Raw genomic sequence first — 72089 nt, 5'->3', positions numbered from 1 at the left:
CATGCATCGCAGCAGGGCGTTGATTGGGCATGCACGAGAATTTGGTTAGTCCTGCCTTCAGTGGCTGCGTGCTGTCGCTCAACAGTGGCATGGCGGCGCTTGACGACCAGTTTGCCGGCAAAGTGCTGATGGTAACCATCAACGGCGATCGGCCTCTCGTCTCGCCGGACGACCTTGTCAAAGCTCTTGGCATTGCGCACGGCATCCAAATAAGTGACTTGCTCGTCGAAGTATGTCCGCCACCGGCTGATTTCTTCGTCAGGTTCCAGACAACTTTTGACTGTAGTCGTGTGTTCGAATCTTCCCGGCGTTTGTTCTGCGATGGCGCGCTGGTGAGCTTTGATCGGTGGCACCCGGGGTGGGGCTCGGTGCCCTCTGAGCTTGAGTTTTTAACAAAGCTTACCTTCCACGGCATGCCTCGATGTGCTTGGAACAGCGAGTCCATGAACGAGCTTATCAACGACCTTGGAGGTGAGCTCGTAAGTATGTTTGTTCCTCCAGACAGCTGGGCCATAACGGTTATGGCATGGATGAAGAAGCCGTCCACCATACCGAAGGTGATTGGTGTTGAGATACCAGTGCAGGAACCGGGGTTGTACTATTCATTGCTACCAAGGCCGCCGCAGACCACGTTAGGGATGTACCTGTATCGAGTGTTCGTGCATGTCAAAGAAGTGGTCAATCCATCAATCGAAGTCCTGCCGCCGCCGCTGGTGCCAGGGTCCGTCGACGACGTCCATTACAGGAGTCAACGTCAGACTTTCCCCGTGTTGCTCGGAACGATGGATGACACATGGCCTACTCCATCGTGCGGCGGAGGCCACTACTTCTTTGGGAGAAGAGGCAGGGCTGGCTGCCTGGATGTGCTCTAATTTGAGGTAACAACTGAATCTTGTCAGATACTAGTTAAATCCGAGCTATGGGTGTGAAGCACTGATATGCCAGTACATTTGATTGTGATCTGTTCTAATTTTGTACCTGAACTTTTTTTAGAAAGGGCTATACGTCAAGTTAATGTGCTAGCAGAACTTATTGTGTTGTCTGTCTATTTTCTTTGCACAACATTCAAGATATTTCCCCGTCATTGATAAAGACGATGAACCGTTATGTACGACTTCGTTGGTTTCAACATAGCCCTTCCCGTAGCAATCCACTGCTTCCATCCTGATTGTGTCGCCTACGTGAAATTTTTATATGCAAGTTCAGTGTGCTATGATGTTCTATATGATTGTGTCAACTATATAAGTTTTTACTGAGCATCAGCAATGCATAGGGCTAAAAGATGTATTTACGAGCATCGACCGATGGCTCTCTGTCTCTCTATCTCTCTGTCTCTCTCTCTCACACACACACGCACACACACGCGCACATGCACAAGTGGGACCCGTTGAATTATTTATTTGCTCGTGACAGCTTTTAATTAGGTTCCACTGTAATCTAACTTTTTTCTTAAGTTATTAATTGAGCTCAGTGACTTCAAAAAGTTGTACAGAAGCCTTGTTTGGGCCTTTCCGGCGTCGCTGAATGTGGGCCGAGTAATAAATGGACTTCAGGAAATAATAAATGGGATGTAATTATAATAACTGGACAGTTACTATGCACCAAACACGTAATTAATTTGAAAAATATATTATTTTTGGAATTTGAAAATTTTAATTTCATTACTTGTTGCGCGCGCAATATTTTGTTGGATTTTAACGTAATACAACTTTATTTTGAAATTATATTTAACCTGACTAGAAATTTCGGATAAAAATATTTCGGATCCCATCAAAATGTGGGAATTTTTTTTTTGAATTCTGTTTTGAGCGGTTGTTTGAAATTATTAATCGTTGTCCTAGCTAGAAGTTGGGTTGTACTTTTGGCAAACTGTAAATGGGCTGTAGTAAATTCCATTAGAATTAAAAAATGGGTTGTACATTCTTACAAATCGCAAATGTGCTATATGTTCTCTACCAAATCCGAGCTGTGGGCCTACTAAGTTGATGCGTACCAAGGGCTTTGTCAACTTAGTCAATATAAATGATTCTAGCTGCAGTGATCGTACGATGTCCATCCAAAGGCCGTAGTGCTTCTTCAACCTCTGGTCTTCTTGCTCCAACCGCCCAAAGCAGTGCCGGTCGTGTCGCGTGCTCCTGCCTCCCGTGGCCGGCTGTGATGCCGCGGAGGCCTCACCGCCCCGTACTACTCCCACCGCTGGCCAGGCCATCCCTCTACTCACGCACACCCCCTGTTATTCTGCGGCGACGGCAGCCTCACACTGCAGCCGAACCAGTGAACCCTCGTACTCCTCTCCGCGCGGGCTTCCGCTGCTGCATCTTCCCCGGCTCTGCGTCGTCCCCTTCCTAGGCCTCGCCGTCGTCCAGACCACTGCCCTGGTGCTCTCGGCGCGGCGTGGTCAACGTGGTCAACGACCGACTTCCATCGGAAGAGTACTGTACGTGGAGAGGCTGACATCTGGGTCCAGGCGGCCGCAAGGAAGTGCCTCCTTATTACGCACAAAATAATTATTCCTCCACTTGACAGCAGGGACCCACCGGACGGGCCACCTTATTTCGTGAAAAAATGTTTCCCCCCTGACTGCTGGGACCCACCGGACGGGCCAGGGTATTTCGTGAAAAAACGTTCCCCCCGCTGTCATCTCGGACCCACCGAAAGTGCCTCCTTATTACGCACAAAAAAATGAGTACTCCCCCTGCTAGCTGGGACCCACCATGGTGGGAGGCTGACTTGTGGGCCTACCAAGTTGACTGGGAAGGGGGCCTTTGTCAACTTTAGTCAATATGAACAATTCTAGCTCCAGTGACCGTACGATGTCCATCCAACGGTCGTAGTGCTTCTTCAACCTCTGGTCTTCTTGCTCCAGCCGCCAAAAGCAGCGCCGGTCATGCCGCATGCTCCTGCCTCCCATGGCCGGCTGTGCTGTCGCGGAGGCCTCACCGCCCCCTACTATTCCCACCGCTGGCCAGGCCCTGCCATGACGGCAGCCTCACACCGTAGTCGAACCAGTGAATCCTCGTACTCCTCTCTGCGCGGGCTTCCACTACCGCGTCTTCCCCGGCTCCCCGTCGTCCCCTTCCTAGGCCTCGCCGTCGTCCACCACCCTGGTGCTCTCGGCGCGGCGTGGTCAACGTGGTCAAGGAACGACTTCCATCGGACGTGGACTGTACGTGGAGAGGCTGACAGCTGGGTCCATGGCCGCAGAAAGGAAGTGCGTCCTTATTACGTGGAAAATAATGATTCCTCCACCTGACAGCTGGGACCCACCGGACGGGCCACTGTATTTCATGAGAAAACGTTTCCCCCTGACTGCTGGGACCCACCAGCTACATCTTCGCACGCAAGGAAGTGCGTCCGGGAAAAAAATGATACGCCCCCTGACTGCTAGGACCCACCAGCTACATCTTCGCAGGCAAGGAAGTGCCTGACAGCCGGGACCCACCTGGTCGAAGCGTACGTAGCGTTGTCATTCTGGTCGCGAACGTGTACGTACATATATACTGGTGGATGTAGAGGCGCGCACGTGCCGTAGTAGAGGCGCGTACGTGTCGTAGTAGAGGCGCGCACGTAGCATGTACACATACGTACACCGGCCAGGGTGCAAGAAAGAAAATACGGCCACGTATGTGTACATACGGCCGGGGTTTCGAACGCCTACTCGCGCACATGTACGGCCAGGGCTCGTGTACATGGCTGGGTCGGAACGGAGAAAACGCGTCGTCATCGTGTTCATGGGGAGGCAACAGAATGCGTCATGTTCATGGGGAGGCAACGGAATGCGTCGTGTTCATCAGGAGGCTGCGGAATGTGTGGGAGCCAACCGGCTGGGTCGGAACGGAATGCGTGGTTGTGTTCATCGGGAGGGCTTGGACGGAATAGGCGATGGAAAGAAGGCCTGGCGTACCGCAAAACGGAGGAAACGGCCTTGTGTTCGACAGGCCATGTTCGAAACAGGATCCTGTTCATCGGGAGGGTTTGGCGTACCGCAAAACGGAGGAAACGGACCTCCTACGGTCAAAACAGGGGTCCTGTTGATAGGGAGGGTGTGGCGTACCACAAAACAGAGGAAAGGGACTTGTGTTGGAGCTCTAAGGTCGAAACGGGGGTCCTGTTGATCAGGAGGGGTGTGGCATACCACAAAACAGGAATCCACGGGATATTGTTCATCTCCACCACCGACCTCCTCCAGCCTCCACGGGCTCCTGTTCATCCAGCCTCCACCGCGCGCTACTCCACCGGCTACTGTTCAACCACCCCTCCACGGGCACCCCTCCACCGTCTACTGTTCATCTAGCCCTCCACCACACCACGGGGTCCTGTTCACCCAGAGGCAATGCCACTGCTCACTGTTCATCCAAACCCCCCCGCAACGCTCACTGTTCATCCCAGAGGCAGCATCGATCGGCTTCAGTTAGCAGCAGTAGCGAAGGAATCGCTCGATCGAGTCCAGTTAACAGCCATCGATCGATCGCTCGGGTTCAGTAACGCGTAGCCTGCAGTGCAATCGCTCGGGTTCAGTTAGAGCCCAACGCCTCGCTCGGGTTCAGTTCGAGCCAACGCCTCGCACACACACGCGTATGTGTAAGAGAGAAACGCGCATCGCTCGGCCCCCGACCACCCACCGTAATAGGGGACTCCCCGAAATTTTCCTCCCCCTCACTTCTACCATGGTTTTTTCCGTCATGGACGGCCCAAAGAATGTCATGCAGCTGCGTCTCCGGCCCGCCCAGGACGAAAAGCCCATTTTCTGTCATAGAAGTAGGATCCCACCACATCTATGATGATACCGGGTTTTCTCACAATTATTGTCATAGAAGTGTCATATGTATGACAGAAAAAAATTCGTTCGGCCCAAAATGTCACGGATGTGTTTTTTTTAGTGATAGTCAAATCGTCAAAGTCTACTCCACCATAAACGATAGCCACCATCTCATCGAAAGACGGGACACCTTTGCCTCTATTAAGTGGTATCAGATTTCCAGGTTGCTCGGTGAGATTTTCCAGTTTTTCATAGTTTAGATCGAGTCTGTTCTTCATAGCTACCGTCCACGAAAAAGCAAAAAAAATAGGGTTAGTTCATCATATCAGAACCAATCTGAGCCTTTGCATAGTCTTTTTAGAGTTTTGTTTTGTTGAATTTGCGGTTACATCATCGTGTTGAGTTGCTGGTCTTAGCATCTAGTTACATATAGGAGCAATTACTAGAGCTCGCGCGCGCCAATTGAATTACCAGGTACTTTCATTTCTTGGTAATGATTCTAATGTTCATAAGAATATGATGCTGCCTAAATTGGATACATTTGTTTTGCTTACAAATGAAGGGCCTATCTTGGACAAGAAAGGTGAACCTTGGAGCAAGTTCAAGCGTGGAGATGATGGCATGCACAAGGGGCACAGAGTTACAAGTGATGATTTCAGAATTTTGAAGCTACCATAATGAGTGCTTGAAGCCTTGTACGAAATATACAAGATGCCACTTCATAAATTTCGTCCAGAGGCTATTCCAGATGTCGTGTCACCTTATTATTGGCCCAGGCCCATGTAATTTCGAAATACTTGAGTATAGGATGTTTTTAGAGTTTGTGTGTGTGGGGAAACAAGAGTTTGGGTTGGTTTTGACCCCTCCTCCAAGGACCACGAAATTCTGCCCTCTTCCTCCATATAAACAGCTCTTAGGGCATCGTTTAGGCTTTTGGTTTTGTTTATATTGAAAGTTCGCCATAGCTGGAACTTCGCGAGCTTCGTTTGTGTTGAACGACGAAACCAAGACGTCACAGAACCCCACTTGATCAATAAAGCTTTCCTCTTTTATTCGCAATATCCAGATTGCAATTTCAGTTTCTTGCTTGTTGTTTGTTTGCTTGCAGGTGTTGGGGAATGTAGTAATTTCAAAAAAAATTACGCACACGCAAGATCATGGTGATGCATAGCAGCGAGAGGGGATAGTTTCGTCTACGCACCCTCGTAGACCGTAAGCGGAAGCGTTATGACAACGCGGTTGATGTAGTCGTACATCTTCACGATCGACCGATCCTAGTACCGAAAGTACGACACCTCCGCGATCTGCACATGTTCGTCTCGGTGACGTCCCATGAACTCTTGATCCAGCTGAGTGTCGAGGGAGAGCTTCATCAGCACGACGGCATGATGACGCTGATGATGATGCTACCAGAACAGGGCTTTGCCTAAGCACCGCTACGATATGACCAAGGTGGATTATGGTGGAGGGGGCACCGCACATGGCTAAGGGATCAATAATCAACTTGTGTCCATGGGGTGCCCCCCTCCCCCGTATATAATGGAGTGGAGGAGGGGGGAGGGCCGACCCTCTATGGCGCGTCCTGGAGGAGTCCTACTCCCTCCGGGAGTAGGATTCCCCCCTTCCCTAGTTGGACTAGGAGAGAAGGAAGGGGGAGAGAGGGTGTAAGGAAAGGGGGGCGCCCCCCTTCCAAGTCCAATTTGGGCCAGAGGGGGAGGGGGTGCGCAGGCTTCCCTGGCTGCCTCTCTCTCTCTCCACTAAAGCCCATTAGGGCCCATATACTCCCCGGGGGGTTCCGATAACCCCCCAATACTCCGGTATATGCCCGAACTCACTCGGACCCTTTCCGATGTCCAAACATAAGCTTCCAATATATCGATCTTTATGTCTCGACCATTTCAAGACTCCTCGTCATGCCCGTGATCACATTCGGGACTCCGAAAAACCTTCAACACATCAAAACACATAAACTCATAATATCGACCGTCACAGAACGTTAAGCGTGCGGACCCTACGGCTTCGAGAACTATGTAGACATGACCGAGACATGTCTCCAGTCAATAACCAATAGCAGAACCTGGATTTTCATATTGGCTCCCACATATTCTACGAAGATCTTTATCGGTCAAACCGCATAACGATATACGTTGTTCCCTTTGTCATCGGTATGTTACTTGCCCGAGATTCGATCGTATGTATATCAATACCTAGTTCAATCTCGTTACCGGTAAGTCTCTTTACTCATTCCGTAATGCACCATCCCGCAACTAACTCATTAGTCACATTGCTTGCAAGGCTTATGTTGACGTGCATTACCGAGAGGGCCCAGAGATACTTCTTTGACAATCGGAGTGACAAATCCTTATCTCGATCTATGCCAACTCAACAAACACCATCGGAGACACCTGTAAAGCACCTTTATAATCACCCAGTTACGTTGTGACGTTTGGTAACACACAAAGTTTTCCTCTGGTATTCGGGTGTTGCATGATCTCATAGTCATAGGAACATGTATAAGCTATGGAGAAAGCAATAGCAACAAACTAAACGATCATCGTGCTAAGCTAACGGATGGGTCAAGTCAATAACATCATTCTATAATGATGTGATCTTGTTAGTCAAATGACAAATCATGTCTATGGTTAGGAAACATAACCGTTATTTATTCAATGAGCTAGTCAAGTAGAGGCAAACTAGTGACACTCTGTTTGTCTATATATTCACACATGTACTAAGTTTCCGGTTAATACAATTCTAGCATGAATAATAAACATTTACCATGATATAAGGAAATATAAGTAACAACTTTATTATTGCCTCTAGGGCATATTTTCTTCAGTCTCCCACTTGTACTAGAGTCAATAATCTAGATTCTAACACCCATGGAGTCTTGGTGCTGATCATGTTTTGCTCATGAGAGAGGCTTAGTCAATGGGTGTGCAACATTTAGATCCGTATGTATCTTTCAAATCTCTATGTCTCCCTCCTTGACTTGATCGCGGATGGAATTGAAGCGTCTCTTGATGTGCTTGGTTCTCTTGTGAAATCTGGATTCCTTTGCCAAGGCAATTGCACCAGTATTGTCACAAAATATTTTCATTGGACCCGATGCACTAGGTATGACACCTAGATCGGATATGAACTCCTTCATCTAGACTCCTTCATTTGCTGCTTCTGAAGTAGCTATTTATTCTGCTTCACACGTAGATCCCGCCACGACGCTCTACTTGGAAATGCTCCAACTGACAGCTCCACCATTTAATAAAAACACGCATCCGGTTTGTGACTTAGAGTCATCCGGATCAGTGTCAAAGCTTGCATCGATGTAACCGTTTACGACGAGATCTTTGTCACCTCCATATACGAGAAACATATCCTTAGTCATTTTCAGATATTTTAGGATGTTCTTGACCGCTGTCCGGTGATTCACTCCTGGATTACTTTGGTACCTCCCTGCTAGACTGATAGCAAGGCACACATCAGGTCTGGTACACAACATTGCATACATGATAGAGCCTATGGCTGAAGCATAGGGAACACCTTTCATTTTCACTCTATCTTTTGCAGTGGTCGGGCATTGAGTCTGACTCAACTTCACACCTTGTAACACAGTCAAGAACCCTTTCTTTGCTTGATCCATTTTGAACTTCTTCAAAACTTTATCAGGTATGTGATTTTTGAAAGTCCAATTAAGCATCTTGACCTATCTCTATAGATCTTGATGCCCAATATATAAGCAGCTTCACCGAGGTCTTTAATTGAAAAATTCTTATTCAAGTATCCTTTTATGCTATTCAGAAATTCAGTATCATTTCCGATCAACAATATGTCATCTACATATAATATCAGAAATGCTACAGAGCTCCCACTCACTTTCTTGTAAATACATGCTTCTCCAAAAGTCTGTATAAAACCATATGCTTTGATCACATTGTCAAGGCATATATTCCAACTCTGAGAGGCTTGCACCAGTCCATAAATGGACCGCTGGAGCTTGCACACTTTGTTAGCACCTTTTGGATCGACAAAACCTTCTGGTTGCATCATATACAACTCTTCTTTAATATATTCATTAAGGAATTCATTTTTTGACATCCATTTGCTAAATTTCATAATCATAAAATGCGGCAATTGCTAACATGATTCGGACGGACTTAAGCATCGCTACGGTTGAGAAGGTCTCATTGTAGTCAATTCCTTGAACCTGTCGAAAACCTTTTCCAACAAGTCAAGCTTTGTAGACAGTAATATTACCGTCACTGTCAGTCTTCTTCTTGAAGATCCATTTATTATCTATGGCCTACTGATCATCGGGCAAGTCAACCAAAGTCCACACTTTGTTCTCATACATGGATCCCATCTCAGATTTCATGGCCTCAAGCCATTTTGCAGAATCTGGGCTCATCATCGCTTCCTCATAGTTTGTAGGTTCATCATGGTCAAGTAACATGACCTCCAGAACAGGATTACCTTACCACTCTGGTGCGGATCTTACTCTAGTTGACCTATGAGGTTCGGTAGTAACTTGATCAGAAGTTTCATGATCATCATTAGCTTCCTCACTTACTGGTGTAGGAATCACTGGAACTGATTTCAGTGATGAAACTTTCCAATAAGGGAGTAGTTACAATTACCTCATCAAGTTCTACTTTCCTCCCACTCACTTCTTTCGAGAGAAACTCCTTCTCTAGAAAGGATCCATTCTTAGCAACGAATATATTGCCTTCGGATCCGTGATAGAAGGTGTACCCAACAGTCTCCTTTGGGTATCCCATGAAGACACATTTCTCTGATTTGGGTTCGAGCTTATCAGGTTGAAGCTTTTTCACATAAGCATCGCAGCCCCAAACTTTAAGAAACGACAACTTGGGTTTATTGCCAAACCACAGTTCATAAGGTGTCGTCTTAATGGATTTATATGTTTCCCTATTTAACGTGAATGTAGCTGTCTCTAAAGCATAACCCCAAAACGATAGCGGTAAATCAGCAAGAGACATCATAGATTGCACCATATCCAGTAAAGTATGATTACGATGTTCGGACACACCATTACGATGTGGTGTTCCGGGTGGCGTGAGTTGCGAAACTATTCCACATTGCTTCAAATGAGGAACAAACTCGTAACTCAAATATTCTCCTCCACGATCAAATCATAGATGATTTTCCACTTCACTCTGAAATTATTTGAACTTTTCAAATGTTTCAGACTTATGTTTCATTAAGTAGATATACCCATATCAGCTCAAATCATTTGTGAAGGTGAGAAAATAACGATATCCGCCGCGAGCTTCAATGTTCATTGGACCACATACATCAGTATGTATGATTTCCAATAACTCTGTTGCTCGCTCCATTGTTCTGGAGAATGGTGTTTTAGTCATCTTTCCCATGAGGCATAGTTCGCAAGTACCAAGTGATTCATAATCAAGTGATTCTAGAAGTTTATCAGAATGGAGTTTCTTCATGGCTTTACACCAATATGACCCAAACGTCAGTGCCACAAATAAGTTTCAGTATCATTATCAACTCTACATCTTTTGTCTTCAACACTATGAACATGTGTATCACTACTATCAAGATTTAGTAAAAATAGACCACTCATCAAGGGTGCATGACCATAAAAGATATCACTCATATAAATAGAACAACCATTATTCTCTGATTTAAATGAATAACCGTCTCACATCAAACAAGATCCTGATATAATGTTCATGCTCAACGCTAGCACCAAATAACAATTATTTAGGTCTAAAACAAATCTCGAAGGTAGATGTAGAGGTAGCGTGCCGACGACGATCACATCGACTTTGGAACCATTTCCCACGTGCATCATCACCTCGTCCTTAGCTAATCTTCGCTTAATCCGTAGCCCCTATTTCGAGTTGCAAATATTAGCAACTAAACTAGTATCAAATACCCAGGCACTACTGCGAGCATTAGTAAGGTACACATCAATAACATGTGTATCAAATATACCTTTTACTTTGCCATGCTTCTTCTTCGCCAAATACTTGGGGCAGTTCCGCTTCCAGTGACTAGTCCCTTTGCAGTAGAAGCACTCAGTCTCAGGCTTAGGTCCAGACTTGGGTTTCTTCACTTGAGCAACAACTGGCTTGCTGTTCTTCTTGAAGTTCTATTTCTTCCCTTTACCCTTTCTCTTGAAACTGGTGGTCTTGTTGACCATCAACACTTGATGCTCCTTCTTGATTTCTACGTCCGCAAATTTTAGCATTGCGAAGAGCTCAGGAATCGTCTTATCCATCCCTTGCATATTATAGTTCATCACGAAGCTCTTGTAGCTTGGTGGCAGTGATTGAAGAACTCTGTCAATGACACTATTATCAGGAAGATTAACTCCCAGCCAAGTCAAGTGGTTGTGGTACCCAGACATTCTGAGTATATGTTCACTAACAAAACTATTCTCCTTCATCTTGCAGCTGTAGAACTTATTGGAGAATTCATATCTCTCAATCCGGGCATTTGCTTGAAATATTAACTTCAACTCCTAGAATATCTCATATGCTCCATGACGTTCAAAAAGTCGTTGAAGTCCCGGTTCTAAGCCATAAAGAATGGCACACTGAACTATTGAGTAGTCACCAGCTTTGCTCTGCCAGGTGTTCACAACATCTGGCATTGCTCCTGCAGCGGGTTTGTCACCTAGCGGTGCTTCCAGGACGTAATTCTTCTGTGCAGCAATGAGCACAATCCTCAAGTTACGGACCCAGTCCGTGTAGTTGCTACCATCATCTTTCAACTTAGATTTCTCTAGGAACGCATTAAAATTCAACGGAACAACAGCACGGGCCATCTATCTACAACAACATAGACATGCAAAATACTACCAGGTACTAAGTTCATGATAAACTAAAGTTCAATTAATCAAATTGCTTAAGAACTCCCACTTAGATAGACATCTCTCTAATCATCTAAGTGATCACGTGATCCATAACAACTAAACCATGTACGATCATCACGTGAGATGGAGTAGTTTTCAATGGTGAACATCACTATGTTGATCATATCTACTATATGATTCACGCTCGACCTTTCAGTCTCAGTGTTCCGAGGACATATCTGCATATTCTAGGCTCGTCAAGTTTAACCCGAGTATTCTGTATGTGCAACTGTTTTGCACCCATTGTATTTGAACATAGAGCCTATCACACCCGATCATCACGTGGTGTCTCAGCACGAAGAACTTTCGCAATGGTGCATACTCAGGGAGAACACTTATACCTTGATAATTTAGTGAGAGATCATCTTATAATGCTACCGTCAATCAAAGCAAGATAAGATGCATAAAAGATAAACATCACATGCAATCAATATAAGTGATATGATATGGCCATCATCATCTTGTGCCTTTGATCTCCATCTCCAAAGCACCGTAATGATCACCATCGTCACTGGCTTGACACCTTGATCTCCATCGAAGCATCGTTGTTGTCTCGCCAACTATTTCTTCTACGACTATCACTACCGCTTAGTGATAAAGTAAACCAATTACATGGCGGTTGCATTTCATACAATAAACTGACAACCATATGGCTCCTACCAATTGCCGATAACCGTGTTACAAAACATGATCATCTCATACAATAAAATTTAGCATCATGTCTTGACCATATCACATCACAACATGCCCTGCAAATACAAGTTAGACGTCCTCTACTTTGTTGTTGCAAGTTTTACGTGGCTGCTACGGGCTGGAACCGTTCTTACCTACGCATCAAAAACCACAACGCGGTATAGTGATTGATTTTTCATCTTCAGAAAGAACCTTGTTCATTGAATCCGATTCAACTAAAGTTGGAGAAACTGACACCCACTAGCCACCTGTGTGCGAAGCATGTCGGTAGAACCAGTCTCGCGTAAGCGTATGCGTGATGTCGGTCTGGGCCGCTTCATCCAACAATGCCCCCGAATCAAGAATCAACTAGTGACGGAAAGCAATATGTATATACCCACGCCCACAACTCCTTTGTGTTCTACTCATGCATATAACATCTACGCATAAACCTGGCTCGAATACCACTATTGGGGAACGCAGTAATTTCAAAAAAATTCCTACGCACACGCAAGATCATGGTGATGCATAGCAACGAGAGGGGAGAGTTTCGTCTACGTACCCTCGTAGACCATAAGTGGAAGCGTTATGACAACGCGGTTGATGTAGTCGTACGTCTTCACGATTGACCGATCCTAGTATCGAAAGTACGGCACCTCCGCGACCTGCACACGTTCGGCTCGGTGATGTCCCACGAACTCTCGATCCGGCTGAGTGTCGAGGGAGAGCTTCGTCAGCATGATGGCATGATGACGGTGATGATGATGCTACCGGAACAGGGCTTCGCCTAAGCACCGCTACGATGTGACCGAGGTGGATTATGGTGGAGGGGGGCACCACACACGGCTAAGGGATCAATGATCAACTTGTGTGTCTATGGGGTGCCCTCTCCCCCGTATATAAAGGTGTGGAGGAGGGGGGAGGGCTGGACCTCTATGGCGCGCCCTGGAGGAGTCCTACTCCTTCCGGGAGTAGGATTCCCCCCTTCCCTAGTTGGACTAGGAGAGAAGGAAGGGGGAGAGAGGGATGAAGGAAAGGGGGGCGCCACCCCCCTTCCTAGTCCAATTCAGACCAGAGGGGGAGGGGGCGTGCGGCCTGCCCTGGCTGCCTCTCTTTCTCCAATAAAGCCCATTAGGGCCCATATACTCCCTGGGGGTTCCGGTAACTCCCCGGTACTCCGGTATATGCCCGAACTCACTCGGACCCTTTCCGATGTCCAAACATAGGCTTCCAATATATCGATCTTTATGTCTCGACCATTTCGAGACTCCTCGTCATGCCCGTGATCACATCCGGGACTCCGAACAACCTTCGGTTCATCAAAACACATAAACCCATAATACCTATCGTCACCGAACGTTAAGCGTGTGGACCCTACAGGTTCGAGAACTATGTAGACATGACCGAGACATATCTCCGGTCAATAACCAATAGTGGAACCTGGATGTTCATATTGGCTCCCACATATTCTACTAATATCTTTATCGGTCAAACCGCATAACGATATACATTGTTCCCTTTGTCATTGGTATGTTACTTGCCCGAGATTCGATCGTGGGTATGTCAATACCTAGTTCAATCTCGTTGCTGGCAAGTCTTTTTACTCATTCCGTAATGCATCATCCCGCAACTTACTCATTAGTCACATTGCTTGCAAGGCTTATATTGATGTGCATTACCGAGAGGGCCCAGAGATGCCTCTCCGACAATCGGAGTGACAAATCCTAAAGTCGATCTATGCCAACTCAACAAACACCATCGGAGACATCTGTAGAGCACCTTTATAATCACCCAGTTATGTTGTGACGATTGGTAGCACACAAAGTGTTCCTCCGATATTCGGGAGGTGCAATAAGTTATGGAGAAAGCAATAGAAACAAACTAAACGATCATCGTGCTAAGCTAATTGATGGGTCAAGTCAATCATATCATTCTCTAATGATGTGATCCCATTAATCAAATGACAACTCATGTCTATGGTTAGGAAACATAACCATCATTGATTCAACGAGCTAGTCAAGTAGAGGCAAACTAGTGACACTCTGTTTTCTATATATTCACACATGTACTAAGTTTCCGGTTAATACAAATCTAGCATGAATAATAAAAATTTATCATGATATAAGGAAATATAAATAACAACTTTATTATTGCCTCTAGGGCATATTTCCTTCAGCAGGAAATAGACCTTCGTGGTCAGGTTGATTGTGCTTCGGCGTGGTTAATAACCTCTCGGAGTTGGTTTAGCAATTGCTAAGGGGTGACGTCCTCACGTTCGTAGTCGGATCGTGAAAGTCTACTCCACCAAAAATTATGGCCACCATCTCATCAAAAGATGGGACATCTTTGCCTCTATCTAGTGGTATTAGATTTCTACGTTGCTGGGTGAGATTTTCCAGTTTTTCATAGTTTAGAACGAGTCTGTTCTTCATACCTACAGTCCACGAAAAAGCCAAAAAAATTTGGGTTAGTTCATCATATGCAAACCAATCTGAGCCTTTGCATAGTCTTTTTAGAGTTTTGCTTTGTTGAATTTGTGGTTGCATCGTCGTGTCAAGTTGCTAGTCTTAGCGTCTAGTTACCATAGATGGTCAGGACATCCATACCATTGCTACACCCACAGCCCCTGCTGCTATACATACTAGACCAATTACTAGAGCTTGCGCATGCCAATTGAATTACCAGGTACTTTAATTTCTTGGTAACGATTCTAATGTTCATGAGAATATGATGCTGCCTAAATTGGATACATTTGTTTTGCTTACAAGTGAAGGGCCTAGCTTGGACAAGATCGATGAACCTTGGAGCAAGTTCAAGCATGGAGATGATTGCATGCGCAAGGGGAACAAGCACGGAGTTAGAAGTGATGATTTCAGGATTTTGAAGCCACCATAATGAGTGCATGAAGCCTTGGACGAAATATACAAGATGCCACTTCATAAATTTCATCCGGAGGCTATTCTAGGTGCTGCGTCACCTTATTATTGGGCCAGGCTATTCTAGAGGCTATTCTAGAGTCCGTATGTGTGGCTAAGCAATAGTTAGGGTTGGTTTCGACCGCTCCTTCAAGGGCCACAAAATTACCCCTCTTCCTCCAGATATACATCCCTTAGGGCATCGTTTAGACTTTGGGTTTTGTTTAGATTAAATGTTTGCCATGTCTGCAACTTCGCGTACTTCGTTTGTGTTCAGCAATGAGACCAAGGCGTCATAGAACCCCACTTGATCAATAAAGCTTTCCTCTTTTATTCACAATATCCACATTGCAATTCCAGTTTCTTGCTTGTTCTTCGTTTGCTTGTAGGAAATAGATCGTCGTGGTCAGGTTGATCATGCTCCGGCGTGGTCAATAGCCTCTCGAAGTTGGTTTAACGATTGCTAAGGAGCGATGTCCTCACACGTTCGTAGTCGGATCGTCAAAGTCTACTCCACCGTAAACGATATCCACCATATCATTGAAAGACGAGACACCTTTGCCTCGACCAAGTGGTACCAGATTTCCTGCTTGTTCGATGAGATTTTCTAGTTTTTCTTAGTTTAGATCGAGTCTGTTCTTCATACCTACAGTCCATGAAAAAGCCAAAACAAATAGGGTTAGTTCATCATATGCGAACCAATCTGAGCCTTTGCATAGTCTTTTTAGAGTTTCACTTTCTTGAATTTGCGGTTGCATCATCGGGTCAAGTTACTGGTCTTAGTGTCTAGTTAACTTAGATGGCGAGGACACCCATACCATTGCTACACCCATAGCCCCTGCTGCTATACATACTGGTCTAACTACTCAAGCTCATGCACGCCAATTGAATTAACACGTACTTTCATTTCTTGGTAATGATTCTAATTTTCATGAGAATATGATGCTGCGTAAATTGGATACAATTGTTTTGCTTACAAATGAAGGGCCTATCTTGGACAAGAAAGATGAACCTTGGAGCATGTTCAAGCATGGATATGATGACATGCGCAAGGGGTACAAGCACGGATTTTGAATCCACCATAATGAGTGCATGAAGCCTTGGATGAAATATACAAGATTCCACTTCATAAATTTCATCCATAGGCTATTCTAGGTGTTGTGTCAACTTATTATTGGGCCAGGCCCATGTAATTTCGAAATACTTGAGTATAGGCTATTTTTAGAGTCAGTGTGGGGGGGGGGACAAGAGTTCGGGTTGGTTTCGGACCCCTCCTCCAAGGGCCATGAAATCCCCCCTCTTCCTCCATATATACAACCCTTAGGGCATCATTTATACTTTGGGTTTTGTTTAGATTAAAAGTTCGCCATAGCTGCAACTTTGCGTACTTCATTTGTGTTCAACGACCACACCAAGGCATCATAGAACCCCACGTGATCAATCAAGCTTTCCTCTTTTATTCAAAATATCTAGATTGCAATTTCAGTTTCTTACTTGTTCCTCGTTTGCTTACAGGAAATAGACCTTTGTAGTCAGGTTGATCGTGCTCTGGCATGGTCAATAACCTCTCGGAGTTGGTTTAGCGATTGCCAAAGCGTGATGTCCTCGCACGTTCGTAGTCGGATCGTCAAAATATACTCCACCATAAACGATAGCCACCATCTCATCGAAAGACAGGACACCTTTGCCTCTGTCTAGTGGTATCGGATTTCCATTTTTTCATTGTTTAGATCGAGTCTGTTCTTCATACCTATAGTCCACGAAAAAGCAAAAAAATAATTAGGATTAGTTCATCATATCCGAGCCAATCTAAGAATTTTCATAGTCTTTTTAGAGTTTGCTTTGTTGAATTTTCGGTTGCATCTGATAACCCACAAGTATAGGGGATCGCAACAGTTTTCGAGGGTAGAGTATTCAACCCAAATTTATTGATTCGACACAAGGGGAGCCAAAGAATATTCTCAAGTATTAGCGGCGGACTTGTCAATTCAACCACACCTGGAAACTTAATATCTGCAGCAAGGTATTTAGTAGCAAAGTAATATGATAGTAGTGCTGACGGTGGTAAAAGTAATATTTTTGGTTTTATAGTGATTGTAATAGTAGCAATGAAAAAGTAAATAAGTGAAGAACAATATATGAAAAGCTCGTAGGCAATGGACCGATGATGGAGAATTATGTCGGATGCGATCAATCATGCAAAAGTTATAACATAGGGTGACACAGAACTAGCTCCAATTCATCAATGTAATGTAGGCATGTATTCCAAATATAGTCATACATGCTTATGGAAAAGAACTTGCATCACATCTTTTGTCCTACCCTCCCGTGGCAGCGGGATCCTATTAGAAAGGGATATTAAGGCCTCCTCTTAATAGAGTACCGGACCAAAGCATTAACACATAGTGAATACATAACTCCTCAAACTACGGTCGTCACCGGTAAGTATCCTGATTGTTGTCACTTCAGGGTTAATGGATCATAACACATAATAGGTGACTGTAGACTTGCAAGATATGATCAAGAAACTCACATATATTCATGAAAACATAATAGGTTCAGATCTGAAATCATGGCACTTGGGCCCTAGTGACAATCATTAAGCATAGCAAAGTCATAGCAACATCAATCTCAAAACATACTGGATACTAGGGATCAAACCCTAAAAAAACTAACTCGATTACATGATAAATCTCATCCAACCCATCACCATCCAGTAAGCCTACGATGGGATTACTCACGCATGGCGGTGAGCATCATGAAATTTGTTATGGAGGAAGGTTGAGGATGACGATGGCGACAAACTGAAAGTGATAAAGAAAAACTTTTACAAACTCTGTTTGCTCTGGTTGTTGTAAATATCTAAAGCCAACATTCAAGTTTTCAACAAAGATTATGAACTAACCATATTCACAATAACATTTAGGTCTCATGTTTACTCATATCAGTGGCATAATCAACTAGCGAGCAATAATAATATATCTCGGATGGCAACACTTTCTCAAAACAATCATAATATGATATAACAAGATGGTATCTCGCTAGCCCTTTCTGAGACCACAAAACATAAATGCAGAGAACCTTTAAAGATCAAGGACTCACTAGACATTGTAATTCATGGTAAAAGAGATCCAGTCAAGTCATACTCAATGTAAACTAACGACAATACATGCAAATGACAGCGGTGCTCCCCAACTGGTGCTTTTTAATAAGAAGGTGATGACTCAACATAAAAGTAAATAATAGGCCCTTCGCAGAGGGAAGCAGGGATTTGTAGAGGTGCCAGAGCTCGATTTTGAAATAGAGAAGAATAATATTTTTAGTAGTATACTTTCATTGTCAACCGAACAACTGAGAGATCTTGATATCTTCCATGCTACACACATTATAGGCGATTCCCAAGCAGAATGGTAAAGTTTATACTCCCCCACCACCAACAAGCATCAATCCATGGCTTTCCCGAAACAACGGGTGCCTCCAACTAACTACAACCCTGGGGGAGTTCTGTATGCAATTATTTTGATTTGATTTGACCATGGGACTGGGCATCACGGTGACCAGCCATTTTCTCGTGAGTGAGGAGAAGAGTCCACTCCTCTTGAGAATAACCCACCTAGCATGGAAGATACATGCAGCCCTAGTTGATACATGAGCTACTCGAGCATACAAAACAGAATGCTTATTTGAATGTTTAGAGTTTGGCACATACAAATTTACTTGGAACGGCAGGTAGATACCGTATATAGGAAGGTATGGTGGACTCACATGGAATAACTTTGGAGTTTATGAAGTTGGATGCACAAGCAGTATTCCTGCTTAGTACAAGTGAAGGCTAGAAAAAGACTGGGAAGCGACCAACTAGAGAGTGACAACAGTCATGAACATGCATTAAAATTAATCAACACCAAATGCAAGCATGAGTAGGATATAATCGTGAGATTTGCTTTCCCGTACATCCCTTACATACTAGTCCGTGGCTCTGGCTAGACCATTTTGAGCAGCACGGAGGTATGCATCTCCAGAATTGAAGGCATCAAATGCCTCTGGTGAGAAGCAAGCATCACGGAGTACGGCCCAGCAACGCCTATGATTCATGGTGCTCTCCACTTATGAATTTGTAGCGGATAGTCTATCTGCATCCTCTGTAGGATGAGTATCCGGCGTCCGCCCCATGTCGGCTTCCGCCTCTATGTCCGGCCCTAGAGCCCAACTAGTGGAAGCATGATCGGTAGCCTCTCCGGACATATTCCGACGAGCGTTTTTTCTATTAAAGAAACATGGATGCATTACATCTTGAGAAAGACGACAACCACGGAGCAGGGTTTTTGTCATACCTCTGCGCCGGCGTCTCCGTCCTGACCGCCTTCCTTTTTTGCCTACCTGGCCTCGGTGCCTCTTGTGGGCGAGTTGCTGCGGGTTCGGCACGGCGTCCCGAATGCCTTCCTTGTAAAACACCATATGTATATGGTAGGTGAAGTGTCTAAAAGGGGATCCTAGTTTTTTGGAGTTGGGATTTTGTTTTTTCTTACGTGCGACGCAGGGAGCAGTCTGGGATAGTCAGCCATAATGGCCACCATGGCGTCATCACAACTCAATTGATAGAACTGCCTGTCTATCAGCTCCATGAATATGTCCGGATCTTCTTCGAGTCCGGGACCGAGGGCCCGGTCAGGGTCCTCTGGTTGTGGAGATGGGTTGTTGACCTCCCTTACGACTTTTCGCAGTTCCTGCCGTAAAATGGCAAGGTGAGTACCTACGACAAAGAATGCGGGAAGAATGGGAGTAAGGAGATATAACTCAACCAGCTTGGAGGGTTGTACATGGAGAATCCATCCCGTGGCTTGATGCGGATGAACTCCTCTTCCTCTCCGTTGAACAACTCGGACATAATTTTTGCTAAAGCAGCAGTGGTGTCCGGTCCCTTATGTCCGCAATGGGTGGCATCATCTTCCCCGTTAAAACACCACAGGGGGTGCCCTTGATATTGAAGTGGCTGCACTCCCCGCATTATGCATATTGACATAACCTCGATTACTGTCAATCCTGATTGAGCCAGCACTTTAATCCAGTTCATCAGGTAAAGGACTTCTCCGTTGTCTTCCTCCTGGGGGCTCCGTGGGCGTCAGCTTCGGCGTTTCTTCGGAGGAGCATTGTTGAACTCAGGAAGACCCCGCCGAACAGGGTCTAGAAGGGGGACGTCCTCCATATAAAACCATTCCAAAGGCCAGTCCTCGGACGTCTTCTTCGGGGTACCAGACAGGTATCTGGTTTTGGCGATGCGCCATATTTCGACTCCACCTACTTGATAAAGTGACCCCTTCTGTGTGCGGGGGACGAGGCAAAATAACCTTTTCCACAGCTCAAAATGAGCCTCGCAGCCCAGGAATAACTCACAGAGGGCAACGTAGCCGGCGATGTGTAATATGGAAGCAGGGGTGCAATTATGCAGTTGGAGGCCATAAAAGTCCAGGAGCCCGCGGAGGAATGGATGAACTGGAAATTCGAGTCCCCTTAATAAGTAAGGAACAAGGCATACCCGCTCCCCCGTATAAGTGCTGGGGAAGCTCTCCGCTTGCTCCCCGCCATTGTAGGTGGCGAGCCCGGCTTGGACGGGAACCATATACGCTGGAAGGAGAAATCCCTGAGTCTGCAGTTCGACTAATCAAACTGTGTGAGACAGAACACCTCTCCCAATCACCGGGCTTAGGGCTACGGGGGCGAGAGGAGGAGCTGCGGTGGTCGGGCATGTTGGAGTGGATTTTTCTGAAGCGCGCTCCGATGGATTCTCGCTGTGGGAGGATGGTATGGATTGGATCTAAGAATCCCCATCCCTTTAATAGACAATTTAATTATCTGGCTAGGGGGGCGAATGTAAAAATGCCCTGGCTCCTCGTATTCACTTGACGCGTGGAAGATAGCCCTTATTGGGCGTGGAAGCCAAGAGGTCCAACATTTATGGGGCCGGACACTACTTAACAAACATTCAAAATTTGGAGGAGAACCCGCCTTGCAATGCCGACGACAATACTGCGTGTAGGACTTCACGTCATTGAAGCCTGGTTCGGGGGCTACTGAGGGAGTCCTGGATTAGGGGGTCTCCGGACAGCCGGACTATATCCTTTGGCTGGACTGTTGGACTACGAAGATACAAGATTGAAGACTTCGTCTCGTGTCCGGATGGGACTTTACTTGGCATAGAAGGCAAGCTAGGCAATACAGATATGTATATCTCCTCCTTTGTAACCGACCTTGTGTAACCCTAGCCCCCTCCGGTGTCTATATAAACCAGAGGGTTTTAGTCCATAGGACAACAACAATCATACCATAGGCTAGCATTTAGGGTTTAGCCTCTTCGATCTCGTGGTAGATCAACTCTTGTACTACTCATATTATCAAGAACAATCAAGCAGGACGTAGGGTATTACCTCCATCAAGAGGGCCCGAACCTGGGTAAACATCGTGTCCCCTGCCTCCTGTTACCATCCGCCTCAGATGCACAGTTCGGGACCCCCTACCCAAGATCCGCCGGTTTGGACACCGACAATGCGGGTCTGAGCTGTAATCGCTCCGATACCCAAGTAAGCAATCCCATGGCCGAACACGCTGCCTTTTTATTTATCATAACATCATTATGGAAAGTCGCTCTTTGACCAGGACTGGATAACAAAGGCGAAGATGATCAGGTGTTCGGCCCCCCTTCCCGAAGGCTCGGCCAATCCAGTACTAGACAGAATGCTTGAGTCGGCGCCTTATCAGGCGCCCTCAGAGGAAGATAAAGGGGGGAATAAAGAGGCTAAAAGCGGGCCTCACTCACTATTCGTCCAAACCGGGGGAGTTAGCGCCTCCGTGAAGGAGGATAGCCAGGGAGAAGAATCTAAAATTCCCTCTCCCCAAGGAAGGAAGAGGACCATCTCGGAAGACCCGGGAACAGAGGTTTCCAAACGGGGGAAGAAATCTCCGCTAGAGGGTCCTGCCTCGGAGGGTACTCTTGCCGCACAGTGTCCGCAAGGGGATCAGCCCTCTACCGAGCTGTGAGTAAACAAAAAGTACTTAACAGTAAAAATATCTTACATTACTTCTGAAGATAATAACCGAAGCATATATCTTGTAGTTGGATCGTAGCCCTTCTCGACAGAGTTCGTCGTTGGGGGATCTTCTTCCGGAGATGATGGAGAGCGAAACACCTCCCCTTGCCACCCCGCCTCATGAGGCGGGCGACCCTAAAGTGTCGTCACGCAGGGTTTCTCCTGATCCGCCAAGGCCAGAGGGTAATCCTTTGGCCAGCCGAAGTCCCCAGTATTCGGCTTGTAAAGATAGCAACGGAAAGAGTCCGGAACCGTACAGTGTGCGGTCGGATGCACTGAAGGATCTTCTGGAGCAAGCGGCCATCTCATAAGCGCATCGTACGCTAATGGGTATGGTGATTGAAAGCATTTCATCCACCGAAAACGGGTTGCATGAAGCTTTTATGAGTCTGCTGAAAGGCTTTGAGGTACGTGAAATAGTGTATGTTTTTGACAATACCGCACACGTTAGGTGTGCCCTATGCAGATAGTAGCCCCTGAGACTCTGGTTGCCGTCGAGTATGGCGGCAAACAAAGGATCATAGTCCCAGGTAATAATCAGACCGCCTTCATGTGCAGGTGGCTGAAGGTCCGGTGGCTAGCCGGACTGATGAGTTTGCCGAGCTAAGGTGGCAACTTGATGCGGCAGATGCCGACATCATGCTTGTCAACAAGCGGCTTGACAAGGCACATGGTATGTGATTTCTCCGGTGATCAACACATAGTAAGAGGAGCATGATGCCAGTATCTTTACTATGTTGTGACTGCAGATGGAGCTGCCACTGTGGAGACCCTTCGGGCGGAACTTGCCCGAGCCAAGGAACAAGCCAGAAATAGCAGTGCGGCCGCTCTAAAGGCGGTAGAAGAGCTGAGGGACGAACAGGCCGTGCATGGCCAAAGCAAGGAAAGAATAGCCAAGATGGCCGTTGAGTTGAAAGATGCCGCTGACCATTACCAGCTTCTTGAAAAAGAAAGCCGGGCGAAGGCAACGGACCTGGAGAAGGCCATGGTAGCAGCCAAGGAAGCCCGCTCCAAAATCAGAGCGACGAAGGAAGAGCTGCATCAAGCTGGAGATATCGTGGCTGGGAAGCCCTTTTTGTTGCAGACTAAGTTTGGAGATTCTAAGTATGCCTCCCTTGATCAACTATAGAGTTCTGCAGATGCATACGTTGATTTGGCAGCAAGTGCTGCTGATGCGGCCGAGTACTTCAAGGATCAAAAAGGTCGTGAAGTGGAAAAGTTGTTCTGGTCACAATTCCATGCTCTAGTGCGTCCGCTGCTATGGAATGAGCGAATGGGCGAGTGGGCCGACCTCCATAGGTTGTCCGGACTTGCCATGAGGTCTGTTGTGGATCATCTGTGGCCTGAAGGGCCAAGGCCGAATAGTTACTTTAGGCTAGTGCAACAATTCCTTGGTGTTGTGCCGCACATCGACGCTATGAAGAGGTCGGCGTGCATAGAGGGTGCGCGGATGGCACTTGCCCGTGTCAAGACATACTGGGCAGAGATGGAGGCCACCACTATTGCAACATAGGGTTCGGCCGTGGGCCGAGTAGCTGCCGAGCACTACTTTGAAGAAGTCCTTGAAGGCGCTCGTTCGATAGAGGCTCAGTGCTCGAAGAATATTATGTTCTAGTGACATGTATTCCCATTGTAAAAACAATGTTTTATTGAATTATAAAGGTTGTGTTTATACTATTGCCTGAAAGTATTATGATGCCCCTGTGCGGCGTTTATGTATGTATATAACCTGAAATTTTGCAGTCGTCGGCTTTAGCCCCCACGCATATAATGCGGGGGTGTTTGCAAAAAACGTGTATTCACACTTGATCCAACGTCTTGGTCCATAAAGGAGGTGGTAGCGCAGCGAACGAGGCAATCGGACTATATTGTTTTAACACTTTCACTTAGCCATACGAGTTTGACGGCGGGACTACTAGATAGCCCCAGGTACCTCCACGCTCGTCCGAATACGGAGCGCGTACGTACATGACCGGGGAACGGCCCTTCGTTAGTGCGGAGGAATCCCGAAGATTCCGCTAAGTCATCGAGTGGTTGACCAGTCTCGCGCTTTATCATGACAGTAAGTTTTCGGCTTTGTCTATGGAGGTGCTCACCCGGATGAACCAGGGCACAATCGCAGTAGTTCTCCTAGTGCTACCTTAGCCGATATAGCGGAACGTAAGGTACCAAAACATGGGAGCCGGGCAAACCCAACATTTGACCAAAGACATGATTCGGAGCTAATGCATATAAGGCCAAACTCACGACGTCGAACACTCCCTAAGGTATCCGGTCTTTATAACATATGCCGGGCTGAACAATGCCCTTAATAGTAAATCCCGAGTGTCCAGGTACGTGCAATATCCTGACGTGGCCACATGCCAATAATATCAGCATCCTTCTCGGTTGTATTGAGTATCCGGAGGATGTGAACAACAAGAGACAGTAAAAAAGGTTTATGCAGGGTCTTAATCTAAAAAGAAACCTTTGAGCGGGTCCCTGCTGCACGTCTGCGTCTGTGTCTCCGTTGTGCCCTGTCCTAGATGGGTGTAGCACAATTGTCATCTGTAAAAGAGAAGAACTTAGGTGAAAGTTGTCATGCCAGAAAATTTGTTATTGTCAATAAACCATTGAAATTCAAGATAAGTCAAGTTGAGCCGAACTAGCCCTGATTACATGCAGGAAGTCCCTAGTACCGTCTATGAGGGTTTAACCATCAAACCAATCTCATGTATATGTAGTGATGCGCCGGATTCGTCTAACCGTGTCCGTGGTCTTGACGACCTGTCATTTATTCTGGTTGGTCAGGCCGTCTAGTGCTCGGCTGTTGAGGCCGCCGCACATTCTTCCGCGCATAGAGAACGCTCAATATTTCCACTAACTATGATGGTGCCACGTGGACCGGGCATCTTAAGCTTGAGAGAAGCATAATGCGGTACTGCATTAAAATGAGCGAAAGCCGCTCTTCTGAGTAGTGCTTGATAGCCACATCATAATGGAGCAATGTAGAAAGTTAACTTTTCGCTTCGGAAGTTGTCGGGAGAACCGAATACAACCTCTAGTAATAGAGAGCCCGTACAGCGGGCCTCTGGGCCTGGTATTACTCCCTTGAAGGTAGTATTACTGTGGTTTATTTTTGTCGGGTCTATCCCCATTTTGCGGACTGTGTCCTGATATATTAGATTTAGACCACTGGCGCCGTCCATAAGGAATCGTGTGAGGTGGTATCCGTTTATTATTGGGTCTAACACCAAGGCAGCCAATCCTTCATGCCAGATGCTTGTCGCGTGATCCCCGAGATCAAAAGTGGTCGGGCAGGCCAACCAGGGGTTGAACTTAGGGGTGACGGGCTCTATGGCGCGTATGTCTCGGAGTGCATGTTTGCTTCTCCTCTCCGTCACATGGATCATGTTTACTGTTTTAACCTCTGGTGGGAATTTTTTCTGTCCTCCAGTGCTTTGCTGGCGAGGTTCATCCTCATCTTCGCTTGGTGTCTCCCCCCTTGTGTTCGGCGTTTAGCTTACCGGCCTGCTTGAAGACCCAGCATTCTCTGTGGGTGTGATTTGCAGGTTTATCGGGGGTGCCATGAATCTGACATAGTTTGTCGAGAATCTTGTTTAGGCTAGACAGTCCATCTCTGCTGCCTTTGAAAGGCTTTTTCTGCTGACCTGGTAGAGAGCCCCTAAATCCGGCGTTGACCGCCGTATTATCTAGGCTATCTTCTTTATTTCGACGCTTGTTTTTACTGCGTCGTGGTTTTCCATTGCCATCCCTGACTTCGGATGTTCTTGGGTCGCTGGTGCTACTGCGGGATAACCATCTATCTTCACCCACGCAAAAGCGGGTCATGAGGCTTGTCAGGGCTGCCATTGTTCTCGGTTTTTCTTGGCTGAGGTGTCCGGCGAGCCATTCATCTCGGACGCTGTGCTTGAAAGCTGCTAAGGCTTCGGCGTCCAGACAGTCGACGATTTGGTTCTTCTTAGTGAGAAACCTATTCCAAAGCTTTCGGGCTGACTCTCCGGGCTGTTGAATTATAAGACTTAAATTGTCTGCATCCAGAGGTCGGACATAGGTCCCTTGAAAATTAGCCCGAAAAGCGTCCTCGAGCTCCTCCCAACTTCCAATTGAGTTTTCAGGGAGGCTTTTCAGCCAGTGCCGAGCTGGTCCTTTAACCTTGAGCGGCAAGTACTTGATGGCATGGAGATCATCTCCACGAGCCATATGGATATGGAGGATAAAGTCCTCAATCCAGACCCTAGGGTCCGTGGTCCCGTCGTATGCCTCTATGTTCACTGGTTTGAATCCTTCTGGGAATTCGTGGTCTAGCACCTCATCGGTGAGACATAGGGGGTGTGCGGCACCCCTGTATTTGGATGTATCATGGCGTTCGGATGGTTGTAGTATTCGGTTTTGATTTTGTTCCGGAGCACGCTTCCTAGATCCATAGATGGATCTTGTCATACTGGATTTTTGGCGCAAGTCCTCACATAGATCGTGTGTTGACTTATGTGCGACCTTGTTAGCCTCTCTATCACGGTCACAAGGTGGTTGATCCGGACGGTTGGCCGTTTTGTTTTTCGGCTGTATGGGGTCTAAGGCCTCATCGTCGAATTCGGGTAATAGCTTGCGCTTTGGATAGCTATTTGTGTGGTAACCTCCACCATACTTTTCTTCGTTGTCGAGCAATTTGTTCCACCTATTGTTGAGCGTATTTTGTTCGGCCTTAAGCCTTTGCTTCTGCTTCTTCAGACTCCTCGCTATGGCAATAAGCCTTCTGCGGAGGTTCTCTTGCTCCAAGTGCGTTTCTGGGATGATGTGTGCATCTTTGTCTAGACTGTTTTCCTCCCCAGAGGGGGTTTGATGAGGTTTATCCTCGGCGTCGCCGTGTTCATACGTCGGATCCGTACTAAGTTCACCGTTTACAGCTTCATCGTGCTCTGCCGCCGGGGCAATGTGGTCGTCGTTTCCTCTGGAGTCGACTGGAGTGTTATTTTCCCTTGTGCTGTTATTGTTGTTTTTGCCGAGGCGGGATTTGGAGAGGCGCCTACGCCGACGCTTTGTTTGCTTCTTGGAGGGGTCATCCTCCTTTATCTCCTCCCGTTCCTCGTCATCGTTTTCTTTGGGTGTATCCACCATGGATATGTCATGTGATGAAGAGGTTGTCCAGTGTCCTGTGTGCACTAGTTCCTGTTCCTCTCCTGCATCATCGTCCATGTCGTCGATGTTTGTGAAGTCGAAATCGAGCATGTCGGTTAAATCGTCGACAAAGGCTACTAAGTGGGTGGTGGGTGGGCAGCGAATTTCTTCGTCGTCCGCATCCCAATCTAGCCGGACATAGTTCAGCCAAGGATCTCCTGACAAGGAGAGAGACCTTAATGAATTTAGCATGTCGCTGAAAGCTGAGTGCTAAAAGATATCCGCGGAGGTGAACTCCATGATCGGCGCCCAATCGGATTCGATAGGCACGGATGCAGGCGGCTCGGAGTCCGTGGACGGAGACGAATCCAGTGGTTCGACAAAATGACTCTCATAAGGGGTGAAGTCAGTATCCGGATCCATCGCCACTGAGAGTGCGGCTTCCGTGGCGGGGTCTATCCCTCCGTCCTCGGATGGTGCAATTTTCTCCGGATTGAAGGCCGGAGTAGTTGTATGTGTGATCTCCCGAAGACTGTCCGACGACAGAGTTAAATCATGCTCGTCGTGATCGTGCAGCGCACCTGACATGGGCTCGAATCCGTCGAAGATCAAGTCTCCACGGATGTCGGTAGTATAGTTTAGGTTTCCGAACCTAATCTGATGGCCAGGGGCGTAGCTCTCGATCTGTTCCAGATGGCCAAGCGAGTTGGCCCGAAGTGCGAAGCCGTCGAATATGAAGATCTGTCCGTGGAGGAAAACCTCACCCTGGACCGCATCGTTACCAATGATCGAAGGATCCATCAAGCCTTACGGTTACGGCATAGTGGAACTCTCAATGAAAGCACCAATGTCGGTGTCAAAACTGGCAGATCTCGGGCAGGGGGTGCCGAACTGTGCGTCTAAGGCGGATGGTAACAGGAGGCAGGGGGACACGATGTTTACCGAGGTTCGGGCCCTCTCGATGGAGGTAATACCCTACGTCCTGCTTGATTGATCTTGATGATATGAGTATTACAAGAGTTGATCTACCACGAGATCGTAGAGGCTAAACCCTAGAAGCTAGCCTATGGTATGATTGTCTGTTGTCCTACGGACTAAACCCTCCGGTTTATATAGACATCGGAGGGGGCTAGGGTTACACAGAGTCAGTTACAAGGGAGGAGATCTACATATCCGTATTGCCAAGCTTGCCTTCCACGCCAAGGAAAGTCCCATCCGGACACGGGACGAAGTCTTCAATCTTGTATCTTCATAGTCCAACAGTCTGGCCAAAGGATATAGTCCGGCTGTCCGGAGACCCCCTAATCCAGGACTCCCTCACAGACTACCAGACATTTTCTATGTTGTCTAGGAGCCTAGGAGAACTGAAGGCGAAGGTTATGGTACTCCATCGGACAATACAACATGAAAACGTAACAGTCAGGTCAAATGAACTGAGCTTCTGAACTTCTGGTGGTGCATTTATCTGCTAGACTGTTAACTTTTATGCCAACCTTCCTTTTGTTTTATAGTTGTAATTTGTTTTGGTGTGATACAAAATTTGTTCTTAACGTAAAGCCACCGGCTGAAGAAAATAGCAAGCCATTTCTGTATAGTGTAGGGTGTTCCCTATATGTGCACTGGTGGCGAACTTTGATGCCCACCGGCTGTAGTTAACATGGGCCTCCTACGGGCCGTAGAAACAATGGGCCTTCTACGTGGCATAGAAACAATGGGCCTGATACGGGCCGTAGACACAATGGGCCTTCTACGGGCCGTATCATCAATGGGCCTTCTACGGGCCGTATCATCAATGGGCCTTCTACGGGCCATATCATCAATGGGCCTTCTACGGGCCGTATGATCGATTGGCCAAACATGGCCAATAACAGACCACATTATGGCCATAAATGGGCTAGAGTTGAAATTGTTCGTTCATGGACTGACCATAATGGGCCGTCGTTAATCGGCCGTATTTGATGACGCTATGAAAATGACCCAACATATTAACGGGCCACAAATGGGCTGACTATAACCACGGGCTGAATTTGGCCCACAGGCAAAAAATGACAGTAACGGGCCGTAAGTAAACAAATGCTGGAAATGAGCCCAAGAATAAATGGGCCCTGAGAAGGCCGAAATATAACATGGGCTGGAAATAACCCAACGGAATAATGGGTAGTTAATGGGTATAAAGTGATATATTGTTCATTGCGGGCCAGTTTCACCACGTGCCGTTAATGGGTATAAAGTGATACACTGTTCATTACGGGCCAGTTTTACCACGGGCCGTTAATGGGCCGGGATTAATAAGGGCCTCATATGGGCCAAAAGACGTCATGGGACATACATGGGCGAGAAGTTAAAACGGGCTGGAATTATATTGGACGGCCCAGATGATGCTACTGGGCCTAATTCAGATAGGCCGTAAACGGGCCCTGGGTTAGCGGGCTGTAAATGGGCTATATGCGAACAGGCCATTAACAGGCTTGCCATGGGCCGGCCCGCCACCTTTTGACCAAGTCAAACGGGCCGGCCTTTTCACAGGAATGGGCCTCTGTTGGGCCGTGCCACGTGTCGACGTATCATAGGCGCTTTGGGTCCAATGAGTGGATGCCATCTGTCCCAACGGTGAGCCGACACGTGTTTCCTCCAGCCAATGATGATTTAACACGTGGAAAATCCCCATTGGTCGGGGCTGCTAACGGGTTATCGGATCCAAAACCAGACCCGATAGCATAACGGCATTCCGTTACAGTGGATGCCACGTGTCGGTCACCCTTGACGAAAGCACTTCTGTGACGCGTGATTTATCGTCATGGAAGTGGACACTTCCGTGATGATAATTTTGGTAATGTCATGGAACACTTCTACGACAGCATAAGTATGACTATCTTGATTCTATCATAAAATCATCATGGATGTACATGCATGACAGAAAACGTGACCTACTGTGACAAACACGTATCATCACGGAAGTGTATTTTTTGTAGTGCATGTTGGCACGCAAGGTAAACCATTATAAACTCCTAGCAAATTAAGCATGGCATAAGCAACTATAATCTCTAATTGTCATTGCAAACATGTTTCATTCATAATAGGCTGAATCAGGAACGATGGACTAATCATATTTACAAAAACAAGAGAGGTCGAGTTCATACCAGCTTTTCTCATCTCAATCAATTCATCATATATCGTCATTATTGCCTTTCACTTGCACGACCGAATAGTGTGGATAATAATAATAGTGCACGTGCATTGAACTAAGCTGGAATCTACAAGCTTTCAATTCAAGGTAGAAGACAAGGTAATATGGGCTCTTTGTTAGATCAACAATAATGCATATGAGAGCCACTTAACATTTTCATTATGGTCTTCTCCTCTTGACCCCCAAAGGAAAGAAAAGAAACAAAACTAATTACACGGGAAAGCTCCCAACAAACAAAAGAAGAATGAGAAATCTTTTTGGGTTTTCTTTTTAATTACTACTACTACATGCATGAAAAGTAAACTAGCTAGAAGCTACAACTATTTTTTTGGTTTTTCTTATGGTTTTTCAAACACACAAGAAGAAAGCTTAAAAAGAAATTAAACTAGCATGGATGATACAATGAAAAAGTATGAGCACCGTTGGCATGAGTGTGTGAACATGAATGTAATGTCAATGAGAAATACATACTCCCCCAAGCTTAGGCTTTTGGCCTAAGTTGGTCTATGCCCATGGGTGGCCTGGTGGATATCTGAAGTTGAATCTGGGGTCGTACTGAGATGCATCAGCTACTGCTTGAAGAGCTGCAACTTGGAGGCGGTCTGCCTCCGTCCTCCTCTCGTACTCGTCCGCCTCCTCCCTGGTTATAACATATCTCCTTTTTGCCTGAAAGTCAAAGAAAGTAGGAGCAGGGAGAGCGACATGATAGGTGCGCCGTCTATCAAAGATTAGTCGATACTGGAGGGACTGATCGTTCCTCTCAACAAACTGATGACGAACCATGGCATTATAATCTAAGAAAGCAGGAGGCAACTCAATATCATATCCACATATGGGTACCTCAAGAAAATTAGCTAAACGGGTTGCGTAAATTCCACCGAACAAATCTCCATTAATACTTTTATTATGCAAGCTACGTGCAATAATGGCCCCCAAGTTATATTGTCTATCTCCTAATACAACACTCTTGAGAACACTAAGATCTGGAACACACATGTGACATGCCTCATCCTTTCCATTTATGCATCTACCTATAAAGAGAGCAAAATAATGCATAGCAGGAAAATTAATGCTCCTTATGGTAGCTTGCGTGATTTCCCTAGATTCCCCCACAGTTATACTAGCAAGAAAGTCTTTATACTCAGATTTGCAAGGCTCACTAACATTACCCCAATGTGGGAGTTTACAGGCAGTATTAAAATCTTCTAAGTCCATGGTATAAGATTTATCATAAAGATCAAATAGGACAGTTTGAGAATTGCGTGATGATGTAAATTTAAATCTTCTCACAAAGGAATCAGTTAGGTAATAATATTGGAGGCACTTATCTGCCTCGAAGCTCTCAAGATCAGCGTTATGCACATATGCGTCAAATTCTTCCTTGAAGCCTGCCCGAACCATGAAGTCTTTGGACGGCCATTCACAAGGCCGCACTTGAGCATCTCTTAGTAGTTCATTTTTCGGCTCACGTATCGCGGGCCTGGGTCCTTGCTTCCTTGAGGAACCACCTTGCTACATTTTCCTGAACATATTTCTTCCTCTAAATTTTTTTTCTGAAATTTTTAGTGTCTCAAAATAAAAGTGAACCAAACTCAACAAAATTGATAGCAACTACTTCTACAACTACTCCTACATGCATTAAAACTACTTTTGACCACATAAATTTGACATGCAAGCTCAAGAACAGGGTCACCTAAGCAGCAAAAATTTGTAATGAATAAAGCACTAGAAAAAAACCTAATTGGACCATTGGAGGAGTCACGTACCAACGAACAATCCCCCAAAGCAGTTTTCTGAATGGAGCATTGAGCAAGGAGATCGAAAATGGCAGCAAGACGAGCTAGAACTCAGGTTTGAGCTGGCTAGTTATTTTTTCTGGAGCAAGACAAAGTGTGTGGGTGCAAGGATAAGTGGAGGGGACCCACATGGGGTCCACGAGGCAGGGGCGCGCCCAGCGCGCCCTCCACCATCGTGGGCACGTGGTGGGTCCCCTGGTGTGTTCTCAGTGCCAGATATTCTCAAATATTCTAGAAAAAATCATATTTAATTTTCAGGGCATTCGGAGAACTTTTATTTTCGGGGTATTTTTTATTGCATGGATAATTCAGAAAACACACAGAAAATACTATTTTTTGCTTTATTTAATATAAATAACAGAAAGTAAAAAGAGTGTACAGAGAGTTGTGTTTTCTAAATTAATCCATCTCATGCTCATCAAAAGGAATCCACTATCAAGGATGATCAAGTCTTGTTAACAAACTCTTTTCGAATAACATGAAACCGGAGATTTTTCGAATATCACTAAGTTACCTCAACGGGGATATGCATGTCCCCAACAATAAGAATATCATATTTCTTCTTGACAGTAGTAAGAGGAAATTCAAAACCTCCAATAGTAATCGTTGAAATTTTCCAATAGAATTGATACTGTGGACTTGAGGTTGTTTCCTCGAAAAGTGTACCGTATGCTCATTACCATTAACATGAAAAGTGACATTGCCTTTGTTGCAATCAATAACAGCCTCTGCAGTATTCAAAAAGGGTCCTCCCAGAATAATGGACATACTATCGTCCTCGGGAATATCAAGAATAACAAAGTCCGTTAAAATAGTAACGTTTGCAACCACAACAAGCACATCCTCACAAATACCGACATGTATAGAAGTTGATTTATTGGCCATTTGCAAAGATATTTCAGTGGGTGTCAACTTATTCAAATCAAGTCTACGATATAAAGAGAGAGGCATGACACTAACACCGGCTCCAAGATCACATAAATCAGTTTTAACATAGTTTCTTTTAATGGAGCATGGTATAGTTGGTACGCCTGGATCTCCAAGTTTCTTTGGTATTCCCCCCTTAAAAGTGTAATTAGCAAGCGTGCTGGAAATTTCAGCCTCCGGTATCTTTCTTTTATTTGTAACAATATCCTTCATGTATTTAGCATCAGGGTTCATTTTAAGCATACCAGTCAAATGCATGCGCAAAAAGATAGGTCTAATCATTTCAGCAAAGCGCTCAAAATCCTCATCATCCTTTTTCTTGGATGGTTTAGGTGGAAAAGGCATGGGTTTCTGAACACATGGTTCTCTTTCTTTACCGTGCTTCCTAGCAACAAAGTCTCTCTTATCATAACGTTGATTCTTTTATTGTGGGTTATCAAGATCAACAGGAGGTTCAATCTCTACATCATTGTCGTTGCTAGGTTGAGCATCAACATGAACATCATCATTAACATTATCATTAGGTTCATGTTCATTACCAGATTATGTTTCAGCATCAGAAATAGAAATATCATTGGGATTCTCAGGTGTGTCAACAACTGGTTCACTAGAGGTTGCAAAGTCCTGTCATTTTTCTTTTTCTTCCTTTTAGAAGGACTAGGTGTATCAACATTAGTTCTTTGAGAATCTTGCTCAATTCTCTTAGGGTGGCCCTCATGATACGAAGGTTCCTGAGTCATTTTACCCCCTCTAGTCATAACTCTAACAGCATTATCATTCTTATTATTATTTAATTCGTTGAGCAAATCATTCTGAGCCGTAAGTACTTGTTCTACTTGAGTGGTAACGATAGAAGCATGTTTACTAATAAGTTTAAGTTCACCTTTAACACTAGCCATATAATCACCCAAGTGTTCAAGCATATCAGCATTGTGTTTCAATTGTCCACCAACATAAGCATTAAAGTTTTCTTGCTTACCATAAAGTCATTGAACTCATCCAAGCATTGGCTAGCAAACTTAGTGAATGGGGTTTCACATTTATCGAATCTATAGAGAGAATTTACCTTTACTACCTGTGTTGGGTTATCAAGACCATGTATTTCTTCAATAGGTGGTAAATTCTTAACATCTTTAGCTTTAATACCTTTTTCTTTCATAGATTTCTTTGACTCTTGCATATCTTCAGGACTGAGAAATAGAATACCCCTTTTCTTCGGAGTTGGCTTAGGATTTGGTTCAAGAACTGTCCAATTATTTTCATTAGTCAACATATTATTCAATAGCAATTCAGCTTGATCAACAATTCTTTCCCTAAAAACACAACCAGCACAACTATCCAGGTAGTCTCTGGAAGCATCGGTTAGTCCATTATAAAAGATATCAAGTATTTCATTTTTCTTGAGAGGATGATCAGGCAAAGCATTAAGTAATTGGAGAAGCCTCCCCAAGCTTGTGGGAGACTCTCTTCTTCAATTTGCACAAAATTATATATTTCCCTTAAAGCAGCTTGTTTCTTATGAGCGGGGAAATATTTAGCAGAGAAGTAATAAATCATATCCTGGGGACTACACACACAACCAGGATCAAGAGAATTAAACCATGTTTTAGCATCACCCTTTTATGAGAATGGAAATAACTTAAGGATAAATTAATAGCTAGTTTTCTCATCATTAGTGAATAGGGTGGCTATATCATTTAATTTAGTAAGATGTTCCACAAAAAGGATCAGATTCAACCAAAGTAATTAACTCAAGATCGACAGAGAAATCATAATCCTTATAAGTGATAAAGATAGGTGAAGTAGCAAAAGCAGGGTCATATTTCATTCTAGCATTCAAAGACTTTTCTATAAGCTTAGCGAATAATTTCTTAAGATCAGATATATCATTGCAAGCAAGAAAGTCTCTAACAGTTTCTTCATCCATAACATAACCGTCAGGCACAACAGGCAATTCATATTTAGGGGGAGAATCTTCATCATCACTTTCATCAATATTATCAATTTCAATATTTTCATTCTCTCTAGCCCTAGCAAGTTGTTCATCAAGAAATTCACCTAGTGGGACAGTAGTATCAAGCATAGAAGTAGTTTCATCTTAAATATCATGCAAAGCAGAAGTGGCATCATCAATAACATGCGACCTATCAGAATCAATAGCATGTGTAGGTGTCGCAAGTTTACTCAAAACAGAAGGTGAATCAAGTGCAGAGCTAGATGGCAGTTACTTACCTCCCCTCGTAGTTGAGGGAAAAATCTTGCTTCTTTGATCTTTCAAGTTCTTCATACTGACCAGCAGATATAAGTCCCAAGTGACTCAAAGAATAGAGCTATGCTCCCCGGCAACGGCGCCAGAAAATAGTCTTGATAACCCACAAGTGTAGGGGATCACAACAGTTTTCGAGGGTAGAGTATTCAACCCAAATTTATTGATTCGACAGAAGGGGAGCCAAAGAATATTCTCAAGTATTAGCAGCTGAGTTGTCAATTCAACCACACCTGGAAACTTAATATCAGCAGCAAGGTATTTAGTAGCAAAGTAATATGATAGTAGTGGTAACGGTGGTAAAAGTAATATTTTTGGTTTTATAGTGATTGTAATAGTAGCAACGGAAAAGTAAATAAGTGAAGAACAATATATGAAAAGCTTGTAGGCAATGGATCGATGATGGAGAATTATGTCGGTGCAATCAATCATGCAACAGTTATAACATAGGGTGACGCAGAACTAGCTCCAGTTCATCAATGTAATGTAGGCATGTATTCCGAATATAGTCATACGTGCTTATGGAAAAGAACTTGCATGACATCTTTTGTCCTACCCTCCCATGGCAGCAGGGTCCTATTGGAAACTAAGGAATATTAAGGCCTCCTTTTAATAGAGTACCTGACCAAAGCATTAACACATAGTGAATACATGAACTCCTCAAACTACGGTCATCATCGGTAAATATCGCGATTATTGTCACTTCGGGGTTAACGGATCATAACACGTAATTGGTGACTATAGACTTGCAAGATAGGATCAAGAACTCACATATATTCATGAAAACATAATAGGTTCAGATCTGAAATCATGGCACTCGGGCCCTAGTGACAAGCATTAAGCATGGCAAAGTCATAGCAACATCAATCTCAGAACATAGTGGATACTAGGGATCAAACCCTAACAAAACTAACTCGGTTACATGATAAAGTTCATCCAACCCATCACCGTCCAGCAAGCCTACGACGGAATTACTCACGCGCGGCAGTGAGCATCATGAAATTGGTGATGGAGGAAGGTTGATGATGACGATGGCGACCGATTCCCCTCTCCGGAGCCCCGAGCGGACTCCAGATCAGCCCTCCCTAGAGAGTTTAGGGCTTGGCGGCGGCTCCGTATCATAAAATGCGATGAATCCTTCTCTCTGATTTTTTTCTCCCCGAACATGAATATATGAAGTCAAAATGGACGTCGGTGGAGCATCAGGGGCCACGAGGCAGGGGGCGCGCCCGGGGGGTAGGCTTGCCCCCCTTGATGTTGATTCTTTCGCCAGTATTTTTTATATATTCCAAAAATAATCTCCATTGATTTTCAGGTCATTCCGAGAACTTTTATTTCTGCACAAAAATAACACCATGGCAATTCTGCTGGAAACAGCGTCAGTCCGGGTTAGTTCCATTCAAATCATGCAAGTTAGAGTCCAAAACAAGGGAAAAAGTGTTTGGAAAAGTAGATACGTTGGAGACGTATCAGCATCATCGTGTCGAGTTGCTGGTCTTGGCGTCTAGTTACCTTAGATGATGAGGACATCAATACCATTGCTACACCCACAGCCCCTGCTGCTATACATACTGGACCAAATACTAGAGCTCGTGCATGCCAATTGAATTTCCTTTCTTGGTAACGATTCTAATGTTCATGAGAATATGATGTTGCCTAAATTTTATACATTTGTTTTTCTTACAAATGAAGGGCCTAGCTTGGACAAGAAAGATGAAGCTTGGAGCAAGTTCAAGAATGGAGATGATGGCATGCGCAAGGGGAACAAGCACAGAGTGACACGTGATGATTTCAAGATTTTGAAGCCAGCATAATGAGTGCATGAAGCCTTGGACGGAATATACAAGATGCCACTTCATAAATTTCATCCAGAGGCTATTCTAGGTGCTGTGTCACATTATTATTGGGTCAGGACCATGTAATTTCGAAATACTTGAGCATAGGATATTTTTAGAGTTCGTATGTGTGGTGAAACAAGAGTTAGGGTTGGTTTCGGACCCCTCCTCCATGGGACACAAAATTCCCCCCTCTCCCTCCATATATACAGCCCTTAGGGCATCGTTTAAACTTGGGGTTTTGTTTAGATTAAAAGTTCGCCATACTTCGCCTGCTTCGTTTCTGTTCAACGACCAGACCATGGCATCATAGAACCCCACTTGATCAATAAAGCTTTCCTATTTTATTTGGAATATCCAGATTGCAATTTCAGTTTCTTGCTTGTTCTTCATTTGCTTGCAGGAAATAGACATTCGTGGTCAGGTTGATCGTGCTCCAGCATGGATAATAACCTCTCGGAGTTGGTTTAGCGATTGTTAAGGCGCGTCGTCCTCGCATGTTCGTAGTCGGATCGTCAAAGTCTACTCCACCATAAACGATAGCCACAATCTCATCAAAATACGGGACACCTTCGCCTCTATCAAGTGGTATCATATTTCTAGGTTACTCGGTGAGATTTTCTAGTCTTTTCTTCATACCTACGGTCCATGAAAAAGCCAAAAAAGGGTTAGTTCATCATATTAGAACCAAACTGACCCTTTGCATAGTCCTTTTAGAGTTTTGCTTTGTTGAATTTGCGGTTGCATTGTCATGTCGAGTTGCTGGTCTTAGGGTCTAGTTACCTTGGATGATGAGGACATCCGTACCATTGCTACACCCACAGCCTCTGCTGCTATACATACTGGACCAATTACTAGAGCTTGCGCACCCTAATTGAATTACCAGGTGCTTTCGTTTATTGGTAACAATTCTAATGTTCATGAGAATATGCTGCCTAAATTGGATACATTTGTTTTGCTTACAAATGAACGGCCTAGCTTGGACAAGAAAGATGAACCTTGGAGCAAGTTCAAGCATGGAGATGATGGCATGCGCAAGGGAACAAGCACGGAGTTACAAGTGACGATTTCAGGATTTTGAGGCCACCATAATGAGTGCATGAAGCCTTTGATGAAATAGACAAGACGCCACTTCATAAATTTTGTCCAGAGGCTATTCTAGATGCCGCGTCACCTTATTATTGGGCTAGGCCAATTTAATTTCGAAATACTTGAGTATAGGCTGTTTTTAGAGTCCGTATATGTGGGGAAACAAGAGTTAGGCTTGGTTTCAGACCCCTCCTCCAAGGGCCACGAAATCCCCCCCTCTTCCTCCATATATACAACCCTTAGGGCATATATTAGACTTTGGGTTTTGTTTAGATAAAAAGTTCACCATAACTGCAACTTCACGTACTTTGTTTGTGTTCGACGACCAGACCAAGACGTCACATGACCCCACTTGATCAATAAAGCTTTCCTCTTCTATTCACAATATCCAGATTGCAATTTTAGTTTCTTACTTGTGTCTTCATTTTCTTGCAGGAAATAGACCTTCGTGGTTAGGTTGATCATGCTCCAGTGTGGTCAATAACTTCTCGGAGTTGGTTTAGCGATTGCTAAGGCGCGACGTCCTCGCACGTTCGTAGTCGAATTGTCAAAGTCTACTGCACCATAAACGATAGCCACCATCTCATCGAAAGACGGGACACCTTTGCATCTATCAAGTGGTATCCGATTTCCAGGTTGCTCGGTGAGATTTTCTAGTTTTTCATAGTTTAGTTCGAGTATGTTCTTCATACCAACGGTGCACGAAAATGACAAACAAAATTATGGTTAGTTCATCATATTTGAACCAATCTGAGCCTTTGCATAGTCCATTTAGTGTTTTGTTTTTCTAAATTTGCGGTTGCATCATCGTGTCGAGTTGCTAATCTTAGCGTCTAGTTACCTTAGATGATGAGGACATCCATACCATTGCTACACCCACAGCCCCTGTTGTTATACATACTGGACCAATTACTAGAGCTCGCGCATGCCGATTGAATTACCAGGTACTTTCATTTCTTGGTAACGATTCTAATGTTCATGAGAATATGATGCTGCCTAAATTGGATACATTTGTTTTGCTTACAAATGAAAGGCCTATATTGGACAAGAAAGATGAACCTTGGAGAAAGTTCAGGCAAGGAGATGATGGCATGCGCAAGGGGAACAAGAACGGAGTGACAAATGATGCTTTCAGGATTTTGAAGCCACCATAATGAGTGCATGAAGCCCTGGACGAAATATACAAGATGCCCCTTCATAAATTTCATCCAGATGCTATTCTAGGTGCTGCGTCACCTTATTATTGGGCCAGGCCCATGTAATTTCGAAATACTTGAGTATAGCCTGTTTATAGAGTCCGTATGTGTGGGGAAACAAGGTTAGGGTTGGTTTCGGACCCCTCCTCCAAGGTCCACGAAATCCCCCCTCTTCCTCCATATATACAGCCTTTAGGGCATCGTTTAGACTTTGGGTTTTATTTAGATTAAAAGTTCGCCATAGCTGCAACTACGCATACTCCGTTTGTGTTCAACGTCCAGACCAAGGCGTCACAAAACCCCACTTGATCAATAAAGCCTTCCTCTTTTATTCGCAATATCCAGATTGCAATTTCAGTTTCTTGCTTGTTCTTTGTTTTCTTGTAGGAAATAGGCCTTCATGGTCAGGTTGACCATGCTCCGACATGGTCAATAACCTCTCGGAGTTGGTTTAGCGATTGCTAAGGCGCTACGTCCTCGCATGTTCGTAGTCGTATCGTCAAAGTCTACTCCACCATAAACGATAGCCACCATCTCATTGAAAGACGGGACACCTTTGCCTCTATCAAGTGGTGTCAGGTTTCCAGGTTGCTCAGTGAGATTTTCCAGTTTTTCATAGTTTAGACCGAGTCTGTTCTTCATACCTACAGTCCATGAAAAGCAAAAAAATAGGGTTAGTTCATCACAGCCAAAAAAATTTACAGTTGCATCGTCGTGTCGAGTTGCTGGGCTAAGCGTGTAGTTACCTTAGATGATGAGGACATCCATACCATTGCTACACCCACAACCCTGCTGATATACATACGGGACCAATTACTAGAGCTCGCGCACGCCAATTGAATTACCAGGTAGTTCTGTTTCTTGGTAACGCTTCTAATGTTCATGAGAATATGATGCTGCCTAAATTGGATACATTCATTTTGCTTACAAATGAAGGACCTAGCTTGGGCACGAAAGATGCAACTGGGAGCAAGTTCAAGCATGGAGATGATGGCATGCACAAGGGGAACAAGAACGGAGTTAGAAGTGATGATTTCGGGTTTTTGAAGCCACCATAATGAGTGCATGAAGCCTTGGACCAAATATACAAGATGCCACTTCATAAATTTCTTCTAGAGGCTATTATAGGTGTCGTGTCACCTTATTATTCGGCCAAGCCCATGTAATTTTGGAATACATCGGTATAGGCTGTTTTTAGAGTCCGCATGTGTGGGGAAACAAGAGTTAGGGTTGGTTTCGACCCCTCCCTCCAAGGGCCACTAAATTCCCCCTCTTCCTCCATATATACAGCCCTTTGGGCATTGTTTAGATTTTTTGGTTTTGTTTAGATTAAAAGTTCGCCATAGCTGCAAATTCGCGTACTTTGTTGTGTTCAACGACGAGACCAAGGTGTCACAGAACCCCACTTCATCAATAAAACTTTCATCTTTTATTCACAATATCCAGATTGCAATTTCAGTTTCTTGCTTGTTCTTTGTTTGCTTGTAGGAAATAGACCTTCGTGGTCAGGTTGATCATGCTCCGGCGTGGTCAATAACCTCTCGGAGTTGGTTTAGCGATTGCTAAGGCGCAACATCCTCGCACGTTCGTAGTCGGATCGTCAGAATCTACTCCACCATAAACGAGATCCACCATCTCATCGAAAGATGAGACACGTTTGCCTCTATCAAGTGGTTACCACATTTCCAGGTTGCTCGGTGAGATTTTCCAGCTTTTCTTACTTTAGATCGAGTTTGTTCTTCATACCTACAGTCCACGAAAAATCCTAAAAAATAGGGTTAGTTCATCATATGCGAACCAATCTGAGCCTTTGCATAGTCTTTTTAGAGATTTGGTTTTTTGAATTTGTGGTTGCATCATCGTGTCGAGTTACCGGTCTTAGCGTCTAGTTAACTTAGATGATGAGGACATTCATACCATTGCTACACCCTTAGCCCCTGTTGCTATACATACTGGACCAATTACTAGTGCTCGCGCACGCCAATTGAATTACCAGGTACTTTTGTTTCTTGGTAATGATTCGAATGTCCATGAGAATATGATGCTGCCTAAATTGTCTACATTTGTTTTTCTTACAAATGAAGGGCCTAGCTTGGACAAGAAAGATGAACCTTGGAGCAAGTTCAAGTATGGAGATGATGGCATGTGCAAGGGGAACAGACACGGAGTGACATGTGATGATTTCAGGATTTTGAAGCCACCTTAATGAATGCATGAAGCCTTGGATGAAATATACAAGATGCCACTTCATAAATTTCGTCCAGAGGCTATTCTAGGTGCAGTGTCACCTTATTATTGGGCCAGGCCTATGTAATTTTGAAATACTTGAGTATAGGCTGTTTTAGAGTCCGTGTGTGTGGGGAAACAAGAGTTAGGGTTGGTTTCGGACCCCTCTTCCAAGGGCCATGAAATCCCACCCTCTTTCTCCATATATACAACCCTTAGGGCATCATTCAGACTTTGGGTTTTGTTTAGATTAAAATTTCGCCATAATTGCAACTTCGCGTATTTCGTTTGTGTTCAACGACCACATCAAGGCATCACAGAACCCCACTTGATCAATCAAGCTTTCCTCTTTTATTCAAAATATATAGATTTCAATTTCAGCTTCTTGCTTGTTCTTCGTTCGCTTGCAGGAAATAGACCTTCGTGGTCAGGTTGATCATGTTCCAGCGTGGTCAATAACCTCTCGGAGTTGGTTTAGCCATTGCTAAGGCGCGACGTCCTCGCACGTTCATAGTCGGATCGTCAAAGTTTACTCCACCATAAACGATAGCCACTATCTCATCGAAAGACGGGACACCTTTGCCTTTATCAAGTGGTATTAGATTTTAAGGTTGCTCGGTGAGATTTTTCAGTTTTTCATAGTTAAGATCGAGTTTGTTCTTCATACCTACAGTCCATGAAAAAGCCAAAAACAATTAGGGTTACTTCATCATATCCAAACCAATCCGAGCCTTTGCATAGTCTTTTTAGAGTTTTGCTTTGTTGAATTTGCGGTTGCATCATCGTGTCGAGTTGCTGGTCTTAGCTCTAGTTCACTTAGATGATGAGGACATCCATACCATTACTACACCCACAACCCCTGGTACTGGTAGTGACCCGACCTCAAATGGTCAAGTCTCTGTGCTTCAGTGTCATCCCTGGATCGGTAATGCTGACACACACAGTACTCGAGGATTTATAACAAAGTAGCAATCATACACTTATTACATCGAATATCTCAAAAGAGAACTTATTACAATAAATATGGCTTAAGGCCATCTAATGCGATAACAGCGGAAGGCTTGGAAGATAAAGTGAGTCCATCAACTCCAACGGCATAGCTGAGCTGCACAACAACGACCTAACAAACCTTACTCCTCGTCTGAAAAGTCTGCAACATAATACGTTGTAGCCCGAAAACGGGTCAGCACATGGAATATGCTGGCAAAGTAACACAGTAGAGCAAGAACAGAATAATGCTAACACTACATGCATAGTTGGCTGGTGGAAAGCTCTATGGTTATAGTTTTTGCGAAAACCCAATTTTTCCCTACAACAAAGGAATAGATTTTTATTTTAACTATCATGGTAGTTGAAACATCATTGAGAAGGTTCCTCCAACTCAATCCCAATTAAAGTAATTAACAACCCAACAATATTAAATTAGAGAGTGATGAGATACTTAAGATACTCCAAGTACTAGATACTCAAGATTGTCCATAACTGGGGACACGGCTAACCATGATTAGCTTATACACTCTGTAGAGGTTTGCGCACTTTTACCCACAAGACTCGATCGCCTCCGTTGAATTTCTCGCACTACATGGTGTTTGAGAAACGGATGACTAAGACACAGTCTTTCAGAAACATTAACTCTTTACTCCGGGTAGACCATACCAAACCTACAAACCACTACCTGCTGATATACCTCTTCGAGAGCTTCACGTAACTTACTCAACTACGCTAGAGCCCATAATAGCTTGTGGCTACACACGGAAGTTTCTAGCATGAATCATCTCAGTTCCCTTTGAGCCTGGGTGGCAGTCCATAGGAAGATAACACGGAACACCAGGATTTCCAAAAAATACAGGCAACACTGGGTTCTCCAGGTGCCTCAATCCACCCAGATGTGTATTAAAATTGCCACCTTAAGTTGGACCATTAATTAACAATCTCACATCTATCATGGATTTCACTCACCCAAACCACGTCTACGAGCATAGCATAGCAATATAAGCATTACGTAGAAGTAACTCCCAAAGGTTTAAATGTAACAGGACAATAGGTTCTACCTCATCAACTACCCAACCCACAATTTAATGACATCCTAATCATGCAATGTTTTGAGGATTGAAACTAATGCATAAAATTGGGTATGGAAAGAGTATGTTCAATGTGTTACTTGCCTTGCCGATGATCCGAAAAACCTAGGGATTCGTAGTAGCACGCTTCGCACTCCAGGTGTTCTATCACAAACAAGCAATAGCATACATAAGCAATCAAGCGAAGATGCACGGGAAAACTCAAGTAAGAAGAATTGACCAGAAAGTTCAACTTAAGAACTCCGGTTTGCAAAAAGAATCAAATCGAACGGAGCAACGAAACTGAAACGGCGAAAGAAACAAGATCCATTTACTAATCTGGATCAACGTCAAATTTTATAGTACCAAAATCTTGTTCAAGTTGATTAAACAAAAAGAGGGTCTCGATACGAAGATCTAGACGCTTGAATAGCCTGATTCCGACAAATGAGCGAAAAGACAAACTGAAACGAAAATCAGATCAGAAATCGCGACTGGAAATAATCGCGGAAAAAATCCGATAAAAGAAAACTGATGAACAGGCTAACGAACGAGCGTTCGTTGTCTGTAACTATCGAGCAAAAACCGTCCGTTAAAACGAACGTACGGACGAACGTCCGCTAAAAAGAAGAACCGGGAAAACCGGCGAACCGACCTTAAAAAACGAACTAGGGTTTTTTCTTACAAAAAAAACCTAATCGGTTTTTCTAAAAAAAACCGGCGGCGGTGAACGGCGCGTTACCTTTCCGGCAAGGCGCCGGCGAGGCGGGGCTCGGGTGGCAGGGCGACGGCGGCGCGACGCGGCGAGGGTCGGCGGTGGCGAGGTGCGGGAGGCGGCTGCTCGGCTCGGCTCGGAAGGCGGGGCTGCGGGGCGGCAGGGTTTGGTGGTGGTAGCGGGGGCGTGATAAGCCACAAGTATAGGGGATCAATTGTAGCCTCTTTCGATAAGTAAGAGTGTCGAACCCAACGAGGAGCTAAAGGTAGAACAAATATTCCCTCAAGTTCTATCGACCACCGATACAACTCTACGCACGCTTGACATTCGCTTTACCTAGAACAAGTATGAAACTAGAAGTACTCGGTAGGTGTTTTTGGGTAAGCTTGCAAGAAAGTAAAGTGCACGTAAATAAAAGCTAGGGGATGTTTAGATAAAGACACAACTAAATTAGTTTTAGTAAAGAGCTTGTTGTCACGAGAAAGTTATTTGTCCCTAGGAAATCGATAACTAGACCGGTAATCATTATTGCAATTTTATTTGAGGGAGAGGCATAAGCTAACATACTTTATCTACTTGGATCATATGCACTTATGATTGGAACTCTAGCAAGCATCCGCAACTACTAAAGATTCATTAAGGTAAAACCCAACCATAGCATTAAAGTATCATGTCCACTTTATCCCATACGCAAACAACCTACTTACTCGGGTCTGTGCTTCTGTCACTCACGCCACCCACCATAAGCAAATCATAAGCATATTGCAAACCCTACAACAGGAATCCCTCACGCTTGCGCGACACGAAGAGCACCATAGGACAGCACCAATAATAAAACATACAACTCAAACCAATCACGATCATCAAATAACCATTAGGACAAAACATATCTACTCAAACATCATAGGATAGCCATACATCATTGGGAAATAATATATAGCGTTGAGCACCATGTTTAAGTAGAGATTACAGCGGTTAAGAGAGAGGTTACACCGCTGCATAGACGGGGGAAGAGTTGGTGATGACGGCGGTGAAGTTGTTGGTGAAGATGGCGGTGATGATGATGGCCCCAGCAGCGCTCCGGCGCCACCGGAAGCGAGGGGGAGAGAGCTCCCCTCCTTCTTCTTCTTCCTTGACCTCCTCCCTAGATGGGAGAAAGGTTTCCCCTCTGGTCCTTGGCTCCCATGGCGTGGGAGGGGCGAGAGCCCCTCCGAGATTGGATCTATCTCTCTATCTCTCTGGTTCTCCGTTCTCTCCTGGCTCTGTTTCACCGTTTCATATATATATGGAGATCCGTAACTCCGATTGGCCTGAAACCTTCGCCGTGATTTTTTTCCGAATATTAGCTTTCTTGCGGCAAAAGAAGAGCGGCAACCGCCTTACGGTGGGCTCACGAGGGTAGGTTGCGCGCCCTAAAGGGGGCCGCCCCCTGCCTCATGACCACCTCGGGCACTGGTTCGCGTTGATTTTCCTTCCGAATTTTCCATATTTTCCAAAAATAAGCTCCGTCCATTTTTATCCCGTTTGGACTCCGTTTGATATGGATATTCTGCGAAACCAAAAACATGCAACAGGCAGGAACTAGCACTGGGCACTGGATCAATATGTTAGTCCCAAAAATAATATAAAAGTTGCCAAAAAGTATATGAAAGTTGAATAATATTGGCATGGAATAATCAAAAATTATAGATACGACGGAGACGTATCAGCATCCCCAAGCTTAATTCCTGCTCGTCCTCGAGTAGGTAAATGATAAAAAGATAATTTTTAATGTGGAATGCTACCTAGCATAATCTTGATCATATGTCTAATCATGGCATGAATATTAAGACACGAGTGATTCAAAGCAATAGTCTATCCTTTGACATAAAGACAATAATATTTCAAGCATACCAACCAAGCAATTATGTCTTATTGAAATAACTTAGCCAAAGAAAGCTCATCCCTACAAAATGATATAATCTGGCTATGCTCCATCTTCACCACACAAAGCATTCACATCATGCACAACCCCGATGACAAGCCAAGCAATTGTTTCATACTTTTGACGTTCTCTAACCTTTTCAACTTTCACGCAATACATGAGCGTGAGCCATGGACATAGCACTATAGGTGGAATAGAATATGATGGTGGGGGTTATGTGGAGAAGACAAAAAAAGGAGAATGTCTCACATCAACTAGGCGTATCAATGGGCTATGGAGATGCCCATTAATAGATATCAATGTGAGGAGTAGGGATTGCCATGCAACAGATGCACTAGAGCTATAAGTATATGAAAGCTCAAACTCAAACTAAGTGGGTGTGCATCCAACTTGCTTGCTCATGAAGACCTAGGGTATTTGAGGAAGCCCATTGTTGGAATATAAAAGCCAAGTTCTATAATGAAAATTCCCACTAGTATATGAAAGTGATAACTCAAGAGACTCTCTATATGAAGAACATGGTGCTACTTTGAAGCACAAGTGTGGTAAAAGGATAGTAACATTGCCCCCTTTTTTGCGGGCTTCTTTGGCCCCCCTTTTTTTATCTAGGCTTCTTTGGCCTCTTTTTTTTTTCTTTTTTTGGGAAATGCTCTAATAATAATGATCATCACACTTTTATTTACTTACAACTCAATATTACAACTCGATACTAGAACAAAGATATGACTCTATATGAATGCCTCCGGTGGTGTACCGGGATGTGCTATGATCTAGCGTAGCAATGACATCAAAAAACGGACAAGCCATGAAAACATCATGCTAGCTATCTTACGATCATGCAAAGCAATATGACAATGAATGCTCAAGTCATGTATATGATGATGATGAAAGTTGCATGGCAATATATCTCGGAATGGCTATGGAAATGCCATGATAGGTAGGTATGGTGGCTGTTTTGAGGAAGGTATATGGTGGGTTTATGGTACCGGCGAAAGTTGCGCAGTACTAGAGAGGCTAGCAATGGTGGAAGGGTGAGAGTGCGTATAATCCATGGACTCAACATTAGTCATAAAGAACTCACATACTTATTGCAAAAATCTATTAGTAATCGAAACAAAGTACTACGCACATGCTCCTAGGGGGATAGATTGGTAGGAAAAGACCATCGCTCGTTCCCGACCGCCACTCATAAGGAAGACAATCAATAAACACCTCATGCTCCGACTTCGTTACATAACGGTTCACCATACGTGCATGCTACGGGACTTGCAAACCTCAACACAAGTATTTCTCAATTTCACAATTACTCGACTAGCATGACTCTAATATCACCACCTTTATATCGCAAAACTATTGCAAGGAATCAAACATATCATATTCAGCGATCTACAAGTTTTATGTAGGATTTTATGACTAACCTTGTGAATGACCAGTTCCTATCATCTCTCTAAATACATATAAGTGAAGCAAGAGAGTTTAATTCTTTCTACAAAAGATATGCCCGTGCTCTAACAAATATAAGTGAAGCAAAAGAGCATTCTGCACATGGCGGTTGTCTAACAAATATAAGTGAAGCAAAAGAGCATTCTGCACATGGCGGTTGTCTAAGTAAAGAGAAACAGGCGATCCAAACTTCAAATGATATAAGGGAAGCACATGAAGCATTCTATAAAGCCATACTCAAAAAGTATAAGTGAAGTGCAAAGAGAATTCTATAAATCAATCAAGGACTATCTCATACCAGCATGGTGTGCAAAAAGAAAAATAAAAACCTAAATGCAAAAGATGCTCCAAGACTTGCACATATCGCATGAACGAAACGAATCCGAAAACATATCGATATTTGTTGAATAAAGAGGGGATGCCTCCCCAGCATCCCCAAGCTTAGACGCTTGAGTCTCCTTGAATATTTACTTGGGGTGCCTCGGGCATCCCCAAGCTTGAGCTCTTGCCTCTCTTCCTTCTTCTCACATCGAGACCTTCTCGATCATCGAACACTTCATCCACACAAAACTTCAACAGAAAACTCGGTAAGATCCGTTAGTATAAGAAAGCAAATCACTACTCTAGGTACTGTTGCAAACGAATTCATATTTTGTTTTTGCATTGTGTCTACTGTAATATAACTTTTTCATGGCTTAGTCCATTGATATAAATTGATAGTTTCATCAAAACAAGCAAACTATGCATCAAAAACAGAATCTGTCTAAAACAGAACAGTCTGTAGCAATCTGAACATTCACCATACTTATGATACTTTAAAAAATTCTACCAAAATTATTAAAAATAAAAAATTTGTATAGGAAGACAGTGCAAAAAGAATCAGAACCATTTGACGTTCCAGCTAAAAATGTAAAATCGCGCACTACAGCCAAAGTTTCTGTCCTGCACCATACAAACCATCAAGCAAATGTAAACATCCTAAAGGCAAACCTTGGCACATTATTTTTATAATACAATGGAATTGTACAAGGGGATAATTATTTTTATTGAAAAGTTTCTGTAATCAAGATTCACAATGTTTCTGTGAGCATGAACAAAGTTCAAGGAGCTCTCCCACTTCAACAATGCTTGTCTTTCTCACTTTCGCTTTCCTTTTTGAAAAAGTTTTGGGTTCCCCTCTTTATTTTTGTTGTTTTTAAACTATATGAAAGCACTCAACAGAAATAAATGAGTCTCTAAAGCTTCTGGGTTGTCTCTCTGGCAGCACTTTCTTTAAAGCCATTAAGCTAGGCATATAGTGCTCAAGTAGTGAATCCCCCGGATCCCAAGGTATATCAAAGCCATTTTTAATTAGCAATGATTTGTAATTTAGTAATGAGAACAAAGCAACATATATCAAGAAATGACGAAGTCTAACTCTCTTCCTATGCATCGGCATGTCATAAAAGAATAATTCATGCACACAAAGTAAAGGCCAATGCATAGTATAAACAGTTTCTTGCAATTTTATCATGTTGGAAATATAGAGAGGTGGAGATATAGTTCCTCTCTCATAATAATTGCAAGTAGGAGCAGCAAGCACATGCATATTATGTCTATCAAAATCATCATGTGCAACGGTAAAAGGAAACCCATCAATATAATCCTTAATAAAAGCAAACTTCTCCGATACAGTGTAATTGGGAGAATTCAAAAAGATAATAGGACTATGATGCGTGGGTGCAATAGAAACAATTTCATGTTTAACATAAGGAACTATAGCAAGTTCATCTCCATAAGCATAATTCATATTGGCATCTTGGCCACAAGCATAGCAAGCATCATCAAGAAGGGATATTTCAAGAGAATCAATGGGATCATAATAGTCATCATAGCTATCATCCTTCGGTAAGCACGAAGGGAAATTAAACAATGTATGAGTTGAAGAGTTACTCTCATTAGAAGGTGGGCACGGGTAGCTAATCCGCTCTTCCTCCTTTTGTTCTTCGCTCTCCTCCTCATCTTTTTCACCCAATGGGCTCACAGTTTCATCAATTTCTTCTTCCATAGACTCCTGCAAAATATTAGTCTCTTCTTCGACAGCAGAATATTTCTCAATATATGGTTTAACATAGGCATTAGAAGCATAATTATCATAGCAATATTTAGGTATGGAAATTTTTTCAGATTTTGTGAAAAGTAGCATCATACTTTTCAATCAAAGAAGCAATTTCATAAGCACCCTTAAAAGCAACAAATTCTTCAATTTTTTGAACATCATAGTAACTATAAACACCTTTAGCATACGAAGATACGATTACATTATCACTAAACTCACATTGGTAGGGAAGGTGTTTCTGAGGGTTTTCAGAACAACAAGTAAAATCATATATTTCACATAAATTCCAAGCATAGCATTGCAAACGATGAATTTGATCCAATAGAATTTTCCCTTTTTCAGATATTCAGTGTCGCACATAACAAGCATGCTCATCTAAAGATTTTCCATCAACTAAGCTAGTTGGGGTTTCAGCACGAGCACATAGGGATCGAAGATGATCCAAGCAATAAGCTTCAGCAGTGTGATATATTTTGAGTGGTTCTTCAACCATTGGTTCAGTAGGTACAACTAATTTTTTGGTATTTTTCGTTTTCTACCCATAACTAAAGATAGAAAACAACTAAGAATAGCAAATAAAAATTACTTAGTGATAAAGCAAACAAGCACACACGAGAATATTCACCCCGCGCTATTGCTCCCCGGCAACGGCGCCAGAAAAGGTTCTTGATAACCCACAAGTATAGGGGATCAATTGTAGCCTCTTTCGATAAGTAAGAGTGTCGAACCCAACGAGGAGCTAAAGGTAGAAAAAATATTCCCTCAGGTTCTATCGACCACCGATACAACTCTATGCCCGCTTGACGTTCGCTTTACCTAGAACAAGTATGAAACTAGGAGTACTCGGTAGGTGTTTTTGGGTAAGCTTGCAAGAAAGTAAAGAACATGTAAATAAAAGCTATGGGCTGTTTAGATAAAGAAACAACTAAATTAGTTTTAGTAAAGAGGTTTTTGTCACGAGAAAGTTATTTGTCCCTAGGCAATCGATAACTAGACCGGTAATCATTATTGCAATTTTATTTGAGGGAGAGGCATAAGCTAACATACTTTCTCTACTTGGATCATATGCACTTATGATTGGAACTCTAGCAAGCATCCGCAACTACTAAAGATTCATTAAGGTAAAACCCAACCATAGCATTAAAGTATCAAGTCCCCTTTATCCCATACGCAAACAACCTACTTACTCGGGTCTGTGCTTCTATCACTCACGCCACCCACCATAAGCAAATCATAAGCATATTGCAAACCCTACAGCGGGAATCCCTCATGCTTGCGTGACACAGAGAGCACCATAGGACAACACCAATAATAAAACATACAACTCAAACCAATCACGATCATCAAATAGCCATTAGGACAAAACAGATCTACTCAAACATCATAGGATAGCCATACATCATTGGGAAATAATATATAGCGTTGAGCACCATGTTTAAGTAGAGATTACAGCGGGTAAGAGAGAGGTTAGACCGCTGCATAGAGGGGGGAAGAGTTTGTGATGATGGAGGTGCAGTTGTTGGTGAAGATGGCGGTGATGATGATGGCCCCGGCAGCGCTCCGGCGCCACCGGAAGCGAGGGGGAGAGAGCCCTCCTCCTTCTTCTTCCTTGAACTCCTCCCTAGATGGGAGAAGGGTTTCCCCTCTGGTCCTTGGCTCCCATGGCGTGGGACGGGCGAGAGCCCCTCCGAGATTGGATCTATCTCTCTGTCTCTCTGGTTCTACGTTCTCTCCTGGCTCTGTTTCACTGTTTCGTATATATATGGAGATCCGTAACTCCGATTGGCCTGAAACCTTCGCCATGATTTTTTCTGAATATTATCTTTCTTGCGGCAAAAGAAGAGCGTCAACCGCCTTACGGTGGGCTCACGAGGGTAGGGGGCGCGCCCTAAGGGGGGTGCCCCCTGCCTCGTGACCACCTCGGGCACTGGTTCGCATTGATTTTCCTTCCGAATTTTCCATATTTTCCAAAAATAAGCTCCGTCCGTTTTTATCCCGTTTGGACTCCGTTTGATATGGATATTCTGCGAAACCAAAAACATGCAACAGACAGGAACTGGCACTGGGCATTGGATCAATATGTTAGTCCCAAAAATAATATAAAAAGTTGCCAAAAAGTATATGAAAGTTGAATAATATTGGCATGGAACAATCAAAAATTATAGATACGACATAGACGTATCAGGGCGGCGGCGGTATTTAAGGAGGGGAGGGGCGGCTTGGAGGAAGGGGCAAGGCGGCAGGGAGGAGGAGTCCGGCTCGGACTCCGGTCCGAGTCGGCGGCGGCGGTGCGCGGTGTCCTGGCGGGAGACGGCGGCGCGGGGAAGACGGGCCGGCTCGGCTGGGCCTTGGCCCAGTCGGGCGCTGGAAGTTTTTTTAAAAAATAATAATAATTCCGCCGAACAGAAAATAAATCCTAGAAAATGAAATAAATATTTAAAAATGCCAAAACAAATTTTCACTGTCTAAATAAAATATTTAGAACGAGATGAACATTTTCTGGGCCCTAAAATGCAATTTTGAAAACGTGCAAATTTTTCTAATGCAAATAAAATTGCAATAAAATTCAAATAAAGTCAAATATTTGATTTTAATATTTTTCCTCCAATATTTCAATTATTTTGGTGAAGTCATATTATCTCCTCTCATATATTTTAATATGAAATATTTTCGGAGTGAAAAATAATTAAAACCAAAATCCTCGTTTCCATATTTGATAAAAATCAAATATGAAAACCGGGAAATCCCCAACTCTCTCCGAGGGTCCTTGAGTTGCTTAGGATTGCTACCTCTTGAGCATTGCGTTGGTTTTCCCCAAAGAGGAAGGGATGATGCAGCAAAGTAGCATAAGTATTTCCCTCAGTTTTTGAGAACCAAGGTATTAATCCAGTAGGAGGCTGCGCGCGAGTCCCTCGCACCAGCACAAAACAAATAAATCCTTGCAACCAATGCAAATAGGGGTTGTCAATCCCTATAGGGCCACTTACGAGAGTGAGATCTGATAGATATGATAAGATAATATATTTGGTATTCTTATGATAAAAGATGCAAAGTAAAATAAAGGCAAAGTAAATAGCAAAGGAAATAACTAAGTAGTAGGAGATTAATATGATAAAGATAGACCCGGGGGGCATAGGTTTCACTAGTGGATTCTCTCAAGAGCATAAGTATTCTACGGTGGGTGAACAAATTACTGTTGAGCAATTGACAGAATTGAGCATAGTTATGAGAATATCTAGGTATGATCATCTATATAGGCATCACGCCGGAGACAAGTAGACCGACTCCTGCCTGCATCTACTACTATTACTCCACTCATCGACCGCTATCCAGCATGCATCTAGAGTATTAAGTTAAAAACGGAGTAACGCCTTAAGCAAGATGACATGATGTAGAGGGATAGACTCATGCAATATGAAGAAAACCCCATCTTGTTATCCTCGATGGCAACAATACAATACGTGCCTTGCTGCCCTTACTGTCACCGGGAAAGGACACCACAAGATTGAACCCAAAGCTAAGCACTTCTCCCATTGCAAGAAAGATCAATCTAGTAGGCCAAACCAAACTGATAATTCGAAGAGACTTGCAAAGATAACCAATCATACATAAAAGAATTCAGAGAAGATTCAAATATTATTCATAGATAGACTTGATCATAAACCCAAATTTCATCGGTCTCAACAAACACACCGCAAAAACAAGATTACATCGAATAGTTCTCCACGAGAGAGGGGGAGAACATTGTATTAAGATCCAGAAAGAGAGAAGAAGCCATCTAGCTACTAACTATGGACCTGTAGGTCTGAGGTAAACTACTCACACTTCATCGGAGAGGCTATGGTGTTGATGTAGATGCCCTCCGTGATCGATGCCCCCTCCGGTGGAGCTCCGGAACAGGCCCCAAGATGGGATCTCGTGGATACAGAAAGTTACGGCGGTGGAATTAGGGTTTTGGCTCCGTATCTGATCGTTTGGGGGTACGTAGGTATATATAGGAGGAAGGAGTACGTCGGTGGAGCAACAGGGGGGCCATGAGGGTGGAGGGCGCGCCTGGTGCGGGTGGGCGCGCCCCCCTACCTCGTGCCCTCCTGTTTTCTTTCTTAACGTAGGGTCCAAGTCTCCCGGATCATAATCTTCCTAAAAATCACGTTCCCGAAGGTTTCATTCCGTTTGGACTCCGTTTGATATTCCTTTTCTTCGAAACCCTAAAACAGGCAAAAAACAGCAATTCTAGGCTGGGCCTCCGGTTAACAGGTTAGTCCAAAAAATAATATAAAAGTGGATAATAAAGCCCAATAATGTCCAAAACAGTAGATAATATAGCATGGAGCAATCAAAAATTATAGATACGTTGGAGACGTATCAAGGATTTTGAGGGTTGCAAAACGAAAATGCAATAAAATATGATATGCATGAATGATCTATGTATAACATTCCAAATTGAAAATTTGGGATGTTACGAACCTACCCCCCTTAAGATGAATCTCGCCCTCGAGATTCGGGTTGGCTAAAAAATAGGTGTGGGTGGTCTTTGCGAAGATCATCCTCTCGTTCCCAGGTGGCTTCATCTTCGGTATGGTGACTCCACTGAACTTTGCAAAACATGATGACCTTGCTGCGGGTGACTCGACTGGCAAACTCAAGAATCTTGACTGGCTTCTCCTCATAAGTCAAATCACAGTCCAACTGAATCGCCTCCAAGGGTACTCTGTCTCTTAATGGTATATCGGCCATCTCAGCGTGACACTTCTTCAACTATGAGACGTGGAACACATCATGAACTCCTGACAGTCCTTCAGGTAACTCCAACTTGTAGGCAACTTCTCACATACGTTCCAAAACACTATGCGGTCCTACAAATCTCGGGGCTAACTTTCCCTTAACTCCGAAACGTTTCACTCCTCGCAAGGGTGATACTCTCAGATATGCTCTATCTCCAATTTCATAGGTTACCTCCTTGCATTTCGAGTCTGCATAACTCTTCTGCCTGGACTGAGCTATCTTTAGTCTATGTCAAATCAGCTTAACTTTCTCTTCAGACTCCTTGATCAAGTCTGGCCCAAACAACCGTCGGTCTCCAACTTCATCCCACATCAACGGTGTTCTGCACCTTCATCCATACAGGGCTTCGAACGGTGCCATCTTCAAACTGGCTTGATAACTATTGTTGTATGAGAACTCCGCATAAGGCAAATTGTCATCCCAACTAGATCCATAATCTAGCGCACAGGCTCTCAACATGTCCTCTAGAATCTGGTTGACTCTCTCGGTCTGTCCATCCGTCTGCGGGTGAAATGATGTACTGAACTCCAATCTCGTTCCCAAAGTCTGGTACAGCTGATGCCAAAACTTTGAAGTAAACTGTGTTCCTCTATCTGATACGATGGTCCTCGGAACTCCATGCAGACATACGATCCTGGACATATATATCTTGGCCAACTTCGCACTTGTAGAAGTTGTTTTCACTGGGATAAAGTGAGCCACTTTGGTCAAGCAATCGACTACTACCCATATAGAATCATATGCTGATTTGGTCCTGGACAATCCGGTGATAAAATCCATGCCAAGTTTATCCCACTTCCATTCGGGTATCGGCATAGGTTGTAACAATCCTGCTGGCTTTTGATGCTCTCCCTTCACTCTCTGACATACATCACATACGGCTACATACTCGGCGATATCCTTCTTCATCCCTGTCCACCAGAAATGTTCCTTCAAATCCAAATACATCTTGCTGTTTCCGGGGTGTATCGAGTATGGTGAGTCATGAGCCTCCTGAAGTATTAACTTCCTGATCTCTGTGTTATTGGACACATAAACACGGTCTTCAAACCATAAGGTGTCGTGCTCATCCTCACGAAAACCTTTGACCTTTCCTTTGCTCATTCTCTCTTTTATCTCGGCAATCTCTTTGCCATCCTTCTGAGCTTCTCGAATCTTTCCTAACAATGTAGACTGAACCTCCATTGTTGCAACAAAACCTCTAGGAACAATCTCCAATCGAAGTTCCCTGAGATCCTCTGCTAATTCCTTTGGCAATCTCATGCTTACTAGGGTATTAGCATAACTCTTCCGACTCAAAGCGTCAGCTACAACATTGGCCTTGCCTGGATGATAGTGAAGCTTCATGTCATAATCCTTTATAAGCTCCAGCCATCTCCTCTCCCTAAGGTTCAACTCCTTCTCTGTGAAAATGTACTTCAAACTCTTATGATCCGTGTACACATCACAACGGTTTCCAATAAGGTAATGTCTCCAAGTCTTCAACGCATGCACTACGGCTACCAACTCCAAATCATGCGTGGCATAATTCAACTCGTGCTGTTTCAGTTGTCACGAGGCATACGAAACAACTCTTCCATCCTGCATAAGCACACTTCCAAGTCCTAAGCGAGAGGCATTGCAATACACTTGAAACTCCTTACGTATATCCGGCAGAATCAGCACTGGGGCTGTGGTCAAACATTTCTTCAACTCTTGGAAACTTGCCTCGCGATCTTCTGTCCATTAAACTTGGTATCCTTCTTGAATAATTCCGTCATTGGCTTCACAATCTTGGAAAAATTCTCAATGAATCCCCGATAGTATCCTGCGAGTCCAAGAAAACTGCGGATCTCGCCAACTGAAGTGGGTGCCAACCATTCAGTGACTGACTGAACCTTGGTGGGATCTACTGCTATACCTTCTCCTGATATAACATGTCCAAGGAATCCGACTTCCTTCAACCAAAACTCGCATTTGCTAAACTTGGCGTACAGCTGATGTTCCCTGAGTTTCTCGAGAACTAAATGCAATTGCTCTTCGTGCTCCTCTCCATTCTTCGAGTATACCATTATATCATCAAGAAACACCACAAGAAACTTGTCCAAATATTCCATGAACACCTTGTTCATCATGCTCATGAAATAGGCAGGGGCGTTAGTCAGTCCAAACGACATGACCGTATATTCATATAACCCGTACTGTGTGGTGAATGCTGTCTTTGGTATATCCTTCTCTCGAATCGTCAACTGATGGTATCCTAATCGCAAATCGATCTTCGAAAACACCTTAGCTCCTTGCAGCTGGTTAAACAGATCATTGAGCATCGGCAGTGGGTACTTTTTCTTGATCGTCACTTCATTCAAGGCCCGATAATCAACAACCATTCTTAGAGACTTATCCTTCTTCTCAACCAAAAGCACTGGGGCTCCCCATGGTGATGAACTCCGTCGAATGTAACCTTTCTCCAATAACTCTTTGATCTGTTTCTTAATCTCCTCCAGATCATTCGCGGGCATCCGATAGGGTCTCTTGGATATTGGCCCTGTACCTGGCAATAGCTCTATCAAAAACACAATGTCTCGATCCAGTGGCATGCCTGGTAACTCATCTGGGAAAACATCCGGGTAATCCTTCACTACAGGCACTTCCTCCTGAACAACTCCCGTGAGGGTATTCACTTGACTACTCCTTGGCGCATGCCTAGATATATACTTGATCATTTTTTCCTCCGGAGTGGTGAGACAAATTGACTTACTAACACAGTCAATGCTTCCTCCATACTTTGACATCCAGTCCATTCCTAATATCACATCCAATCCTTGTGACTCCAAGATAATTAGGTTGGACGGAAAAACATGGTTGCCAATGGTTAGGGGTATCTGGTCGCACCATCGGCTAGCCATATACTCTGCTCCAGGTGAACTTACTAACAGAGGGGTCCTAAGGGTTTGGGTCAGTAGTTTAAACTTATCCACGAATTCCCTTGATATGTATGAATGCGATGCACCAGTATCAAAAAGAACAAGAGAGGTAAATGACTTAACCAAAAACTTACCTATAACCGCGTCAGGCTGCTCTTCAACCTCCTCCACGTTAACGTGGTTTACTTGTCCTTTGTTGAATGGGTTGGGCTTCTTCCCAGCGCTCCCATTTCCGTTTCCATACTTCCCTTCAGGGCACTCCATGGCATAGTGTCCAGTCTTCCCGCACTTGAAACAAGTAACATGGCTTAGGTCTCTCTTCGCGGGTGTGTCTGGATTGGAACGGTTCTGATTGTTGCTTGCTCCATTCCCATTCCCATTCCCATTCCTTGGGAAAGTATGATTATGGTTACTTCCTCCATTATGGGTGTGGCCTCCATGGTTATGAACAAGTCCTCCCAAGTTCGGGATTAGGCAAGGTTTCTGCTGAGCTCCTGAGGTATACCTCCCTTGTCCATACTTCCCCTTACGGCTCTCAATCTGCCGCTGCTTCCCTTCAATCATAAGAGCCTTATCTACGAACTCCTGGTAGTTATTGAACGTTGCCACCATCAACTGCATGCTCATATCATCCTTTAGCCCTTCCATAAACTTCTCCTGCTTTGCGGCATCTGTGGCCACATCATCAGGGGCATAGCAAGGTAACTTGCTAAACTCATCCACATACTGAGCCACAGTATGTTTCCCCTGGCGTAAGTTGTGAAACTCACACTTCTTCATACTCATAGCTCCAGTCGAGACATGGGCTGTACGGAAAGCTTGCTGAAACTGGTCCCATGTAACAGTGGCTATAGGGTAGGTGACAGTGTAATTCTCCCACCATGAGGATGCTGGTCCATCCAACTGATGTGTGGCAAAATGCACCTTCTCAGCATCTGTACATCCTGCAGTGGTTAACTCCCTTCCAATCCTGCGGAGCCAATCATCTGCCACTATCGGCTCGGTGCTACTGGAAAACACCGGTGGCTGCGACCTCAGAAAACGGGATAAGTTGTCAACTGGTGGTGCTGGTGGTGGATTGTTGTTGTTGTTGTTGTTGCCTTGGTTCTGAACTAACAACTGCATCAGGGTATTCTGCTGCTGGATCAACTGAGTGAGCTCCAGTGGGAAGGTAAATCCGGGGTCACGTCTCGGATGCATCTGATGGGTTTTAGAGGGGAGAGATTAGAATAGAATGAGGTCTAATGAGAAAGCACTACCCATATGCACATGAGACAAACACAATCATTTCACTCAATCAATCAAGCAAGGGCATACAATCAATCTAACTATCGTTACAAAAGTGATCGGGCTATTCTATATACATGGTGGAAATTCTACTACTGATGTGGTGGTCTACTAAAAATATTCTTCGGTTGAAGACTCCAAGATATCTGCTCCAGCTTCATCTTCAAAGTCATCATCACTAGGGTCGGAGTCGGTGTCGTCAATGATGATGTAGTCCTCCGGGCGAATCTCCTTGTGTTCTTCGTCTTCTCCTCCTGTTGCGGGGTCTACCAGGAATACTCCTAGCTTCCTTTCCAGATCATCATTTTTCTCCACTAGTACGACGATTTACTCCTCATAATCTTCACGAGTAGCCTTGAGTTTTCCTCTAATTCCTTGATCCTAGTCATTGCCTTCTTTAGGTCTATCATTCCTGCGCACATCTGATTCTCCTGACGTCGAATGTGCTGGTTTAACTCCTGGATGAACGCTGCAATGGACCTGTCCTTGTTGGTGCTGATCATCTCCCATTGCTCGTCTCGGCGCCCACATATCTGGTACATAGTGTCCTTAAGATCCTTGTTGTAGACTTCTCCAATGCGTCCCATGGTGATGTGGGCTGCCATGCTCTTGCCTAGACTCCAGGTTGGTGCATCAAAGGAAAACTCTATGGGCTTAGTGACTGGCGTGAATGTCCTTCTTGGAAGTTCAACTTGAATCATGCATCGATCCTCTTCTGGTAAAGTGGCGATGTAAGTCCCGGTGAAGCTTGGTATTCCTATGTTCAGGTACCTAGTGAATTCCTTGAAGTGTTGTCCAAAAGGTGCTTCTTCATCCGGTTGTGCAAACTTGTTCCTTGCGTCCGCCATCCTAAAGAGTAGAAAATGGAGAGGAGTCAGAAATGAGAAGAGAATAATGATATAGGGCTTTAGCTTAGTGGTCGTGTCCTACACTCAACCTTGCTCTGGTACCATCTTGTAGCGACCCGACCTCAAACGGTCAAGTCTCTGTGCTTCAGTGTCATCCCTGGATCGGTAATACTGACACACACAGTACTCGAGGATTTATAACAGAGTAGCAATCACACACTTATTACATCGAGTATCTCAAAAGAGAACTTATTACAATAAATATGGCTTAAGGCCATCTAATGTGATAACAGCGGAAGGCTTGGAAGATAAAGTGAGTCCATCAACTCCAACGGCATAGCTGAGCTGCATGGCAACGACCTAACAAACCTTACTCCTCGTCTGAAAAGTCTGCAACATAATACATTGTCGCCCGAAAACGGGTCAGCACAAGGAATATGCTGGCCAAGTAACACAGTAGAGCAAGAACAGAATAATGCTAACACTACATGCATATTTGGCTGGTGGAAAGCTCTATGGTTATAGTTTTTGCGAAAAGCCAATTTTTCCCTACAACAAAGGAATAGATTTTTATTTTAACTATCGTGGTAGTTGAAACATCATTGAGAAGGTTCCTCCAACTCAATCCCAATTAAAGTAATTAATAACCCAACAATATTAAATTAGAGAGTGATGAGATACTTAAGATACTCCAAGTACTAGATACTCAAGATTGTCCATAACCGGGGACACGGCTAACCATTATTAGTTTATACACTCTGCAGAGGTTTGTGCATTTTCCCCACAAGACTCGATCGCCTCCGTTGAATTTCTCACACTACATGGTGTTTGAGAGACGGATGACCGAGACACGGTCTTTCAGAAACATTAACTAAACCTACAACCCACTGCCTGCTGATCTACCTCTTCGAGAGCTTCACGTAACTTACTCAACTATGCTAGAGCCCATAATACCTTGTGGCTGCACACGGAAGTTTCTATCATGAATCATCTCAGTTCCCTTTGAGCCTGGGTGGCGGTCCATAGGAAGATAACATGGAACCCCAGGATTTCCAAAAAATACAAGCAACACTGGGTTCTCCAGGTGCCTCAATCCACCCAGATGTGTATTAAAATTGCCACCTTAAGTTGAACCATTAATTAACAATCTCACATCTGTCATGGATTTCACTCACCCAAACCATGTTTACGAGCATAGCATAGCATAGCAATATAAGCATTACGTAGAAGTAACTCCCAAAGGTTTAAATGTAACAGGGCAATAGGTTCTACCTCATAAACTACTTCCCAACCCACAAGTTAATGACATCCTAATCACGCAATGTTTTGAGGATTGAAACTAATGCATAAAACTGGGTATGGAAAGAGTATGTTCAATGTGTTACTTGCCTTGCTGATGATCCGCAAAACCTAGGGATTCGTAGTAGCACGCTTCGCACTCCGGGTGTTCTATCGCAAACAAACAATAGCATACATAAGAAATCAAGAGAAGATGCACGGGCAAAACTCAAGTAAGAATAATTGACCGGAAAGTTCAACTTAAGAACTCCGGTTTGCAAAAAGAATCAAATCGAACGGAGCAACGAAACTCAAACGGCGAAAGAAACAAGATCCGTTTACTAATCTGGACTAACATCAAATTTTACAGTACCAAAATCTTGTTCAAGTTGATTAAAATGAAAGAGGGTCTCGAGATGAAGATCTAGGCGCTTGAATTGTCTGATTCCGACAAACGTGCGAAAAGATAAACTGAAACGAAAATTGGATCAGAAATCATAACTGGAAATAATCACAGAAAAAATCCGATAAAAGAAAACTGGCGAACAGGCTAACGAACGAGCGTTCGTTGTCTGTAACTATCAAGCAAAATCCATTCGTTGAAACAAACGTACGAACGAACGTCTGCTAAAAAGAAGAACCGGGAAAACCGGTGAACCGATCTAAAAAAATGAACTATGGTTTTTTCTTACAAAAAACCGAATCAGTTTTTCTAAAAAAAACCAGCGGCGGTGAATGGCGCATTACCTCTCCGGCGAGGCGGGGCTCGGGCGACGGGGCGGCGGGGCGAGGGGCGGCGGCGAGGCGCGGGAGGCGGCGGCGCGGCTCGGCTCGGGAGGCGGGGCTACGGGGCGGCGAGGTTTAGTGGTGGTGGCGGGGGCGGCGGCGGTATTTAAGGAGGGGAGGGGCGGCTTGTAGGAGGGGGCAAGGCGACGGGGAGGAGGAGTTCGGCTCGGACTCCGGTCCGAGTCGGCGGCGGCGGCGCACGGCGTCCTGGCGGGAGACGGCGGCGCGGGGAAGACGGGCCGGCTCGGCTGGGCCTTGGCCCAGTCGGGCGCTAGAAGTTTTTTTTTAAAAAAATATTCCGCCGAACAGAAAATAAATCCTAAAAAATAAAATAAATATCTAAAAATGCAAAAACAAATTTTTGCCATCTACATAAAATATTTAAAACGAGATGTACATTTTCTTGGCCCTAAAATGCAATTTTGACAACGTGCAAATTTTTCTAATGCAAATAAAATTGCAATAAAATTCAAATAAAGTCAAATATTTGATTTTAATATTTTTCCTCAAATATTTCAATTATTTTGGAGAAGTCATATTATCTCCTCTCATATAATTTAATATGAAATATTTTCGGAGGGAAAAATAATTAAAACCAAAATCCTCGTTTCCATATTTGATAAAAATCAAATATGAAAACTGGGAATTCCCCAACTCTCTCCGAGGGTCCTTGAGTTGCTTAGGATTTCGAGGATTGCGAGACGAAAATGCAATAAAATATGATATGCATGAATGATCTATGTATGACATTCCAAATTGAAAATTTGGGATGTTATAGTACTATACATACTGGACCAATTACTAGAGCTCGCGCACGCCAATTGAATTACCAGGTACTTTCGTTTCTTGGTAACGATTCTAATGTTCATGAGAATATGATGCTTCCTAAATTGGATTCATTTGTTTTGCTTACAAATGAAGGGCCTATATTGGACTAGAAAGATGAACCTTGGAGCAAGTTCAAGCATGGAGATGATGGCATGCGCAAGGGGAACAAGCACAGAGTGACAAGTGATGATTTCAGGATTTTGAAGCCACCATAATGAGTGCATGAAGCCTTGGACGAAATATACAAGATGTCACTTCATAAATTTCATCCAGAGGCTATTCTAGGTGCTGCGTCACCTTATTTTTGGGCCAGGCCCATGTAATTTCAAAATACTTGAGTATAGCCTGTTTATAGAGTCCGTATGTGTGGGGAAACAAGACTTAGGGTTGGTTTAGGACCCCTCCTCCAAGGTCCAAGAAATCCCCCCTCTTCCTCCATATATACACCTTAGGGCATTTTTTAGACTTTAGGTTTTGTTTAGATTAAAAGTTCGCCATAGCTGCAACTACGCGTACTTCATTTGTTTTCAACGACCAGACCAAGGCATCACATAACCCCACTTGATCAATAAAGCTTTCCTCTTTTTCGAATATGCAGATTGTAATTTTAGTTTCTTGCTTGTTCTTCATTTTCTTGCCGAAAATAGACCTTTGTGGTCAGGTTGATCATGCTCCAGCATGGTAAATAACCTCTCGGAGTTGTTTTAGCGATTGCTAAGGCACAACGTCCTCGCACATTCATAGTCGGATCGTCAAAGTCTACTCCACTATAAACGATAGCCACCATCTCATCGAAAGACGGCACACCTTTGCCTCTATCAAGTGGTATCAGATTTCCAGGTTGCTCGGTGAGATTTTCTAGTTTTTCATAGTTTCGATCGAGTCTGTTCTTCATACCTACAGTCCACGAAAAAGCCAAAAAAATATTAGGGTTAGTTCATCATATCCGAACCAATCTAACCCTTTGCATAGTCTTTTTAGAGAATATGATGCTGCCTAAATTGGATACATTTTTTTGCTTACAAATGAAGGGCCTAGCTTGGACAAGAAAGATGAACCTTGGAGCAAGTTCAAGCATGGAGATGATGGCATGCGATAGGGGCACAAGCACGAAGTTACAAGTGATGATTTCAGGATTTTGAAGCCACCATAATGAGTGCATGAAGCGTTGGACGAAATATACTAGGTGCCACTTCATAAATTCTGTCCAGAGGCTATCCTAGGTGCTGCGTCACCTTATTACTGGGTCAGGCCCATGTAATTTCGAAATACTTGAGTATAGCCTGTTTTTAGAGTCTGTATGTGTGGGGAAACAAGAGTTAGGGTTAGTTTCAGACTCCTCCAATGGCCATGATATTCCACCCCCTCTTCCTCCATATATACAGCCCTTAGGGCATCGCCTAGACTTTGGGTTTTGTTTAGATTAAAAGTTCGCCATAGCTGCAACTTCGCGTACTTCATTTGTGTTCAACGACCAGACCAAGGCGTCACATAACCGCACTTGATCAATGAAGCTTTCCTCTTTTATTCGCAATATCCAGATTGCAATTTCACTTTCTTGCTTGCTCTTCGTTTGCTTGCAGGAAATAGACCTTCATGGCCAGGTTGATTGTGCTCCGGCATGGTCAATAACCTCTCGGAGTTGGTTTAGCGATTGCTAAGGCACGACATCCTCGCACATTCGTAGTCAGATCGTCAAATTCTACTCCACAATAAACGATATCCACCATCTCATCGAAAGACGGGACACCTTTACCTCTATCAAGTGGTATCAGATTTCTAGGTTACTCGGTGAGATTTTCCAGTTTTTCATAGTTTAGATCGAGTCTGTTCTTCATACCTATAGTCCATAAAAAAGCCAAAAATATTAGGGTTAGTTCATCATATCCGAACGAATCTGACCCTTTGCATAGTCTTTTTAGAGTTTTGCTTTGTTGAATTTGCGGTTGCATCATCCTGTCGAGTTACTGGTGTTAGCGTCTAGTTACCTTAGATGGTGAGGACATCCATACCATTGCTACACCCACAGCCCCTGCTGCTATATATACCAGATCAATTACTAGAGCTCACGCACGCCAGTTGAATTACCCGGTACTTTTGTTTCTTGGTAAAGATTCTAATGTTCATGAGAATATGATGCTGCCTAAATTGGATATATTTGTTTTGCTTACAAATGAAGGGCCTAGCTTGGACAAGAAAGATGAACCTTGGAGCAAGTTCAAGCATGGAGATGATGGCATGCGCAAGGGGCACAAGCACGGAGTTACAAGTGATGATTTCAGGATTTTGAAGCCACCATAATGAGTGCATGAAGCCTTGGACGAAATATACAAGATGCCACTTCATAAATTTCGTCCAGAGGCTATTCTAGGTGTGGTGTCACCTTATTATTGGGCCAAGCCCATGTAATTTCGAAATACTTGAGTATAGCCTATTTTTAGAGTTCGTATGTGTGGGGAAACAAGAGTTAGGGTTGGTTTCGGACCCCTCCTCCAAGGGCCACAAAATTCCACCCATCTTCCTCCATATATACAACCCTTAGGGCATCGTTTAGACTTTGGGTTTTGTTTAGATTAAAAGTTGCTATACCTGCAACTTCGTTTGTGTTCTACGACCAGACCAAGGCGTTTCCACTCTTAGGACAGAGGAGTGCGAAACACGGCAGCCACTTGAACTTACACACTGCTCCTACTACTAGGCATGTGTAGTGGTTCATACGTCAGTACTACATAATCTTGTTGCTAGTGTAGTAAACCACAAAAAAAGACATATGTGATGGCCTGGCTTATTAGGGATGATAGACTACTCATATCAATAAGGAATTCCTTCTTTTTCGGGAGCCCATTCGGACAGAACTCCAAAGTTAAGCGTGCTTATGTTGGAGTAGTGTCAGGATGGGTGACCGACCGGAAAGTTTCTCCCGGGTGCGCACGAGTGAGGACAAAGTGCGCAGAAAAGACTAGTATTGATCTGTGGGGCCAGTCTAGATCCCGCGAGGAGTAACGACCACCGGCGGGTGTGTCCGGGGCGTTACAAGTTGTTATCAGAGCCGACCCTCGCGGTTACACGGATGGTTGCGGATAGGTGCGTGGTCATGTTGTTCATGACGTTTGTGACCCGTCGTGGCACCCGACATGGCACATGTACCGGACTGGAAGCACAGACGTTTGTGCCAAGAGGGAACGTTCCTGTGGCCCAACGAGGACGTCGGTTCCTCTGAGTGGGGGTGTATGTGATGGCCTGGCTTATTAGAGATGATAGACTACTCATATCAATAAGGAATTCCTTCTTTTTCGGGAGCCCATTCGGACAGAACTCCAAAGTTAAGCGTGCTTAGCTTGGAGTAGTGTCAGGATGGGTGACCGACCGGAAAGTTTCTCCCAGGTGCGCACGAGTGAGGACAAAGTGCGCAGAAAAGACTAGTATTGATCTGTGGGGCCAGTCTAGATCCCGCCAGGAGTAACGACCACCGGCGGGTGTGTCCGGGGCGTTACAACACATTTGTGACATTTTGGGCCAAACGAATTTTTTTGTGTCATGCTTATGACACTTCTATGACGATAGTTCTGACTAAATCCGGTATCATCATAGATGTGGTGGGCTCCTACTTCTATGACAAAAAATCATGACAAAAAATGGGCTTTTCGTCCTGGGAGGGCCGGAGATGCAGTTGCATGACATTCTTTGGGTCGTCGATGATGGAAAAAACAGTGGTAGAAGCGAGGGCGAGGAAAATATCGGGGACTTCCCGGTTACGGTGGGTGGTCGGGGTCGAGCGATGTGTGTTTCTCTCCTACACGTACGCGCGTGGGTGCGAGGAGTTGGGCTCTTACTGAACCCGAGCGAGGCATTCGCCTGCTGAGCCCAAGCGATTTCACTATAGGCTACGCGTTACTAAACCCGAGCGATCGATCGAGCTAGCTGTTAACTGAACTCGATCGAGCGATTCCTTCGCTACTGCTGCTAACTGAAGCCGATCGAACATGCTGCCTCTTGATGAACAGTGAGCATTGTTGGGGGGTTGGATGAACAGTTCCCGGTGGGGGTTGGATGAATAGGACCCCTTGGTAGTAGAGGCCGTTGCCACTAGATGAACAGGACCCCGTGGAGGGCTGGTTGAACAGGACCTCGTGGAGAGGGTTGGTTGAATAGTAGCCGGTGGAGGACTGGTTGAACAGTAGCCGGTGGAGGGCTCGATGAACAGTAGCCTATGGACGGGTGGTTGAACAGGACCCCGTGGAGAGGGCTGATTGAATAGTAGCTGGTGGAGGAGCGGTGGAGGCTGGATGAACAGGAGTCCGTGGATGAACAATAGTTGGTGGAGGCAGGAGGGAGACACCATGGATGAACAGTCGAAGGTGGAGGCTGGAGGAGGTCGACAGTGGAGATGAACAGTAGCCCGTGGAGTCCCATTTTGCGGTACGCCACACCCCTCCCGATGAAAAGTACTCCCATTTCGACCGTAGCGCTCCAACACAAGTCCGTTTCCTCCATTTTGTGGTACGCCACACCCCTCCCGATCAACAGGACCATGTTTCAACCGTAGGAGATCGAAAAGAAGTCTGTTTCCTCCGTTTTACGCTACGTCAGACCCTTCCCGATGAACAGGACCCTGTTTCGACCGTACGCGGTCGAACACAAGGCCATTTTCCTTCATTTTGTAGTACGCCAGACCACGTTTCGGCTGTTTCGTCCAAGCCAATAGGCTCCCATTGAACACGACCCAGTTCGACCCAGTCTGTTGCCTCCCGATGAACAGGACGCGTTCCGACCCAGTCACTTGGCTCTCGGTGAACACAACGCTGTTTCCTCCGTTCCGGCCTAGCCGGTTGGCTGCCGGTGAATAGGACACCGTCGCTGCCCCTCCATGTACACGAGCCCTGGCAGTACGTATGCGTGAGTAGGCGTTCGAGACCCCGCCCGTATGTACGTATGTGGCCGTATTTACTTTCTTGCACCCTGGCTGTACGTACATGTACACGATATTGACGGGACTACATAACATGCTACGTGCGCTCATTTACTATGACACGTGCCCTTCCTTACTCAGCCACGGTTCATCGCTGCAGCCCGCAGACAGATCGATTGTATGTACGTACACATTCGCGACCAGATTGACAACGCTACGTACGCTTCGACCAGGTGGGTCTTGATTGTCAGGGAGGATAAGGAGGCACTTCCTTGTTTGCGAAGATGTAGCTGGTGGGTCCCAACAGTCAGGGGGAAACATTTTTTCCGCGAAATACGGTGGCCCGTCCAGTGGGTCCCTGCTGTCAGGTGGAGGAATAATTATTTTGCACGTAATAAGGTTGCACTTCCTTGCTACGGTCATGGACCCAGTTGTCAGCCTCTCCACGTATAGTACTCTTCCGATGGAAGTCGTTCCTTAACCACATTGACCATGCCGCACCGAGAGCACCAAGGCGGTGGAGGACGGCGAGGCCTAGGAAGGGGACGATGCAGAGCCGGGGAAGACGCGGCAGTTTATGCCCACGCGGAGAGGAGTGCGAGGGTTGACTGGTTCGGCTGCAGTGTGAGGCTGCTGTCGCCGCAGAATAACAGGGGTTGTGTGTGAGTAGAGGGATGGCCTGGCCAGCGATGAGAGTAGTAGGGGCGGTGAGGCCTCCGCGGCAGCACAACCGGCCACAGGAGGCAGGAGCAGGTGGCACGACCGGTGCTGGTTTGGGCGGCTGGAGCAAGAAGACCAGAGGTTGAAGAAGCACTACTGCCATTGGATGGACATCATATGGTCACTGGAGCTAGAATCATTCATATTGACTAAGTTGACAAAGCCCTCCATCCGCGTCAACTTAGTAGGCCCACAAGTCATCCTCCAACTATGGTGGGTCCCAGCTAGCAGGGGAAGTATTCATTTTTTGTGCGTAATAAGGAGGCACTTCCTTGCGTGCGAAGATATTGCAGGGGGGCCATTTTTTCACGAAATGCAGAGGCCCTTCCGGTGGATCCTGGCTGTCAGGTGGAGGTATCATTATTTTGCGCATAATAAGGAGGCATTTCCTTGCGTGCGGTCGTGGACCCAACTGTCAACCTCTCCACGTACAGTCCACTTCCGATGGATGTCGTTTGTTAACCAGGTTGACCACGCCGCGCCAAGAGAACCAGGGCAGTGGACGACGGTGAGGCCTAGGAAGGGAATGACACGGAGCCAGGGACGACTAGGCAGTTGTTTCCCACGCGGAGGGGAGTACGAGGGTTTACTGGTTCGTCTGCCATCGTCGGAGAATAACAGCAGGTGTGGGTGAGTGGAGAGATGGCTAGGCCAGTGATGGGAGTATGGTGGGGTGATGAGGCCTGCGCGGCAGCACAGCCGGCCGTGGGAGGAGGGAGCAGGCAGTCCCGTTGGCGCTTGTTTCAGCAGTTGGAGCAGGAAGAGCAGGGATTGAAGAAGCACGATGGCCGTTGGATGGACATCCAACAATCACTGCTCCCGTGTGTTGACTAATTTGACACGACGTTGTGTGTGCGCCAACCTTTTTTTTTTAGGAAAGCGCACACGTCAACTTATCACTACTAGGGAAAGGGCTAGCAGCAGGGCGGGTTTTAGGTGTATCGGTAGCACGGGGACCGACGCTACTAATAAGGCGCTACATCTAACACGTAGCAGTAGCGCGTGCTCACCAGTGCTACTGCTACACAAGTGTAGCAGCAGCACGCTTCATGGAAGCTTACTACTGCTAATAGCTCTAGCGCGCTTTGCCTGGACGCGCTACTGCTATCGTGGCGCTGCTGCTAACTTTTCTCCACACGCTACTGCTAATTTTTAGTAGTTTTTGTTTTTTTCTGCATATTTGTTTTGTATTTGAACATGCTTTATAGAAGAATCTTTAGTAGATACAAATGTCATCATGATACACATACCAATGGCTGCGAGACCACAAATGTAATCATAGCATAAACATACAAATAGTCTCATCATAATCATCATCCTACACAAAGTGGTATCTCATCATCATCTCGAAAATAGCGATACATGCAAGTCTCAAATACTTGCAACTACAACGTCATCCATCTAAACAATGGTATATGCGAGAAGAGCTATCACTATGAGTGAGAGCGGAACTATGCAGTACATGAGGCGGCGGTTACGAGTCCTCTCTCGCGCTAGCGTGAACCTCAAGTAACTAGCTTCTCCTTCTTGTCTGCTTTTGAAGCCTTTATGGATGGAGCCCGAGACCCCATTCACTTGCGCCTGACACTCAGGCCACTCGTTGTACACCCCCGGAACCTTCCCTTTGCACACGACATAGCACCGCCATCTCTCCATCAAGAAACTAGGTACCTGTTAGAGATGCGTGTTCATCAAGAGGATGTACAATCATATGCAACAAAATATATTAGAGCAACACAAAAAAGAAAGGGTTAATTATCAACTAGATGCAACATACAGTCGCAAACTAATTAAATAGAGGTACGCAGGTCATCGTACCCAAACAAACAAAGTAGCGTTACGCAAGTTTTGCAGGGACCGTGGACATCACAAAGTTTCATCGCTACAGAAAGTATACAAGTTCAACCGACACATATCATCATCATCGGCATCGTAAATCACTAGAAGTTCCATCCTTCCATATCATCGAGGATGGACCCTAGCTTCTTGAACGGCGTGAGGTCTTGACATTGCATGCCTATTCGAGTTCGGACGTCAGCTCGCGATATAGGGACGTGGTGGAACATCCCCTTCTCATTGACGACTTCTTTCATGATGATCGTCGCAATGTCCCTTTGGATGCGAAAGAATTCATCTCTAAGATTATAATCCGCTTCTCCATGAGAGTCTAGCCACTTGTGGATATGTTCATCATTTTTGCTTGTCATCTGAAGTTTTTGGTGATCCGTGTTGAACTCAATCATGAGATGGAGGATGTAGAATCCATCCTTCTTGCTTGGTTTTGGGACATGGATGCAGTAGAAGTTAGTTTTATGCGCGAAACCCTTCTTCTTGTTCTTTTGTTTCCTGATCTGCATGTGGCCACCTCTAATGCTGAAGCCTTGGAGAGCATCATCCAGAATATTCATTATGTGGGTGTAGTCCTTCTTCTCGTAGTCTCTGGAAGGGTCGAAATACACGGCGTGGGAGACTCACGGGTAAAGAACGATAAGGACGGCGCGCCCGTTGCTCCGGGGAGAAGATACCTCAAATTATTCTTCATAAGAGCGAGAAGGAATGATTGAAATGTACGAAAATGTTGTTCAGAACTGACTGACTTTGGATGATACGGCAGGAGGACAATTTCCTGGTCCTTATTCTGTACCGTGAAGTTTTGGAGGTAGTCCCTAGCAGTTTCACGCTCAAAGTCGCCGAGACTCAAGAAAGACTCGTGCATGTAGTACGGATCCACCACACAGATTTGCGAGACTTCTCTCTTCATGATGGAGCTCATATGTAGCGCAAAAAGGCGGACGATTGTAAAATCGAGCCGCCTTGTCAGAAACATCTCAAAGTTATGGTCAAACCGCAGGAAGAACACCTCCGCGGGCTGTGTGTCGACGTAGCACTTCCCCTCAGGCACACGTGCCGCGTATGTCGGATATCTTGGATCCTTCGAGGCTAGTAGGCTTTTCTCAGTCGACAGCACATGGTCGTGCAGTCTCCTGAGATCCCCTGATAGTGCCTCCAGCAGTTTCGACGGTAGCATCGGCTCGCCTGTGAGATGGAACATGGCCGCACCTTTCACGGGTACACGCTCTTCAGAATCCATCATCTGGCTGCTATGTGCTCTGGCTTGTTTGGAGGCAGCTATCTTCCCCGATCTCTTCCTCTCCTTTTTCTTGGGCACACCTTCCAGACCATTCCTTAACCCCTGGCCCAGTGTTCCCGGGCTAAGCACTGTATGGCCCTCGGCTAGTTGATCCTGTGTTGAGGCGGCATCTTCAGGCGTGTCCTGTGAGGATTTCATGAAGAGAGACTTTTTGCAATCCCTGCTACGACCTTCCTGCCCGGGCAGATCATCCATATCCTCATTAGCATGCTGATAGCCTGATTCGTCATATGGTTGACTCATCATATCTATGTCACAGTCATACGCGTTTGTATTGAGGAAACCCATTGGGTCAATCTCCGCCTCTTCATCCATTATATGTTCTACAGGGCCGATTACATCAGCCAGTACTATTGCACCCCCTTCATCACGTCGTCTGCTGCTC

Source organism: Triticum urartu, chromosome 1A (assembly GCF_056163025.1).
Source record: "Triticum urartu cultivar PI428250 chromosome 1A, HENAU_Tu73, whole genome shotgun sequence".
NCBI lineage: Eukaryota > Viridiplantae > Streptophyta > Magnoliopsida > Poales > Poaceae > Triticum > Triticum urartu.
Note: the sequence above shows the minus strand (reverse complement) of the source record.